Below are 72,089 nucleotides of genomic sequence, written 5' to 3' on the forward strand. Positions count from 1 at the left end.
GAGTGAGCTGAGGGGTAAAGGGGAGAGGCCTAGTCACTTCCTGTCAGAGAGCAGGAGAGGAGAGTGTTCTGAAAGAGGAAGGGTTTGTTGGGAAATGGAGCTGATAACACGAAAATCCTGGTGAAGCTACGAAAATGTACTGACAGTAGGGTTGTTATACTGATACTCACACGCAGTGTGAAGGGAGAGAAGTCAGAGGACAGACACACACACACACACACACACACACACACACACACACACACACACACACACACACACACACACACACACACACACACACACACACAATGCTTATGTTACTAGCTCTTAACGATACAGTAAAATGTCAAGCAAATACATAAATAATCAAAAGATCTGAATCAAGAAATGTTGTAACAAATCCAAATGAACAACCCAAATAGCACTGTAACAGTAATCCAAATGAACAATCCAAATAGGACTGTAACAGCGATCCAAATGAACAACCCAAATAGCACTGTAACAGTGATCCAAATGAACAACCCAAATAGGACTGTAACAGTAATCCAAATGAACATCCCAAATAGCACTGTAACAGTAATCCAAATGAACAAACCAAATAACACTGTAACAGTAATCCAAATGAACAACCCAAATAGCACTGTAACAGTGATCCAAATGAACAACCCAAATAGCACTGTAACAGTGATCCAAATGAACAACCCAAATAACACTGTAACAATAATCCAAATGAACAACCCAAATAGCACTGTAACAGTAATCCAAATGAACATCCCAATTAACACTGTAACAGCGATCCAAATGAACAACCCAAATAGCACTGTAACAGTGATCCAAATGAACAAACCAAATAACACTGTAACAGTGATCCAAATGAACATCCCAAATAACACTGTAACAGTGATCCAAATTAACAAACCAAATAGCACTGTAACAGTGATCCAAATGAACAAACCAAATAACACTGTAACAGTGACCCAAATGCAGTCTATACGTATCTACACCGGAGGAGTTTACACAAGATATACTAGGAATGATATGTAGAGCAGTAGATATACTAGGAATGATACGTACAGGAGTAGATATACTAGGAATGATATGTAGAGCAGTAGATATACTAGGAATGATACGTACAGCAGTAGATATACTAGGAATGATATGTACAGCAGTAGATATACTAGGAATGATACGTACAGCAGTAGATATACTAGGAATGATATGTACAGCAGTAGATATACTAGGAATGATATGTACAGCAGTAGATATACTAGGAATGATACGTACAGCAGTAGATATACTAGGAATGATATGTACAGCAGTAGATATACTAGAATGATATGTACAGCAGTAGATATACTAGGAATGATATGTACAGCAGTAGATATACTAGGAATGATATGTACAGCAGTAGATATACTAGGAATGATACGTACAGCAGTAGATATACTAGGAATGATATGTACAGCAGTAGATATACTAGGAATGATATGTACAGCAGTAGATATACTAGGAATGATACGTACAGCAGTAGATATACTAGGAATGATACGTACAGCAGTAGATATACTAGGAATGATACGTACAGCAGTAGATATACTAGGAATGATACGTACAGCAGTAGATATACTAGGAATGATACGTACAGCAGTAGATATACTAGGAATGATATGTACAGCAGTAGATATACTAGAATGATATGTACAGCAGTAGATATACTAGGAATGATATGTACAGCAGTAGATATACTAGGAATGATATGTACAGCAGTAGATATACTAGAATGATATGTACAGCAGTAGATATACTAGGAATGATACGTACAGCAGTAGATATACTAGGAATGATACGTACAGCAGTAGATATACTAGGAATGATACGTACAGCAGTAGATATACTAGGAATGATATGTACAGCAGTAGATACAGTGGGGAGAACAAGTATTTGATACACTGCCGATTTTGCAGGTTTTCCTACTTACAAAGCATGTAGAGGTCTGTAATTTTTATCATAGGTACACTTCAACTGTGAGAGACGGAATCTAAAACAAAAATCCAGAAAATCACATTGTATGATTTTTAAGTAATTCATTTGCATTTTATTGCATGACATAAGTATTTGATCACCTACCAACCAGTAAGAATTCCGGCTCTCACAGACCTGTTAGTTTTTCTTTAAGAAGCCCTCCTGTTCTCCACTCATTACCTGTATTAACTGCACCTGTTTGAACTCGTTACCTGTATAAAAGACACCTGTCCACACGCTCAATCAAACAGACTCCAACCTCTCCACAATGGCCAAGACCAGAGAGCTGTGTAAGGACATCAGGGATAAAATTGTAGACCTGCACAAGGCTAGGATGGGCTACAGGACAATAGGCAAGCTTGGTGAGAAGGCAACAACTGTTGGCGCAATTATTAGAAAATGGAAGAAGTTCAAGATGACGGTCAATCACCTTCGGTCTGGGGCTCCATGCAAGATCTCACCTCGTGGGGCATCAATGATCATGAGGAAGGTGAGGGATCAGCCCAGAACTACACGGCAGGACCTGGTCAATGACCTGAAGAGAGCTGGGACCACAGTCTCAAAGAAAACCATTAGTAACAGACTACGCCGTCATGGATTAAAATCCTGCAGCGCACGCAAGGTCCCCCTGCTCAAGCCAGCGCATGTCCAGGCCCGTCTGAAGTTTGCCAATGACCATCTGGATGATCCAGAGGAGGAATGGGAGAAGGTCATGTGGTCTGATGAGACAAAAACAGAGCTTTTTGGTCTAAACTCCACTCGCCGTGTTTGGAGGAAGAAGAAGGATGAGTACAACCCCAAGAACACCATCCCAACCGTGAAGCATGGAGGTGGAAACATCATTCTTTGGGGATGCTTTTCTGCAAAGGGGACAGGACGACTGCACCGTATTGAGGGGAGGATGGATGGGGCCATGTATCGCGAGATCTTGGCCAACAACCTCCTTCCCTCAGTAAGAGCATTGAAGATGGGTCGTGGCTGGGTCTTCCAGCATGACAACGACCCGATTCACAGCCAGGGCAACTAAGGAGTGGCTCCGTAAGAAGCATCTCATGGTCCTGGAGTGGCCTAGCCAGTCTCCAGACCTGAACCCAATAGAAAATCTTTGGAGGGAGCTGAAAGTCCGTATTGCCCAGCGACAGCCCCGAAACCTGAAGGATCTGGAGAAGGTCTGTATGGAGGAGTGGGCCAAAATCCCTGCTGCAGTGTGTGCAAACCTGGTCAAGAACTACAGGAAACGTATGATCTCTGTAATTGCAAACAAAGGTTTCTGTACCAAATATTAAGTTCTGCTTTTCTGATGTATCAAATACTTATGTCATGCAATAAAATGCTAATTAATTACTTAAAAATCATACAATGTGATTTTCTGGATTTTTGTTTTAGATTCCGTCTCTCACAGTTGAAGTGTACCTATGATAAAAATTACAGACCTCTACATGTTTTGTAAGTAGGAAAACCTGCAAAATCGGCAGTGTATCAAATACTTGTTCTCCCCACTGTATACTAGGAATGATACGTACAGCAGTAGATATACTAGGAATGATATGTACAGCAGTAGATATACTAGGAATGATACGTACAGCAGTAGATATACTAGGAATGATATGTACAGCAGTAGATATACTAGGAATGATATGTACAGCAGTAGGTGTATTACAGTGAGCCATGTATAAATAAATAAGCGGTGTGTATAAACTGTGTCACTAAAATTCAATGTACAGTGGTAGATATACTAGGACTGAGCTATGTGTGGAGAATACAGTGTATAAATACACAGTAACAAACCCCATGACAAAATGGACAGAATTACAGGAAATTAGCTTCTGGTCCAGAGTCCGAAATAAGAATATATATACTGTATATATATATATATATATGTATATGATGTTGTGTATAGACAGTATAGACAGTAGTTATATAGGATGGTGTGTATAGACAGTAGTTATATATGATGGTGTGTATAGACAGTATAGACAGTAGTTATATAGGATGGTGTGTATAGACAGTATAGACAGTAGTTATATAGGATGGTGTGTATAGACAGTATAGACAGTAGTTATATAGGATGGTGTGTATAGACAGTAGTTATATAGGATGGTGTGTATAGACAGTAGTTATATAGGATGGTGTGTATAGACAGTAGTTATATAGGATGGTGTGTATAGACAGTAGTTATATAGGATGGTGTGTATAGACAGTAGTTATATAGGATGGTGTGTATAGACAGTAGTTATATAGGATGGTGTGTATAGACAGTAGTTATATAGGATGGGGTGTATAGACAGTATAGACAGTAGTTATATAGGATGGTGTGTATAGACAGTAGTTATATAGGATGGTGTGTATAGACAGTAGTTATATAGGATGGTGTGTATAGACAGTAGTTAAATAGGATGGTGTGTATAGACAGTAGTTATATAGGATGGTGTGTATAGACAGTAGTTATATAGGATGGTGTGTATAGACAGTAGTTATATAGGATGGTGTGTATAGACAGTAGTTATATAGGATGGTGTGTATAGACAGTAGTTATATAGGATGGTGTGTATAGACAGTAGTTATATAGGATGGGGTGTATAGACAGTATAGACAGTAGTTATATAGGATGGTGTGTATAGACAGTAGTTATATAGGATGGTGTGTATAGACAGTAGTTATATAGGATGGTGTGTATAGACAGTAGTTAAATAGGATGGTGTGTATAGACAGTAGTTATATAGGATGGTGTGTATAGACAGTAGTTATATAGGATGGTGTGTATAGACAGTATAGATAGTAGTTATATAGGATGGTGTGTATAGACAGTCGTTATATAGGATAGTGTGTATAGACAGTATAGACAGTAGTTATATAGGATGGTGTGTATAGACAGTAGTTATATAGGATGCTGTGTATAGACAGTATAGCCAGTAGTTATATAGGATGGTGTGTATAGACAGTCGTTATATAGGATAGTGTGTATAGACAGTATAGACAGTAGTTATATAGGATGGTGTGTATAGACAGTAGTTATATAGGATGCTGTGTATAGACAGTATAGCCAGTAGTTATATAGGATGGTGTGTATAGACAGTAGTTATATAGGATGGTGTGTATAGACAGTCGTTATATAGGATAGTGTGTATAGACAGTATAGACAGTAGTTATGTAGGATGGTGTGTATAGACAGTAGTTATATAGGATGGGGTGTATAGACAGTATAGACAGTAGTTATATAGGATGGTGTGTATAGACAGTAGTTATATAGGATGGTGTGTATAGACAGTATAGACAGTAGTTATATAGGATGGTGTGTATAGACAGTATAGACAGTAGTTATATAGGATGGTGACCCTATTTCATATAGCTTCACGTTTCGTTCGTTTTGTTGTTTTGTTAGTTTGTTCAGTGTTCTTTCTTTATTAAAGAAGAATGTACGCATACCACGCTGCACCTTGGTCCGATCTTTATGACGAACGTGACAGTAATAAACCATTCCTTCTCCTTTAAGGTGACCTGACCTGACCTCAACCTCCTTGATGCCTAATCCAAAGATCTCTCCCATTATCAATGCCTGCGACATGTGATCGCTTCTCTGCCCAACTCACGGCTGTCATGGTGTCTGGTACCAGATTGTGTCTCTTCTCCTCCCAGAGGATCCTTCCCAGAGGATCCCTGACAATAACATATCCTGACATAATGTAAACGTTATACATTACTCTCTCTCCCTCAGTGACATGAAGAAGTATATTTCATATTCTCAGAACCCAACAATACATATGAAGTGGGTAAAACAGTATGTAAACATTATTCAAGTGACCAGTGTTCAATGTATATGTACATAGGGCAGCAGTCTCTAAGATGCGGGGTAGAGTACCGGGTGGTAGCCGGCTAGTAACAGTGACTAAGGTTCAGGGCAGGGTACTGTGGGGGAGGCTAGTAACAGTGACTAAGGTTCAGGGCAGGGTACTGGGCGGAGGCTGGCTAGTGGTGACTGTTTAACAGTCTGATGGCCTGGATATAGAAATAGTCCGTGACTCGGGTGGCTGAGGTCCTTGATGATCTTCTTGGCCTTCCTGTAACACCGGGTGCTGTAGATTTCCTGGAGGGCAGGCAGTGTGCCCCCGGTGATGTTTTGGACTGCCTGCACCACTTTCTGGAGAACCGTGTGGTTGAGGGCGGAGAAGTTGCCGTACCAGGCGGTGACGCAGCCTGACAGGATGCTCTCAATGGTGCATCTGTAGAAGTGTGTGAGGGTGTTAGGGGCCAAGACTAATTTCCTCAGCCTCCTGAGGCTGAAGAGGCTCTATTGCACCTTCTTCACCACGCTGTCGGTGTGAAGGGACCATTTCAGGTACTCAGTGATGTGCACGCCAATGAACTTCAAGCTTCTAGTGGTCTCTGAGTCTCTCTCTACACCAGGCACTAACAGGTCCCCAGTGGTCTCTGGGTCTCTCTCTAGACCAGGCACTAACAGGGCCCCAGTGGTCTCTGGGTCTCTCTCTAGAGCAGGCACTAACAGGGCCCCAGTGGTCTCTGGGTCTCTCTCTAGAGCAGGCATTAACAGGGCCCCAGTGGTCTCTGGGTCTCTCTCTAGAGCAGGCACTAACAGGGCCCCAGTGGTCTCTGGGTCTCTCTCTAGAGCAGGCACTAACAGGGCCCCAGTGGTCTCTGGGTCTCTCTCTAGACCAGGCACTAACAGGGCCCCAGTGGTCTCTGGGTCTCTCTCTAGACCAGGCACTAACAGGGCCTCAGGAAGGAGATGTCTGTATCATAACATGTTGCTTGAAGAGTTTGATACTGGTTCTCTATAGTCCATCCACCTCCATAACACCTGGTCATGTGATGAGGGTCACCACACTGTTACTTCACCCACTCAGACGTGACAGATGGACGACAGAGAGGGAGCGAGAGAAAAGGTCAAGGGTTGTCGCGTGGCTTTGTAAACAGCCCCTCCAGAAAGTGAGTCCATTATGTGGCATTGTATACAGGCCCTGAAAGAGCAGGCTCTCATCAGTAAGATAGGAGTACTGGAGCAGCTATGACTCAGAGAAGCATTGCTCACCCTCCTCCTCCTCCTCCTCTTCCTCCCCCTCTGCCTGGGATCGAGGTCAGACAGCGTTAATGAAGTTACTCCAAGTACTCTTTTTAACGTGTCCAATTCAATGCCCTCCCTCGCTTTTCTCTCACGTTTTTCTCCAGTGTGTGTGTGTGTGTGTGTGTGTGTATGTGTGCACGTGTGTCCTACACAAGCAAATAGAATCATGAATCCATTGTTCTTCCCACATGACAGTTTCCTCGCCAGTAGTATTAACAGATCACTGATGTCCACATGAAAGTTTCCTCACCAGGGGTATTAACAGATCAATGGTGTTCTTCGGCTTGCAAGCCTCCCCCTTTTTCCTCCAAACATAACGATGGTCATTATGGCCAAACAGTTCTATTTTTGTTTCATCAGACCAGAGGACATTTCTCCAAAAAGTACGATCTTTGCCCCCATGTGTAGTTGCAAACGACAAGGTCTTTTGCTGTTGTTCTGGGATTGATTTTCACTATTCGCACCAAAGTATATTCATCTCTAGGAGACAGAACACGTCTCCTTCTTGAGCGGTATGACGGCTGCGCGGTCCCATGGTGTTTATACTTGCATACTATTGTTTGTACAGATGAACGTGGTACCTTCAGGCGTTTGGAAATTGCTACCAAATATGAACCAGACGTGTGGAGGTCTAGAATTTTTTTTTCTGAGGTCTTGGCTGATTTCTTTTGATTTCCCCATGATGTCAAGCAAAGAGGCACTGAGTTTGAAGGTTGGCCTTGAAATATATCCACAGGTACACCTCCAATTGACTCAAATGATGTCAATTAGCCTATCAGAAGCTTCTAAAGCCATGACATCATTTTCTGGAATTTTCCAAGCTGTTTATTAAAGGCACAGTCAATTTAGTGTACGTAAACTTCTGACCCACTGGAATTGTGATACAGTGAATTATCAGTGAAATAATCTGTCTGTAAACAATTGTTGGAAAAATGACAAAGTAGATGTCCTAACCAACTTGCCAAGACTATAGTTTGTTAACAAGAAATGTGTGGAGTGGTTGAAAAACGAGTTTTAATGACTCCAACCTAAGTGTATGTAAACTTCCGACTTCAACTGTATGTGTTCAGCACTTTTGAAATCTACAGCGACAGAATTCTGAACATGGGCCATTCTTACAGTATTCTCCCTGTACACCAAGTCAGAACCGTAGGATAAATAAAGAGGGCATATAAGCAGACAATGAAAGCTCTTACAATATTCGATGATGACATTTCTCTAAAACAGGCTATAGGCTACATGTGCACCACCAAGTCAGAACAGTAGGCTAAATCATGAGGGGGAAAGGAACAAAATTATTCGGGGAGGCACATGTGCTACTAACAGCTTACTACACAACATACACTTAGTATCACTTTCTTAGCTACAGTATACATATCTCCCTGGCATATTACCTCATTTATGCAGCAGCATACAATACATTTTTGGACTCACCTTGTTGTGCTCTGCTCACTTGAACAGGAAGGTGGAGTGGTGGTCCTTCATGGGCAAATTTTGCCATCGAACTTTGTCAAAGTCTGGCATTCTCTGGATTTATGGTGCTTTCAAGACAACTGGGATCTCGGGAAAAAAAACAAGGTTGAATCATGACGTTAGTGATCTTCAGGTCGGAGCTCTAGAAAGAGGCCCGAGTTCCCGAACTTGAAATTCAGAGTTGGATGACTGTTCAAAACGTTCCCAGTTGTCTTGAACTCACTGAAGTCTCACATTTCCCAGGTCCGAGTTCCCAGTTGTCTTGAACTCACTGAAGTCTCACATTTCCCAGGTCCGAGTTTCCAGTTGTTTTGAACTCACTGAAGTCATGCTGGATTGACAGCATGACCAATGTCGAATGTTTATCTATTTAAGCTTGGAAAAGAGACCCTTCAACCCAGACTTGGACCACACATCCACTCCATTGAATAGCACGCTCGTGACTGCTTTGCAATGCTTGCAGTTAGTCACTGATTCCTTCCAAACCACTCGTTGTTGAATTTGCAAATTTCAGTCCAATCAAAGCTACTGTAGATATAACGTGATTTGAGGTCACTTTATCTGTGGCCAATGACCTTGAGCCTTCTTGGATGGGCACTTCTAATGTAACTCTACTTCCTTCTACCTTATTGTGGTCATTACCATAGAAATGGCAGTTCTTTGACCTGTGTCCCTCATGTCTTTATATGTCATTTATATCAACTCAGTTACACCACTACATTCTCCCTCATTTCAGTAGAAACCCCATTTTGTCTGTCTAATCAGACTAGTGAAAAACCAGCCGAAATCAAAACCAGCTGAGATGTATTGATCAGGGGTGCGTCCCCAAATGGAAGCGTGTTCCCTATGTAGTGCACTACTTTTGAGTCCTGTGGGCCACTATAAAGGCAATAGGGTGCCATTTGGGATGCAAGCCTAGTTCTATGCATGCTATACATCACCTTTCGGTCAGCTCTCACTAAAGCCTCCGTCCGTATGAACGTTCATGTCACTGATGAGCTCTGACAGGAATGATTGTTACAACTCCTGTTATCCACTCTCAAAGAGGGTGTGTGTGTGTTTGTCTAAGGGTGATTAGGGGCCAGCGGAGGAAGCATCTGTCTCTCTCTCTGTCTGTCTGTCTCTCTCTTTCTCCCTCTCCCTCTCTCTGTCTCTCTCTTTCTCCCTCTCTCTGTCTCTCTCTCTCTCTCTCTCTCTGTCTGTCTCCGTCTCTCCCTCCTTCTCCATCCCTGCTCTGAGGTATATCAAAGCCTGCGTTGCCAGGGAGACAGCCTGCATGCATCAATAGTGTGTTTTCGCTCTCTTAATTAGCAGTGTAAATATTCTCTCCCTTTTCCCTCTCATTCTCTTCCTCCTTCTCTTCGTCCAGTCAGCCAATAGGATTGTAGCCCTGGAGTCTCAGCCAATAGTATTGTAGCACTTGAGTCTCAGCCAATAGGATTGTAGCCCTGGAGTCTCAGCCAATAGTATTGTAGCCCTTGAGTCTCAGCCAATAGTATTGTAGCCCTCAAGTCTCAGCCAATAGTATTGTAGCCCTGGAGTCTCAGCCAATAGTATTGTAGCCCTTGAGTCTCAGCCAATAGGATTGTAGCCCTGGAGTCTCAGCCAATAGTATTGTAGCCCTGGAGTCTCAGCCAATAGTATTGTAGCCCTGGAGTCTCAGCCAATAGTATTGTAGCTCTGGAGTCTCAGCCAATAGTATTGTAGCCCTGGAGTCTCAGCCAATAGTATTGTAGCCCTAGAGTCTCAGCCAATAGTATAGTAGTCCTGGAGTCTCAGCCAATAGTATAGTAGTCCTGGAGTCTCAGCCAATAGTATAGTAGTCCTGGAGTCTCAGCCAATAGTATAGTAGTCTTGGAGTGGTGAACTGAGCCGCGTCGCATCAGAGGCTCTGGTCAATAGGAGTGCCCTATATAAGGAATAGGTTATCATTTGGGACTCAAAACTGTTGAACTGGTGAACTGTGGGTCTGTAGTGACCTTTGACCCTTTGAGGATGAGAAAACAAAGAACAGCTGTGGAGCCCTGAAGGGTGTGTGTGTGTGTGTGTGGTTGAGTCATGTGGTATTTGGTGTTGTCATGTAATTGAGGAGCAGTCTCATCGTTGCCGGCACTTAGTTCATAACACAAAGAGAGCTACACGTCTGTGACAAGAGGGCCTCTTTTCTCTCTGAGTGTGAGGGAGGACGAACAAGTGGGTGTGTGTGTGTGTGTGGAGCTGTTTAAAGCGTGTGAGGCTGAACAAGGCCTGCTGTGGTGCCGAGCTGAGCTCATCAGAGACACTGGGCGCCCAGTCTGTGTGTGTGTCTCTGATTGGACCGTGCCTAGCTCTAACGGTAAGCCGGCCCTGGCAAAGATCAGATCAGTACAATCCCTGTGAGAATCAGTGCCAGTTGCTACCCACAACAGTTTTCAATGAAGATGCTTTGTCAGGAAGTGAATTTTAAAATCACTTCCTGAATTGACTGAATTGGCCCCCAAACCAGCTGCTTCTGTCATAAAATGAGAGAACAGATGTGTATTTATTTAACAAGTCAGACCCAATGAACCCTTCATATTACCTGTCCTCTATTCCTCTCTTCATCTCCCACATCCAAACGCGCCTCTATCAATGAGACACAGCAGGAAACAGACGGTAAGAGAGCCAGGCAGCCAGGCTCAGTGTTGCAGCAACACGAGTGACATGGTCGACAGGTGAACTGAAGAGGTCTCGGTGGCACGAGTACGATTTTAAATATTCCATCATTAGTATTCATTATCATTAAGGCCTAGTAAACATGGACACTCAGGCTCACTCATTTATATAATATAATATTTAGTTATTATAATAATTGTTGTTACTCTAATAGCCCTAATACATTACTGCACATAGCCATGTTGCAAATTACTGACACTGAGCTGATTGTAGTTATCTAAGGGTTTTAGCGCCCCCTTCTGGACATTCTAAACCCCTGCATAAACTGGCTATTCTTTCATGTTGCGGAACACTTTCAAACTGGAATCAATAAAAAAGAGAGGAACAAAATACCAACTTCAATAGATATTATTAGGCTGAAGACAGTGTAGGCTACCTCTCTCTGTGTCTATTATTAGGCTGAAGACAGTGTAGGCTACCTCTCTCTCTGTCTATTATTAGGCTGAAGACAGTGTAGGCTACCTCTCTCTCTATCTATTATTAGGCTGAAGACAGTATAGGCTACCTCTCTCTCTGTCTATTATTAGGCTGAAGACAGTGTAGGCTACCTCTCTCTCTATCTATTATTAGGCTGAAGACAGTGTAGGCTACCTCTCTCTCTGTCTATTATTAGGCTGAAGACAGTGTAGGCTACCTCTCTCTCTCTATCTCTGTCTATTATTAGGCTGAAGAAAGTGTAGGCTACCTCTCTCTCTCTATCTGTCTATTATTAGGCTGAAGAAAGTGTAGGCTACCTCTCTCTCTTTGTTCTTAAGTGACTTGCCTAGTTAAATAAAGGTTACATTTTATTTTTATATGTGAACTGAACTGTCGTTTATGGTGAAACTATTCCTTATCAAATATTTTTTTTTAAAAGAAACATTGAACATCTAACAGTCAGATCATACAGTGTAAAAGCAGGTGAGCTGATTCTACTCCTTTTGGTCATTTTCTGCTGTTTTGTGGTGGAAAACGGAGCGGGTCGAGTGTAACACGTCAACCCTGTTACCCAATTTTTTTTTGTGAAGCTTGCATTCATTGCCACTCCCTGAATCACACAAGCTTCCATTTCCCCGTCACAAGGGGATTCATGACTGATTTAAGATGAAAACGTCCCCCATGTTACTTTATTTGGCACTTAATAGGCACTTACTGTAGTACTTTTATATTTAACCTCTCGAGATGGAAAAACGTGTACAAAATAAGTTACAAACAATGCGAAAAAAAACAACAACAAAATAACACGGTTGGTTAAGATGTCCATGACACAACTGAACATCTAGCAAAAATCCATATTCTATTCTGGTGGAAATGAAAACGGGAGGAAAATGTGTCAACAGTTGAGGAGCATAGGTATGACACATGGCGACACAGCTACTAGAAATCTCTAAATACATCTCTAAATTACAACAGGTTTGATCATCACGCATGCGCGTTTCGACGCTTTGCCAAGGCAACGCAAAGACGCTGCTGTAACCGTCCAGATACCTTGCAGAAGTAACTACAACTTGCAACAATAACAATCAAGCTGGAAAATACAGACACAGTTCTCCCAAACGCCTGCAGAACTTTAACAACAACAAAAAAATGCCAGTACATTTCAAGGTAAACAAATGTACTTTTTCATTGAACGAGTGGAATAGAAATTCAACTCTTGGCTTTGGTTAGCGCAGTGTTTTGAAACACGACGTCAGGTATCTACGTCACCGCTTAGAGTGAGGAGAAGAGGTTTCGATTGATATAGAAACATTGTTTAATTCGCACAAATACATGTTAGTTTACTAACATCGTGCATTGCGATTACAGCGGATAAACAATCTTCGACGATTGCAGGTATAGCTAGCTAGACGGGGAAACAATCAAATCCCACTTCCAAGCTGTCGGTTATTAGCTTGGTTAGCTAAGTGTTTACTAACACGTTACAATGGTATAAAGTGGATAAGCTAACGTAAACTAGCTGCCAGTGGCTATTTCGTGTTTTTATTGATAAATAGAGAGACATAGTAACGCGCATGTTCTAGGCTTCAAATAAATCTATCAACTGCATGACATTGTAAATGGCAATAGAGGATTTGTTTAATGTGGTGTATTGCGTTAGTATGATTAATCAGCCTAGATAAAGACAGTGGTACAGTATGGTTTAGAAACTGTGGCCTACTACAGCTGCTAACTTGCTAGATATGCTGTAGCTGCGATCTCAGTTCACAGATTTCATTCAAACAAATGGAGCCAATCTGTTTCCTAGGCAACATCTGACCAACAAGAATCATGCAAATGTTTGTGTATGCATGACGCGTACAGTTCTTTTAAAGGCATGCTATTTGCTAAATTTATCCCACTTAAACAATATAGTAAGTCATGTTTTCTAAGCTATTTCCTAATGTTTGGATTGTCACACTCACATGCACAGGGCATCAGTGAGTACAAGAAGACATTTGAAGACATTTAAAGACCGGGTAGCGCGCTCCAGAAGCGCCTCTCCTCAGCGACGGATGCGCTTAGCTGGACTTCGATCTGACCAGATGGGTAAGATTTATTGATTGATTGATATAGACCCTTTTCCAGTACACGACACACTGACGTCACGCACAGATGCCCACGACTCTTGGCTGCATTGAAAAAAGCTGTCGCCATCTGCGTCCCTTCAACAAAGCCTGAATTTAAGTTTTTATCACTTCTAAACAAAATAACTTTTTGGGGTTCTCGTACGCGTACAATGATGTTTTGATTCTCGCTTGAACAGTCGCTAAGATTATATTTGGATGTGAACTTTGCAAAATAACTTTTTTTTGGATGCGGCAGGTGTTGGCTAGAATGTTAACGTTCATTGACATACTGTAGTCTGTAGCAAAAGCTAGCCAAAGAGCCATTTTACTGGTTGAAGTGTTAAAAAATATATGTATATAATGCAGTCAAATTTGCGATGATGACACACACATTATATTAAGCAGGACATTCATACAAGCCTTAAAATCCTGTTATAATCCAAAAGTAGTGTGAAATGCACTCATAAGCAACATGTAAATAGAGGTGTTTTTTTGTGTGTGTTCTGTCACCAACTTGCTCTATGGCCCTTCCTGAGGCAGTGTTTGCAAAAACAGAAAGGGGTGTATATGACCCGGTAACAGTATAAAATGCCATGTTAACATATCAAACATCTTTAAAGCACTGAGCCCAACTCTACTATTCTTATTTCACATTTGAGTCATAGTGAGTGAATACATTTTCATACTGGTCCTCCGTGGGAATAGAACCCATAACCCTGGCTTTGTAAGCACCATGCTCTACCACCTGAGCCACATGGTCAACTATCATCTCTCTATCATCCATATTACACCAGGTATCAGTAGAGACACTATCATCTCTCCTTCTATCATCCATATTACACCAGGTATCAGTAGAGACACTATCATCTCTCTATCATCCATATTACACCAGGTATCAGTAGAGACACTATCATCTCTCCTTCTATCCATATTACACCAGGTATCAGTAGAGACACTATCATCTCTCTATCATCCATATTACACCAGGTATCAGTAGAGACACTATCATCTCTCCTTCTATCCATATTACACCAGGTATCAGTAGAGACACTATCATCGCTCTATCATCCATATTACACCAGGTATCAGTAGATAGACTATCATCTCTCCTTCTTTCATCCATATTACACCAGGTATCAGTAGAGACACTATCATCTCTCCTTCTATCATCCATATTACACCAGGTATCAGTAGAGACACTATCATCTCTCTATCATCCATATTACACCAGGTATCAGTAGAGACACTATCATCGCTCTATCATCCATATTACACCAGGTATCAGTAGAGACACTATCATCTCTCCTTCTATCCATATTACACCAGGTATCAGTAGAGACACTATCATCGCTCTATCATCCATATTACACCAGGTATCAGTAGATAGACTATCATCTCTCCTTCTTTCATCCATATTACACCAGGTATCAGTAGAGACACTATCATCTCTCCTTCTATCATCCATATTACACCAGGTATCAGTAGAGACACTATCATCTCTCTATCATCCATATTACACCAGGTATCAGTAGAGACACTATCATCTCTCCTTCTATCATCCATATTACACCAGGTATCAGTAGAGACACTATCATCTCTCTATCATCCATATTACACCAGGTATCAGTAGAGACACTATCATCTCTCCTTCTATCCATATTACACCAGGTATCAGTAGAGACACTATCATCTCTCTATCATCCATATTACACCAGGTATCAGTAGAGACACTATCATCTCTCCTTCTATCCATATTACACCAGGTATCAGTAGAGACACTATCATCGCTCTATCATCCATATTACACCAGGTATCAGTAGATAGACTATCATCTCTCCTTCTTTCATCCATATTACACCAGGTATCAGTAGAGACACTATCATCTCTCCTTCTATCATCCATATTACACCAGGTATCAGTAGAGACACTATCATCTCTCTATCATCCATATTACACCAGGTATCAGTAGAGACACTATCATCGCTCTATCATCCATATTACACCAGGTATCAGTAGAGACACTATCATCTCTCCTTCTATCCATATTACACCAGGTATCAGTAGAGACACTATCATCGCTCTATCATCCATATTACACCAGGTATCAGTAGATAGACTATCATCTCTCCTTCTTTCATCCATATTACACCAGGTATCAGTAGAGACACTATCATCTCTCCTTCTATCATCCATATTACACCAGGTATCAGTAGAGACACTATCATCTCTCTATCATCCATATTACACCAGGTATCAGTAGAGACACTATCATCTCTCCTTCTATCCATATTACACCAGGTATCAGTAGAGACACTATCATCTCTCTATCATCCATATTACACCAGGTATCAGTAGAGACACTATCATCGCTCTATCATCCATATTACACCAGGTATCAGTAGATAGACTATCATCTCTCCTTCTTTCATCCATATTACACCAGGTATCAGTAGAGACACTATCATCTCTCCTTCTGTCATCCGTATTACACCAGGTATCAGTAGAGACACTATCATCTCTCCTTCTATCATCCATATTACACCAGATATCAGTAGAGACACTATTATCTCTCCTTCTATCATCCATATTACACCAGGTATCAGTAGAGACACTGTCATCTCCTTCTGTCATCCATAATACACCAGGTATCAGTAGAGACACTATCATCTCTCCTTCTATCATCCATATTACACCAGGTATCAGTAGAGACACTATCATCTCTCCTTCTATCATCCATATTACACCAGGTATCAGTAGAGACACTATCATCTCATCGCTCTATCATCCATATTACACCAGGTATCAGTAGAGACACTATCATCTCTCCTTCTATCATCCATATTACACCAGATATCAGTAGAGACACTATCATCTCTCCTTCTATCATCCATATTACACCAGGTATCAGTAGAGACACTATCATCTCTCCTTCTATCATCCATATTACACCAGGTATCAGTAGATACACTATCATCTCTCCTTCTATCATCCATATTACACCAGGTATCAGTAGAGACACTATCATCTCTCCTTCTGTCATCCGTATTACACCAGGTATCAGTAGAGACACTATCATCTCTCCTTCTATCATCCATATTACACCAGATATCAGTAGAGACACTATCATCTCTCCTTCTATCATCCATATTACACCAGGTATCAGTAGAGACACTATCATCTCTCCTTCTATCATCCATATTACACCAGATATCAGTAGAGACACTATCATCTCTCCTTCTATCATCCATATTACACCAGGTATCAGTAGAGACACTATCATCTCTCCTTCTATCCATATTACACCAGGTATCAGTAGAGACACTATCATCTCTCCTTCTATCCATATTACACCAGGTATCAGTAGAGACACTATCATCTCTCCTTCTATCATCCATATTACACCAGGTATCAGTAGAGACACTATCATCTCTCCTTCTATCCATATTACACCAGGTATCAGTAGAGAGCCTCAGTTTCTGTCCAAGAGGAAGGTGCCCTCCTCCCACACGCCCCAGGTGTCCAGCTCCTTCCAATGGATCCCCACCACCACAGAGCCCCCACAGAGACGGGATGAGACCCCCAGACCTGGTACCTCTCCCCTGGCTCCTACCCCAGAGCGAGTACACACCCCTCTGGCCCCTAGGGGTCCCCCTCCTCCAGGGGACCCTCAACGAGGCCCGACCACTCTTCAGGGCCAGACTCACACCCGGAGCCCCCTGGCTACTGTAGAGAGAAAGGACCAAGCTTTCAATGGGGTGAGAATGGTTGTTATTTATTACATATATGGAAATACGTGTGTTCGATTTAGCTTGGGGTTTGCACTTTTGAGACTATTCCATTGGCTCCATTGTACCAGGCAAACTAAATCAAGCGCAGCTCATGTATTTGAAAGGACCATTTGACACACGAATTTGACCCAGGCCTTCTAAGCAGCCCGTGGCCTGTGCAGCAGACAGTTAATTTTTTGTTTGTTTAACCTTTATTTAACTAGGCAAGTCCGTTAAGAACAAATTCTTATTTACAATGACGGACAGTGAGTTATTACTAGTTACCTGTGTAGTAAAGTGAGAAATGTGATTCCAGGTTGACCATGTGTTGAGGAGGAAGGCAGGGCTGAAGTCGTCTGGACAGAGGACTGGACTACAGAACTCAGAGTACAGGAAACAGTTTCCGTGGAAGACACCTGTAGCTGGCCACGCCTCCCCACTGCTGGCTGCAGAGCAGGTGTTAGTTGTTCCACTCATATCCTCATCTTGTCTGAACGTATACAACCCCAAACATCCATAACATCCATGTTAAAGCCCTGATAGCCACACGTTTGACATGTGTAGGCATTTCCTGGTCATAGAGGGGCCATATGCACAAGTATTAAGTAAGATTCACTGCTTCTTGTTACACCCTGAACCCAGGGTTGGTCACCCCTTCTGCCCCATTACTAGTTAGTCTTGTTACGCTCTGAACCCAGGGTTGGTCACCCCTTCTGCCCCATTACTAGTTAGTCTTGTTACGCCCTGAACCCAGGGTTGGTCACCCCTTCTGCACCATTACTAGTTAGTCTTGTTACACCCTGAACCCAGGGTTGGTCACCCCTTCTGCACCATTACTAGTTAGTCTTGTTACACCCTGAACCCAGGGTTGGTCACCCTGCCCCATTACTAGTTAGTCTTGTTACACCCTGAACCCAGGGTTGGTCACCCCTTCTGCCCCATTACTAGTTAGTCTTGTTACGCCCTGAACCCAGCGTTGGTCACCCCTTCTGCCCCATTACTAGTTAGTCTTGTTACGCCCTGAACCCAGGGTTGGTCACCCCTTCTGCACCATTACTAGTTAGTCTTGTTACACCCTGAACCCAGGGTTGGTCACCCTGCCCCATTACTAGTTAGTCTTGTTACACCCTGAACCCAGGGTTGGTCACCCCTTCTGCCATTACTAGTTAGTCTTGAAAACCCGACCGTTGGCAACACAGTGACTAGGACCTGGTTTTAATGAGGGAGTCTTTTGGCCTAGAGGAGCTACGTCACTACCTACGTCGATAAGGGGGGAACAATTCTGGGGACTCGCCTAACAAATCACGGGGCAGACATGCCAGAACGCCGTGATTTAAAACCAAACTTTGCAGTGGTTTTAGTTGAGGTAGTTGATGGAAACTAGCTACTGGGGCGGCAGGTATCCTAGTGGTTAGAGTGTAGGGGCGGCAGGTATCCTAGTGGTTAGAGTGTAGGGGCGGCAGGTATCCTAGTGGTTAGAGTGTAGGGGCGGCAGGTATCCTAGTGGTTAGAGTGTAGGCGCGGCAGGTATCCTAGTGGTTAGAGCGTTGGGTCAGTAACCGAAAGGTTGCTGGATTGAATCCCCGACCTGACAGGGTAAAAACAGTGGGTTAACAAGGCAGTTAACCCACTGTTCCCCGGGCCCTGAGCAAGGCAGTTAACCCACTGTTCCCCGGGCCCTGAGCAAGGCAGTTAACCCACTGTTCCCCGGGCCCTGAGCAAGGCAGTTAACCCACTGTTCCCCGGGCCCTGAGCAAGGCAGTTAACCCACTGTTCCCCGGGCTCTGAGCAAGGCAGTTAACCCACTGTTCCCCGGGCCCTGAGCAAGGCAGTTAACCCACTGTTCCCCGGGCCCTGAGCAAGGCAGTTAACCCACTGTTCCCCGGGCCCTGAGCAAGGCAGTTAACCCACTGTTCCCCGGGCCCTGAGCAAGGCAGTAAACCCACTGTTCCCCTAGCCCTGAACAAGGCAGTTAACCCACTGTTCCCCGGGCCCTGAGCAAGGCAGTTAACCCACTGTTCCCCGGGCCCTGAGCAAGGCAGTTAACCCACTGTTCCCCGGGCCCTGAGCAAGGCAGTTAACCCACTGTTCCCCGGGCCCTGAGCAAGGCAGTTAACCCCCTGTTCCCCGGGCCCTGAGCAAGGCAGTTAACCCACTGTTCCCCGGGCCCTGAGCAAGGCAGTTAACCCACTGTTCCCCGGGCCCTGAGCAAGGCAGTTAACCCACTGTTCCCCGGGCCCTGAACAAGGCAGTTAACCCACTGTTCCCCGGGCCCTGAGCAAGGCAGTTAACCCACTGTTCCCCGGGCGCCAAAGATGTGAATGTTGATTAATGCAGCCCCCCGCACCTCTCTGATTCAGAGGGGTTGGGTTAAATGAGGAAGACACATTTCAGTTGAAGGCATTCAGTTGTACAACTGAGTAGGTATCTACTTGCGAACTATAACCTCTGTGATCTCCATGTTGCTAGCTGCTATTTAGTATTTTATTCAAGAGGATAAAGTAGTGATGTAGAAAGTGACGTAGTTCCTCTATGCCAAAAGAGTCCATCATTGAAACCGGACCTCAGTCACTGTGTTGCCCAGGGTCGGGTTTTCAAAACATGACTAGTTTGAGTGGTAGGCTATCTACCCAAGCTGTGGAGCAGAGATACTGTTTGGTCAAACAGCCAGTAGATGGTAGCAGAGTATTTCAGTATGAATCAACTATGAGTTACAGAATATTTCCTGCACGGTCTTCTCCAGATGCTGTACACCAGCCACCGGTCCATCCCTCCCTTCAAGTCGAACCCGGTGGTGGTGTTGGAGAGTGAGTACAGCAGGAACTTTAAAGCCTCTCCTCCTCCTCCCAGAGGACCACGACTACGCAGCCATGTAGACGGAGACCAGGCGCCTCTGTTCCAGAGAGAGAATGTTTCACCTGAGAAAGCATCAAAGGTACTTTTCCAAGTTCTACTCAGTCCAACAACGCCACACTACAACTCAATCTTTGTTCTGGTATTTGATTTATTCAACCTCTCATGTACCAGACTTTACAAACGTGTCGTCGCTGGCCAGAGACCAGCACTCAAACCAGATCTGATTCCGGGTGCCAAGATTAGGCCACAATATAATACTTCCAGCGTTGGCAATATCTTCAACGCTACCTTTTGTATTTCAATAAGGAAGCAGATAGCCCTACTTACTTATAACAAGTATTTGTAACTGATTTCTGGGAAGAAACGGATACATTAGGTTACATTAGACTGCAAGGTTTTTCTGTTTATTGACATTTCAAAAACCCCTTGGAGGAATACAATGAACACCTAGAACGTCCAATATGAAAGAGGAATACAATGCACACCTAGAACGTCCAATATGAAAGAGGAATACAATGCACACCTAGAACGTCCAATATGAAAGAGGAATACAATGAACACCTAGAACGTCCAATATGAAAGAGGAATACAATGCACACCTAGAACGTCCAATATGAAAGAGGAATACAATGAACACCTAGAACGTCCAATATGAAAGAGGAATACAATGAACACCTAGAACGTCCAATATGAAAGAGGAATACAATGCACACCTAGAACGTCCAATATGAAAGAGGAATACAATGAACACCTAGAACGTCCACTATGAAAGAGGAATACAATGCACACCTAGAACAGAGGAATACAGTGAACACCTAGAACGTCCAATATGAAAGAGGAATACAATGCACACCTAGAACGTCCAATATGAAAGAGGAATACAATGAACACCTAGAACGTCCAATATGAAAGAGGAATACAATGAACACCTAGAACGTCCACTATGAAAGAGGAATACAATGCACACCTAGAACGTCCAATATGAAAGAGGACTACAATGCACACCTAGAACGTCCAATATGAAAGAGGACTACAATGCACACCTAGAACGTCCAATATGAAAGAGGACTACAATGCACACCTAGAACGTCCACTATGAAAGAGGAATACAGTGAACACTTAAAACTTCCAATATGAAAGTAAATAAACCAGTTATTTAGATCATGTACTCCACATGCCACGCTGGATTCACCCACTGGAGTGTACAGGAGGTTTGGTGGTATTTCTGTACTGGCTCTACTGGTTCTATCCCCAGATTCCTCTGACTGACTGGTTGCATCCCAAATGGCACCCTATTCCCTATATAGGCTCTGGTTAAAAGTAGTGCACTATGTAGGGTATAGGGTGCCATTTGGGACGACGCAGCCTTTACGAATGGCTCTGTTCTGTTTGTTTGCGATGATGACATCAGAGCAAGCGGAAGAAGAAGAGGGAAGAGAGAGAGAGAAAGTCCAGCGTCGTAGCGGAGAACATTCCAGTTCCACAGCCTCAGGAGCAACGGGCGGACCAGGAAGTGAAGTCACAGAGCCCCCAGAAGGCACATCTTCCCCACAGGTGAGATCAGCGGTCAGTTGTGATTACAAGTTAGATTGTAGGGGGAAGTTGCCTCTACACGCTGATCCTGGGTTCATTTAGCATTCTTTCCCACTAATGGTTAAGGTTAGGATTGGGGGAGGGGGGAGCTGATCCTAGACCTGTCCCTTTGGGAAACTTCACCTGGAGTCAAAGGTCAGGGGTCGGGAAGGGGAAGTAGGAGGGGAAAGAGAGAGACAACCTGTCAGTAATAGGAAGTTTCTCATGTATTGTATATTGTCTCTTTCCATATTCACTTCCTGCTATGTGTCATGCAATATTTTGGTAATAATTACTGGTAACACTGCACTCTCTCTCTCTGAGAATCACATGGAACTTCTCCAATGGACAGCAGCAGGGTTTGGTCATTCACATGTGGCCTATTCAACTAATACATTTTAGTTTAGAAATGATAATGCCAAGTGCAATGCTAAATGATCACTGAATATACACGATCTGACTTGGCCTGTCTCTGTGTTTCTGTCCCTCTCTCCAGAAAGGTGAAATCAGAGTATAACGCCAACTTCCGCTCTCCGCTGAACTACATATATAAGGATGGAGCCTGGGTCAAGGCTACCACGGTAGGAGAGGAGGTCAGTGGTTATTACACTGTCTACCACGGTAGGAGAGGTCTAGTTATTACACTGTCTACCACGGTAGGAGAGGAGGTCTAGTTATTACACTGTCTACCACGGTAGGAGAGGAGGTCTAGTTATTACACTGTCTACCACGGTAGGAGAGGAGGTCTAGTTATTACACTGTCTACCACGGTAGGAGAGGAGGTCTAGTTATTACACTGTCTACCACAGTAGGAGAGGAGGTCTAGTTATTACACTGTCTACCACGGTAGGAGAGGAGGTCTAGTTAATACACTGTTTACCACGGTAGGAGAGGAGGTCTAGTTATTACACTGTCTACCACGGTAGGAGAGGAGGTCTAGTTATTACACTGTCTACCACGGTAGGAGAGGAGGTCTAGTTATTACACTGTCTACCACGGTAGGAGAGGAGGTCTAGTTATTACACTGTCTACCACAGTAGGAGAGGAGGTCTAGTTATTACACTGTCTACCACAATAGGAGAGGAGGTCTAGTTATTACACTGTCTACCACAATAGGAGAGGAGGTCTAGTTATTACACTGTCTACCACGGTAGGAGAGGAGGTCTAGTTATTACACTGTCTACCACAGTAGGAGAGGAGGTCAGTGGTTATTACACTGTTTACCACGGTAGGAGAGGAGGTCTAGTTATTACACTGTCTACCACGGTAGGAGAGGAGGTCTAGTTATTACACTGTCTACCACGGTAGGAGAGGAGGTCTAGTTATTACACTGTCTACCACGGTAGGAGAGGAGGTCAGTGTAGTTATTGTATAAAGTAATGACCTACAGGCTCTAAGTAAATGTCATGGATATGGCTGAAGTCTCTATAACCCATTCTCTCTTCCCATCCTCCATTGCAGGGGCGTGACAGTCAGCATAGTCACGTTTGGTATCACGAGGTAACACGGTCTGGTCTCCCCGCTGTTCTACTGCATCTTCCTTCTCTTTTGGCTGTTGGCATTGACCCCTTCCCTCCTCTCACGTTTACATCAAACTGAGTGATGATACGCGAGTGAACGGAACACCTGTGTATCCACCTTAGAAACGATACAATGAGCAAAAATAGTTTCCATTGTTGAGTTTCAGAAAGGCCCCATACCTGAGATCTAGGCCTGAGATTGTTGAGTTTCAGAAAGGCCCCATACCTGATATCTAGGCCTGAGATTGTTGAGTTTCAGAAAGGCCCCATACCTGAGATCTAGGCCTGAGATTGTTGATTTTCAGAAAGGCCCCATATCTGAGATCTAGGCCTGAGATTGTTGATTTTCAGAAAGGCCCCATACCTGAGATCTAGGCCTGAGATTGTTGAGTTTCAGAAAGGCCCCATACCTGATATCTAGGCCTGAGATTGTTGAGTTTCAGAAAGGCCCCATACCTGAGATCTAGGCCTGAGATTGTTGATTTTCAGAAAGGCCCCATACCTGAGATCTAGGCCTGAGATTGTTGATTTTCAGAAAGGCCCCATACCTGAGATCTAGGCCTGAGATTGTTGCTCTGATAGGTTGCTGTAAAGATTAATTGTGAGTGTGCGTGCGTGCGTGCGTGCGTGCGTGTGTGTGTGTGTGTGTGTGAGTGTGCGTGCGTGTATGAGAACACGGTGTGTGTGTGTGTGTGTGTGTGTGTGTGTATGAGAACACGGTGTGTGTGTGTGTGTGTGTGTGTGTGTGTGTGTGTCAGGCAGTGTCAGCGTCAGTACAGTGAGTCAGCAGGAGGTTGGTTAGACAGTGTTCTTCTCTCCATTCAACCTGAACATGCTGAGTGGTTAACCGTACCTTGTACGACACGTGGAAACCTGGCCCATCAACTTCATGGAACATGTACTAAATATAGTCTAGATGTGGAAGAACTTTCTAGAAAACGATTGCCGTTTGTCTTCTAAGTAAAGTAGTTTAATACACAGCAATTATAATGAAGGAATTATTAGGACCGTTAGTTGGTCTGCGGTGATACCAAGTCTGATTGGTCTGATGTTCCACTCCAGGATCGGAGCTCAAAGCCATTTCCAGTGGGCTCTAGTTTCATTGAGGAAATCAACGAGGACAGAAAGAGATGTTTTTGTTCGTCAGCTGAATGAGGATTTTCTGTTGAATTTCAGTCTAATTGATTCTGTTGAAAAGTAGTTAAGATCAACCCTTCTCCAAAGTCCTGCTGGCGACCAGTCTATCAGTCTACCAGTCTATCAGTCTACCTTACGACCAGTCTATCAGTCTACCAGTCTATCAGTCTACCAGTCTATCAGTCTACCAGTCTATCAGTCTACCTTACGACCAGTCTATCAGTCTACCAGTCTATCAGTCTACCTTACGACCAGTCTATCAGTATATCAGTCTACCTTACGACGAGTCTATCAGTCTATCAATATATCAGTCTACCTTACGACCAGTCTATCAGTCTACCAGTCTATCAGTCTACCTTACGACCAGTCTATCAGTCTATCAATATATCAGTCTACCAGTCTATCAGTCTACCTTACGACCAGTCTATCAGTCTACCAGTCTATCAGTCTACCAGTCTATCAGTCTACCTTACGACCAGTCTATCAGTCTACCAGTCTATCAGTCTACCAGTCTATCAGTCTACCTTACGACCAGTCTATCAATATATCAGTCTACCTTACGACCAGTCTATCAGTCTATCAGTCTATCAATATATCAGTCTACCTTACGACCAGTCTATCAGTCTATCAGTCTATCAGTATCAATATATCAGTCTACCTTACGACCAGTCTATCAGTCTATCGATATATCAGTCTACCTTACGACCAGTCTATCAGTCTATCAGTCTATCAATATATCAGTCTACCTTACGACCAGTCTATCAGTCTATCGATATATCAGTCTACCTTACGATCAGTCTATCAGTCTATCAATATATCAGTCTACCTTACGACCAGTCTATCAGTCTATCAATATATCAGTCTACCTTACGACCAGTCTACCAGTCTACCAGTCGACCAGTCTACCAGTCTACCAGTCTATCAGTCTACCAGTCTATCAGTCTACCAGTCTATCAATAAATCAGTCTACCTTACGACCAGTCTACCAGTCTATCAGTCTACCAGTCTATCAGTCTACCAGTCTATCAGTCTATCAATATATCAGTCTACCTTACGACCAGTCTATCAGTCTACCAGTCTATCAGTCTACCAGTCTATCAGTCTATCAATATATCAGTCTACCTTACGACCAGTCTATCAGTCTACCAGTCTATCAGTCTATCAATATATCAGTCTACCTTACGACCAGTCTATCAGTCTACCAGTCTATCAGTCTACCAGTCTATCAGTCTACCAGTCTATCAGTCTACCAGTCTATTCCCTATATAGTGCACTACTAGAGGCCTATGGGTCCTGGTCAAAAGTAGTGCACTATATAAGGAACAGAGTGCCATTTGGGAGGAAGACTGTGTCCAGATGCCAGCCTAGGTTCAGATGCCAGCCTAGGTCCAGATGCCAGCCTAGGTCCAGATGCCAGCCTAGGTTCAGATGCCAGCCTAGGTTCAGATGCCAGCCTAGGTTCAGATGCCAGCCTAGGTCCAGATGCCAGCCTAGGTTCAGATGCCAGCCTAGGTTCAGATGCCAGCCTAGGTCCAGATGCCAGCCTAGGTCCAGATGCCAGCCTAGGTCCAGATACCAGCCTAGGTTCAGATGCCAGCCTAGGTTCAGATGCCAGCCTAGGTTCAGATGCCAGCCTAGGTTCAGATGCCAGCTCAGTGTGTGTTGTGTCGTGCCCTGGCTTTGCTTGTGTGCAAGAGAAGAGAAGATATGGCCTCTGCCTGCTTGTCAGTCATCTGTTGCATCATTGTGTGTGTCTTAAAGCTATTGATAACACTTTCTGTGTTTAGAACTCTCTACCACACACCTGTGATCAGTATCAGAGGAAAGCGTTTACTCACAGAGCTCTGATTTTGTGATCAGTATCAGAGGAAAGCGTTTACTCACAGAGCTCTGATTTTGTGATCAGTATCAGAGGAAAGTTGACTTTGCAGCTAAAAAAACGACAACTAAACATGAGTCTGCTGCCTTTGCTTCTGATGCCACAGATACTGCAAGGCCCCCTCTTACCATGTGCTGTTAATGTGATGCCACAGATACTGCAAGGCCCCCTCTTACCATGTGCTGTTAATGTGATGCCACAGATACTGCAAGGCCCCCTCTTACCATGTGCTGTTAATGTGATGCCACAGATACTGCAAGGCCCCCTCTTACCATGTGCTGTTAATGTGATGCCACAGATACTGCAAGGCCCCCCTTACCATGTGCTGTTAATGTGATGCCACAGATACTGCAAGGCCCCCTCTTACCATGTGCTGTTAATGTGATGCCACAGATACTGCAAGGCCCCCCTTACCATGTGCTGTTAATGTGATGCCACAGATACTGCAAGGCCCCCTCTTACCATGTGCTGTTAATGTGATGCCACAGATACTGCAAGGCCCCCTCTTACCATGTGCTGTTAATGTGATGCCACAGATACTGCAAGGCCCCCCTTACCATGTGCTGTTAATGTGATGCCACAGATACTGCAAGGCCCCTCTTACCATGTGCTGTTAATGTGATGCCACAGATACTGCAAGGCCCCCTCTTACCATGTGCTGTTAATGTGATGCCACAGATACTGCAAGGCCCCCTCTTACCATGTGCTGTTAATGTGATGCCACAGATACTGCAAGGCCCCCTCTTACCATGTGCTGTTAATGTGATGCCACAGATACTGCAAGGCCCCCCTTACCATGTGCTGTTAATGTGATGCCACAGATACTGCAAGGCCCCCTCTTACCATGTGCTGTTAATGTGATGCCACAGATACTGCAAGGCCCCCTCTTACCATGTGCTGTTAATGTGATGCCACAGATACTGCAAGGCCCCCTCTTACCATGTGCTGTTAATGTGATGCCACAGATACTGCAAGGCCCCCTCTTACCATGTGCTGTTAATGTGATGCCACAGATACTGCAAGGCCCCCTCTTACCATGTGCTGTTAATGTGATGCCACAGATACTGCAAGGCCCCCTCTTACCATGTGCTGTTAATGTGATGCCACAGATACTGCAAGGCCCCCTCTTACCATGTGCTGTTAATGTGATGCCACAGATACTGCAAGGCCCCCTCTTACCATGTGCTGTTAATGTGATGCCACAGATACTGCAAGGCCCCCTCTTACCATGTGCTGTTAATGTGATGCCACAGATACTGCAAGGCCCCCCTTACCATGTGCTGTTAATGTGATGCCACAGATACTGCAAGGCCCCCTCTTACCATGTGCTGTTAATGTGATGCCACAGATACTGCAAGGCCCCCTCTTACCATGTGCTGTTAATGTGATGCCACAGATACTGCAAGGCCCCCCTTACCATGTGCTGTTAATGTGATGCCACAGATACTGCAAGGCCCCCTCTTACCATGTGCTGTTAATGTGATGCCACAGATACTGCAAGGCCCCCCTTACCATGTGCTGTTAATGTGATGCCACAGATACTGCAAGGCCCCCTCTTACCATGTGCTGTTAATGTGATGCCACAGATACTGCAAGGCCCCCCTTACCATGTGCTGTTAATGTGATGCCACAGATACTGCAAGGCCCCCTCTTACCATGTGCTGTTAATGTGATGCCACAGATACTGCAAGGCCCCCCTTACCATGTGCTGTTAATGTGATGCCACAGATACTGCAAGGCCCCCTCTTACCATGTGCTGTTAATGTGATGCCACAGATACTGCAAGGCCCCCCTTACCATGTGCTGTTAATGTGATGCCACAGATACTGCAAGGCCCCCCTTACCATGTGCTGTTAATGTGATGCCACAGATACTGCAAGGCCCCCTCTTACCATGTGCTGTTAATGTGATGCCACAGATACTGCAAGGCCCCCCTTACCATGTGCTGTTAATGTGATGCCACAGATACTGCAAGGCCCCCTCTTACCATGTGCTGTTAATGTGATGCCACAGATACTGCAAGGCCCCCTCTTACCATGTGCTGTTAATGTGATGCCACAGATACTGCAAGGCCCCCTCTTACCATGTGCTGTTAATGTGATGCCACAGATACTGCAAGGCCCCCTCTTACCATGTGCTGTTAATGTGATGCCACAGATACTGCAAGGCCCCCTCTTACCATGTGCTGTTAATGTGATGCCACAGATACTGCAAGGCCCCCCTTACCATGTGCTGTTAATGTGATGCCACAGATACTGCAAGGCCCCCTCTTACCATGTGCTGTTAATGTGATGCCACAGATACTGCAAGGCCCCCTCTTACCATGTGCTGTTAATGTGATGCCACAGATACTGCAAGGCCCCCCTTACCATGTGCTGTTAATGTGATGCCACAGATACTGCAAGGCCCCCTCTTACCATGTGCTGTTAATGTGATGCCACAGATACTGCAAGGCCCCCCTTACCATGTGCTGTTAATGTGATGCCACAGATACTGCAAGGCCCCCTCTTACCATGTGCTGTTAATGTGATGCCACAGATACTGCAAGGCCCCCCTTACCATGTGCTGTTAATGTGATGCCACAGATACTGCAAGGCCCCCTCTTACCATGTGCTGTTAATGTGATGCCACAGATACTGCAAGGCCCCCCTTACCATGTGCTGTTAATGTGATGCCACAGATACTGCAAGGCCCCCTCTTACCATGTGCTGTTAATGTGATGCCACAGATACTGCAAGGCCCCCCTTACCATGTGCTGTTAATGTGATGCCACAGATACTGCAAGGCCCCCTCTTACCATGTGCTGTTAATGTGATGCCACAGATACTGCAAGGCCCCCTCTTACCATGTGCTGTTAATGTGATGCCACAGATACTGCAAGGCCCCCTCTTACCATGTGCTGTTAATGTGATGCCACAGATACTGCAAGGCCCCCTCTTACCATGTGCTGTTAATGTGATGCCACAGATACTGCAAGGCCCCCTCTTACCATGTGCTGTTAATGTGATGCCACAGATACTGCAAGGCCCCCTCTTACCATGTGCTGTTAATGTGATGCCACAGATACTGCAAGGCCCCCTCTTACCATGTGCTGTTAATGTGATGCCACAGATACTGCAAGGCCCCCTCTTACCATGTGCTGTTAATGTGATGCCACAGATACTGCAAGGCCCCTCTTACCATGTGCTGTTAATGTGATGCCACAGATACTGCAAGGCCCCCTCTTACCATGTGCTGTTAATGTGATGCCACAGATACTGCAAGGCCCCCTCTTACCATGTGCTGTTAATGTGATGCCACAGATACTGCAAGGCCCCCTCTTACCATGTGCTGTTAATGTGATGCCACAGATACTGCAAGGCCCCCTCTTACCATGTGCTGTTAATGTGATGCCACAGATACTGCAAGGCCCCCTCTTACCATGTGCTGTTAATGTGATGCCACAGATACTGCAAGGCCCCCTCTTACCATGTGCTGTTAATGTGATGCCACAGATACTGCAAGGCCCCCTCTTACCATGTGCTGTTAATGTGATGCCACAGATACTGCAAGGCCCCCTCTTACCATGTGCTGTTAATGTGATGCCACAGATACTGCAAGGCCCCCCTTACCATGTGCTGTTAATGTGATGCCACAGATACTGCAAGGCCCCCCTTACCATGTGCTGTTAATGTGATGCCACAGATACTGCAAGGCCCCCTCTTACCATGTGCTGTTAATGTGATGCCACAGATACTGCAAGGCCCCCTCTTACCATGTGCTGTTAATGTGATGCCACAGATACTGCAAGGCCCCCTCTTACCATGTGCTGTTAATGTGATGCCACAGATACTGCAAGGCCCCCTCTTACCATGTGCTGTTAATGTGATGCCACAGATACTGCAAGGCCCCCTCTTACCATGTGCTGTTAATGTGATGCCACAGATACTGCAAGGCCCCCTCTTACCATGTGCTGTTAATGTGATGCCACAGATACTGCAAGGCCCCCTCTTACCATGTGCTGTTAATGTGATGCCACAGATACTGCAAGGCCCCCCTTACCATGTGCTGTTAATGTGATGCCACAGATACTGCAAGGCCCCCTCTTACCATGTGCTGTTAATGTGATGCCACAGATACTGCAAGGCCCCCCTTACCATGTGCTGTTAATGTGATGCCACAGATACTGCAAGGCCCCCTCTTACCATGTGCTGTTAATGTGATGCCACAGATACTGCAAGGCCCCCCTTACCATGTGCTGTTAATGTGATGCCACAGATACTGCAAGGCCCCCTCTTACCATGTGCTGTTAATGTGATGCCACAGATACTGCAAGGCCCCCCTTACCATGTGCTGTTAATGTGATGCCACAGATACTGCAAGGCCCCCTCTTACCATGTGCTGTTAATGTGATGCCACAGATACTGCAAGGCCCCCCTTACCATGTGCTGTTAATGTGATGCCACAGATACTGCAAGGCCCCCTCTTACCATGTGCTGTTAATGTGATGCCACAGATACTGCAAGGCCCCCTCTTACCATGTGCTGTTAATGTGATGCCACAGATACTGCAAGGCCCCCTCTTACCATGTGCTGTTAATGTGATGCCACAGATACTGCAAGGCCCCCTCTTACCATGTGCTGTTAATGTGATGCCACAGATACTGCAAGGCCCCCTCTTACCATGTGCTGTTAATGTGATGCCACAGATACTGCAAGGCCCCCCTTACCATGTGCTGTTAATGTGATGCCACAGATACTGCAAGGCCCCCTCTTACCATGTGCTGTTAATGTGATGCCACAGATACTGCAAGGCCCCCTCTTACCATGTGCTGTTAATGTGATGCCACAGATACTGCAAGGCCCCCTCTTACCATGTGCTGTTAATGTGATGCCACAGATACTGCAAGGCCCCTCTTACCATGTGCTGTTAATGTGATGCCACAGATACTGCAAGGCCCCCTCTTACCATGTGCTGTTAATGTGATGCCACAGATACTGCAAGGCCCCCTCTTACCATGTGCTGTTAATGTGATGCCACAGATACTGCAAGGCCCCCTCTTACCATGTGCTGTTAATGTGATGCCACAGATACTGCAAGGCCCCCCTTACCATGTGCTGTTAATGTGATGCCACAGATACTGCAAGGCCCCCCTTACCATGTGCTGTTAATGTGATGCCACAGATACTGCAAGGCCCCCTCTTACCATGTGCTGTTAATGTGATGCCACAGATACTGCAAGGCCCCCTCTTACCATGTGCTGTTAATGTGATGCCACAGATACTGCAAGGCCCCCTCTTACCATGTGCTGTTAATGTGATGCCACAGATACTGCAAGGCCCCCTCTTACCATGTGCTGTTAATGTGATGCCACAGATACTGCAAGGCCCCCTCTTACCATGTGCTGTTAATGTGATGCCACAGATACTGCAAGGCCCCCTCTTACCATGTGCTGTTAATGTGCTTGAAATGCTTCTGTACAGTATTCATATGAAGTTCTTCAGGAACTGGGTTTAAACCATAACCTGGTCCCAGATCAGTTTGTGCTCTCGCCGTCTCCATTTCTATCATTGTCAAGACAAACATGTTTGGTATGATGATTCCATAAGTTAGTTGACAAGAGAGCAGAAACAGACCCGGCACCAGGCTAGGTTCCAGCTATATAACATAAAGAATCTGTGTTGTGACTGAGCCGTGTCACACCTGTCTGGCTGGAGCAGCCTGCTACTTTTAATGATCAAATTAATGCTATCAGCCAACCGATCAATCAACCGTCCTCGCAGGTGCGAGAGCTTCGTAAGAAGGCGGAGGCCTACAGACAGAGGGCGTGGGGGACCCATTTCTCCCGCCTCCACCTCAACCAGATCCTGTCGGACCAGAACCAGCTGTGGGAGGCCTCCACCCCTTCCTCCTCTAACCTCAGCTCTGGGACAGGTTCAGGGGACGGGGAGGAAGACGGCAGCAGGAGCCCTACCCCCCAGGCTCTGGAGCTCGCTAGGTGAGGCAGACAGACCACAGAGCTGGCTGTAGCATGACATTAGCATGTCTTTAGTGTGGGCTGGATGTGTAGTTAAGCCTGTCTCAGGGGTTCCCATAGATGGGATGCAACTCTCGGCCTCAAAATCGGGCCTTTGTAAGCATAGAATGAAATGGAAATCAAGTGTAGCCAAATGATTTGACTTAGAAGCAGAGCCACATATTTCTGGGTAGAAGCCACAGAGCTGGGTGGGTGGCTGACCAAGCTATATGGAGTAGGGGGAACTGATGCTGAGAGTCCTTTACTGGGGTCTTAATAAATCTGACCTATTAAGGTCATGTGCTCTGTGTGTGTCCCTCCTCCTCTCCCTGTGTGTCTGTAGGGTTGACAGTAGCTCCAGCTCCGTAGCCGGACCCCCTCCCCTCACCCCCGTGTCCAGTAGAAGGAGCTCCACCCGGGGGGCTGGGGACACAGCAGGCCTCCCTGGAGCCCCTAACCCTGGAGCCCTTACCCTACCTGTTCAGAGGAGACTAGCCTGGGAGGAGGAGACAGGGGCTGGGGGTGGAACGGGGGAGAAGAGAGAGGAAGAAGAGGACAAGGAGAGAGAGGAAGAAGAGGACAAGGAGAGAAAAGATGAGTATGTGGTTGTTTCATTCCCTCTCCATTTCCTGTTGATTTCTGTATTCACTGAGTGGCTTTGAGTTCTGTTTCCTCCACTCTGTTTATATCCATATTGGAGACGGTCAGTTCTGTTACCTCCACTCTGTTTATATCCATATTGGAGACGGTCAGTTCTGTTACCTCCACTCTGTTTATATCCATATTGGAGACGGTCAGTTCTGTTACCTCCACTCTGTTTATATCCATATTGGAGACGGTCAGTTCTGTTACCTCCACTCTGTTTATATCCATATTGGAGACGGTCAGTTCTGTTACCTCCACTCTGTTGTTATCCATATTGGAGACGGTCAGTTCTGTTACCTCCACTCTGTTTATATCCATATTGGAGACGGTCAGTTCTGTTACCTCCACTCTGTTTATATCCATATTGGAGACGGTCAGTTCTGTTACCTCCACTCTGTTTATATCCATATTGGAGACGGTCAGTTCTGTTACCTCCACTCTGTTGTTATCCATATTGGATAACTCTGTCTGTCTGTCTGTCTGTCTGTCTGTCTGTCTGTCTGTCTGTCTGTCTGTCTGTCTGTCTGTCTGTGTTCTAGGCTGAGGGTGCTGGACCATCGTTCTTCGTCTGTAGCAGGCTCCCACAGCTCCAGAGAGGGTGGCAGGATGCCCACACCCACACTGCAAAGGATCGCTACTCTTCAGAGAACTCACCACGACCTGACTACTCCAGCCACTGGTAACCTAGCAGATATATTGTTGACATATTGTTTTTGTGACCAACTTTTTATTCCGTTTATTTGGCTTTGTCTCCAAGGACCTCCAGGGGCAGTTTCACCATGACCATAAACTAGGTGATAGTAGAAACAAACCCACTAACTAGTGTGTTGAGACAGGTTCACCGTGACCATAAACTAGGTGATAGTGGAAACAAACCCACTAACTAGTGTGTTGAGGCAGGTTCACCATGACCATAAACTAGGTGATAGTGGAAACAAACCCACTAACTAGTGTGTTGAGGCAGGTTCACCATGACCATAAACTAGGTGATAGTGGAAACAAACCCACTAACTAGTGTGTTGAGGCAGGTTCACCATGACCATAAACTAGGTGATAGTGGAAACAAACCCACTAACTAGTGTGTTGAGGCAGGTTCACCATGACCATAAACTAGGTGATAGTGGAAACAAACCCACTAACTAGTGTGTTGAGGCAGTTTCACCATGACCATAAACTAGGTGATAGTGGAAACAAACCCACTAACTAGTGTGTTGAGGCAGGTTCACCATGACCATAAACTAGGTGATAGTGGAAACAAACCCACTAACTAGTGTGTTGAGGCAGGTTCACCAGGACCATAAACTAGGTGATAGTGGAAACAAACCCACTAACTAGTATGTTGAGGCAGGTTCACCAGGACCATAAACTAGGTGATAGTGGAAACAAACCCACTAACTAGTATGTTGAGGCAGGTTCACCAGGACCATAAACTAGGTGATAGTGGAAACAAACCCACTAACTAGTGTGTTGAGGCAGTTTCACCATGACCATAAACTAGGTGATAGTGGAAACAAACCCACTAACTAGTGTGTTGAGGCAGGTTCACCATGACCATAAACTAGGTGATAGTGGAAACAAACCCACTAACTAGTGTGTTGAGGCAGGTTCACCATGACCATAAACTAGGTGATAGTGGAAACAAACCCACTAACTAGTGTGTTGAGGCAGGTTCACCATGACCATAAACTAGGTGATAGTGGAAACAAACCCACTAACTAGTGTGTTGAGGCAGGTTCACCATGACCATAAACTAGGTGATAGTGGAAACAAACCCACTAACTAGTGTGTTGAGGCAGGTTCACCATGACCATAAACTAGGTGATAGTGGAAACAAACCCACTAACTAGTGTGTTGAGGCAGGTTCACCATGACCATAAACTAGGTGATAGTGGAAACAAACCCACTAACTAGTGTGTTGAGGCAGGTTCACCATGACCATAAACTAGGTGATAGTGGAAACAAACCCACTAACTACTGTGTTGAGGCAGGTTCACCATGACCATAAACTAGGTGATAGTGGAAACAAACCCACTAACTAGTGTGTTGAGGCAGGTTCACCATGACCATAAACTAGGTGATAGTGGAAACAAACCAACGTCAGGTTCACCATGACCATAAACTAGGTGATAGTGGAAACAAACCCACTAACTAGTGTGTTGAGGCAGGTTCACCATGACCATAAACTAGGTGATAGTGGAAACAAACCCACTAACTAGTGTGTTGAGGCAGGTTCACCATGACCATAAACTAGGTGATAGTGGAAACAAACCCACTAACTAGTGTGTTGAGGCAGGTTCACCATGACCATAAACTAGGTGATAGTGGAAACAAACCCACTAACTAGTATGTTGAGGCAGGTTCACCGTGACCATAAACTAGGTGATCGTGGAAACAAACCAACGTCAGACTCATCATCTTCCCACCTTAGCTTGCATCCAACCTACACTTTTTCAAAAACTCTTTATCTTCACAGTTCAGTTATGGGTCACATCAATATAAAACACTAAAACTCACTATTTTCAACATTTTACATGACAAGTGAATCATTTAGCAAGACACTCATATCCAGAGCATCTTATAGACGGTAGCATTCAGTTTAGCAGCAAAACAACCACATATCACAGTCAAGATCAAAGCGTGGTTCATTACTTCTGTTCTGTGTTGAATTTTTAAAAACTTTATCGCTCCCCCCAGAGGGTAAACGTGATAACCTTGTCTAATGTCTTGTCAGGAGGTGCTATCCTGGTGTCTCCTCCTAAGACGGAGGCTAACGGTTGGGTGAAGAGAAGTGAACCTCCGTTGGGTAAAACCCGTTCCCCATTTAAACACCTCTCTCTGGCCTCGCCACAACGAGCAGTCAGACAGGTAACACTCTACACCGCTGGATATTGGGATAGTGGGTAGAGCTTCTCCTTGGTGATAAGATACATCTTGTAGTGTTTATAGGCAGGGTTACTGTAAAAACACGTTGTGATAACTGCTGTGTTACTGTAAAAACACGTTGTGATAACTGCTGTGTTACTGTAAAAACACGTTGTGATAACTGCTGTGTTACTGTAAAAACACGTTGTGATAACTGCTGTGTTACTGTAAAAACACGTTGTGATAACTGCTGTGTTACTGTAAAAACACGTTGTGATAACTGCTGTGTTACTGTAAAAACACGTTGTGATAACTGCTGTGTTACTGTAAAAACACGTTGTGATAACTGCTGTGTTACTGTAAAAACACGTTGTGATAACTGCTGTGTTACTGTAAAAACACGTTGTGATAACTGCTGTGTTACTGTAAAAACACGTTGTGATAACTGCTGTGTTACTGTAAAAACACGTTGTGATAACTGCTGTGTTACTGTAAAAACACGTTGTGATAACTGCTGTGTTACTGTAAAAACACGTTGTGATAACTGCTGTGTTACTGTAAAAACACGTTGTGATAACTGCTGTGTTACTGTAAAAACACGTTGTGATAACTGCTGTGCTGATGTAAAAAAAAAAAGCTTTATAAATCGATTTGATTGATTGATTGTATTTGCCAGTGGTTGGACTAAGATAAGAACATTGTCCCGGGCTGGTTGTATGCCTCTAGTCTGGTTAATGCTATCTGTGTTACACATGCCTCTAGTCTGGTTAATGCTATCTGTGTTACAGATGCCTCTAGTCTGGTTAATGCTATCTGTGTTACACATGCCTCTAGTCTGGTTAATGCTATCTGTGTTACAGATGCCTCTAGTCTGGTTAATGCTATCTGTGTTACAGATGCCTCTAGTCTGGTTAATGCTATCTGTGTTACAGATGCCTCTAGTCTGGTTAATGCTATCTGTGTTACAGATGCCTCTAGTCTGGTTAGTTAGTGAATCTGATGTTGTGTCTCGATCAGAATGAGGAGAGGAACCAGCCCCAGTCCTCTCCAGCAGCAGGGGTGACCACTGTGGACCCTCTCCCCCTGAGAGAGGACTCCTGGCCGGGGGAGACCTCTCCAGAGAACCCCCCTGATCCTCCACCGGAGGTCAAACCCTCCCGTAAACGCACCACCAGCGGACGCCCCAACGCCGCCGTCCCTCCACCTGTTAACCGCATCCAGGGGACGCTCAGAGACCCAGAGTTCCAGCATAACGGTAACTATCCTCAGGACCTCACTGGTACCTACTGTAGTACTATCTGTCATCCAGGGGACGCTCAGAGACCCAGAGTTCCAACATAACGGTAACTATCCTTAGGACCTCACTGGTACCTACTGTAGTACTATCTGTCATCCAGGGGACGCTCAGAGACCCAGAGTTCCAACATAACGGTAACTATCCTTAGGACCTCACTGGTACCTACTGTAGTACTATCTGTCATCCAGGGGACGCTCAGAGACCCAGAGTTCCAACATAATGGTAACTATCCTCAGGACCAACTAGTACCTACTGTAGTAGTGTGTGTCATCCAGGGGACGCTCAGAGACCCAGAGTTCCAACATAACGGTAACTATCCTTAGGACCTCACTGGTACCTACTGTAGTACTATCTGTCATCCAGGGGACGCTCAGAGACCCAGAGTTCCAACATAACGGTAACTATCCTTAGGACCTCACTGGTACCTACTGTAGTACTATCTGTCATCCAGGGGACGCTCAGAGACCCAGAGTTCCAACATAACGGTAACTATCCTCAGGACCTCACTGGTACCTACTGTAGTACTATCTGTCATCCAGGGGACGCTCAGAGACCCAGAGTTCCAACATAACGGTAACTATCCTCAGGACCTCACTGGTACCTACTGTAGTACTATCTGTCATCCAGGGGATGCTCAGAGACCCAGAGTTCCAACATAACGGTAACTATCCTCAGGACCAACTAGTACCTACTGTAGTACTATCTGTCATCCAGGGGACGCTCAGAGACCCAGAGTTCCAACATAACGGTAACTATCCTCAGGACCTCACTGGTACCTACTGTAGTACTATCTGTCATCCAGGGGACGCTCAGAGACCTCTACTGTAGTAGTGTGTGTCATAATGGTAACTGTCCTCAGGACCTCACTGGTACCTACTGTAGTACTATCTGTCATCCAGGGGACGCTCAGAGACCCAGAGTTCCAACATAACGGTAACTATCCTTAGGACCTCACTGGTACCTACTGTAGTACTATCTGTCATCCGGGGACGCTCAGAGACCCAGAGTTCCAACATAACGGTAACTATCCTCAGGACCTCACTGGTACCTACTGTAGTACTATCTGTCATCCAGGGGACGCTCAGAGACCCAGAGTTCCAGCATAACGGTAACTATCCTCAGGACCTCACTGGTACCTACTGTAGTACTATCTGTCATCCAGGGGACGCTCAGAGACCCAGAGTTCCAATATAACGGTAACTATCCTCAGGACCTCACTGGTACCTACTGTAGTACTATCTGTCATCCAGGGGACGCTCAGAGACCCAGAGTTCCAGCATAACGGTAACTATCCTCAGGACCAACTAGTACCTACTGTAGTACTATCTGTCATCCAGGGGACGCTCAGAGACCCAGAGTTCCAACATAACGGTAACTATCCTCAGGACCTCACTGGTACCTACTGTAGTACTATCTGTCATCCAGGGGACGCTCAGAGACCCAGAGTTCCAATATAACGGTAACTATCCTCAGGACCTCACTGGTACCTACTGTAGTACTATCTGTCATCCAGGGGACGCTCAGAGACCCAGAGTTCCAACATAACGGTAACTATCCTCAGGACCTCACTGGTACCTACTGTAGTACTATCTGTCATCCAGGGGACGCTCAGAGACCCAGAGTTCCAACATAACGGTAACTATCCTCAGGACCTCACTGGTACCTACTGTAGTACTATCTGTCATCCAGGGGATGCTCAGAGACCCAGAGTTCCAACATAACGGTAACTATCCTCAGGACCTCACTGGTACCTACTGTAGTACTATCTGTCATACAGGGGACGCTCAGAGACCCAGAGTTCCAACATAACGGTAACTATCCTCAGGACCTCACTGGTACCTACTGTAGTACTATCTGTCATCCAGGGGACGCTCAGAGACCCAGAGTTCCAACATAACGGTAACTATCCTCAGGACCTCACTGGTACCTACTGTAGTACTATCTGTCATCCAGGGGACGCTCAGAGACCTCTACTGTAGTAGTGTGTGTCATCCAGGGGACGCTCAGAGACCCAGAGTTCCAACATAACGGTAACTATCCTCAGGACCTCACTGGTACCTACTGTAGTACTATCTGTCATCCAGGGGACGCTCAGAGACCCAGAGTTCCAACATAACGGTAACTATCCTTAGGACCTCACTGGTACCTACTGTAGTACTATCTGTCATCCAGGGGACGCTCAGAGACCCAGAGTTCCAACATAACGGTAACTATCCTCAGGACCTCACTGGTACCTACTGTAGTACTATCTGTCATCCAGGGGACGCTCAGAGACCCAGAGTTCCATAACGGTAACTATCCTTAGGACCAACTAGTACCTACTGTAGTACTATCTGTCATCCAGGGGACGCTCAGAGACCCAGAGTTCCAGCATAACGGTAACTATCCTCAGGACCAACTAGTACCTACTGTAGTACTATCTGTCATCATGGTAACTGTCCTGGTACCTACTGGTTCCAACTGGTACCTACTGTAGTAGTGTGGTACTATCTGTCATCATGGTAACTATCCTGGTACCTACTGTAGTAGTGTGGTACTATCTGTCATCATGGTAACTGTCCTCAGGACCTCACTAGTACCTACTGTAGTACTATCTGTCATAATGGTAACTGTCCTCAGGACCTCACTAGTACCTACTGTAGTACTATCTGTCATAATGGTAACTGTCCTGGGGTCTACTGTAGTACTATCTGTCATAATGGTAACTGTCCTGGTACCTACTGTAGTACTATCTGTCATAATGGTAACTGTCCTCAGGACCTCACTGATACCTACTGTAGTACTATCTGTCATAATGGTAACTGTCCTGGTACCTACTGTAGTACTATCTGTCATAATGGTAACTGTCCTGGTACCTACTGTAGTACTATCTGTCATCATGGTAACTGTCCTGGTACCTACTGTAGTACTATCTGTCATCATGGTAACTGTCCTGGTACCTACTGGTTCCAACTAGTACCTACTGTAGTAGTGTGATACTATCTGTCATCATGGTAACTATCCTGGTACCTACTGTAGTAGTGTGGTACTATCTGTCATCATGGTAACTATCCTGATACCTACTGTAGTAGTGTGGTACTATCTGTCATAATGGTAACTGTCCTGGTACCTACTGTAGTACTATCTGTCATCATGGTAACTATCCTGGTACCTACTGTAGTGTGGTACTATCTGTCATCATGGTAACTATCCTGGTACCTACTGTAGTAGTGTGGTACTATCTGTCATCATGGTAACTATCCTGGTACCTACTGTAGTAGTGTGGTACTATCTGTCATCATGGTAACTATCCTGGTACCTACTGTAGTAGTGTGGTACTATCTGTCATCATGGTAACTATCCTGGTACCTACTGTAGTAGTGTGGTACTATCTGTCATCATGGACCTCACTAGTACCTAACTATCCTGGTACCTACTGGTTCCAACTGGTACCTACTGTAGTAGTGTGGTACTATCTGTCATCATGGTAACTATCCTGATACCTACTGTAGTAGTGTGGTACTTTGTGTCATCATGGTAACTATCCTGGTACCTACTGTAGTAGTGTGATACTATCTGTCATAATGGTAACTATCCTGATACCTACTGTAGTAGTGTGGTACTATCTGTCATCATGGTAACTATCCTGGTACCTACTGTAGTAGTGTGATACTATCTGTCATCATGGTACCTATCCTGGTACCTACTGTAGTAGTGTGGTACTTTGTGTCTACAAACACCGTCAGCAGTTGAACTGAAAATCTAAATATAATTTCCTTGGTTTTTGACTCATCAAACCACTTTTACATTACTGGCATATGTGATGCTGTATCTGCAACTTTAGTTCAACCTGTGTGACGTAGTCCCATCACATCATCATCCTATAGTCATGGGCCAATCAAAACACTGCATTGCCTCATCAAAGACAGTTTAGGAGACTTACATGATCATATATATGTGACAATGAGCGTCATTTACCGTTGATGGGAGGTGTGTGTCAGGTTTCCGCCATCTCTACAGTATATAGGTCAGTCTGTTTGACTGAGTCCCTGTGGGGTGGGGTCTCTCTCTCTTTGTCTGTCTGTCTGTCTGTCTGTCTGTCTGTCTGTCTGTCTGTCTGTCTGTCTGTCTGTCTGTCTGTCTGTCTGTCTGTCTGTCTGTCTGTCTGTCTGTCTGTCGCTTCTCGCTCTCGCTCTCGCTCTCGCTCTCTCTCTCGCTCTACTGCTGAGACATCTTTACAGTTTGTAGCTTTTCTCAGCATATTCTACTGTTCATTAACAAAACCTGGTCCCAGATCTGTTTGTACTGTCCTGCCAAGTTGTCACTTCCAGGTTAGGTTATGTAAGTAGCCTGTACCCAGATCTGTTTCTACTGTCCTGTCAAGTTGTCACTTCCAGGTTAGGTTATGTAAGTAGCCTGTACCCAGATCTGTTTCTACTGTCCTGTCAAGTTGTCACTTCCAGGGTAGGTTATGTAAGTAGCATATACCCAGATCTGTTGCTGTCTCACCAACAGATCTGCCACCAGGCTACCTGTTGAATAGCATAACCTGGACGTGAGCAGGAAACAGAGTTGTAGTCCGCTCCTCATTCCTTCCCGCCAGCCCAGATATTGTCTAGTGTTGTAGTTCCTAGCTGCTTCTTTCTCCTCAGGACAAAAGATACAGAAGTCGATGCCAGGGTATCACAATTGGGGGAATTCCCTTTCTCTCTCCCAGAGTCCTTCACCCCTTTCTCTTCCTCACGTCTCCCTCCATTCCTGACTCCACTCCAGAACCCCCCCACCCCCCCCATTCAGTTTATTTTCAAAATAATAGGCCTACACCTGAGGTAAAAACACCTGAGGTAAAAACACCTGAGGTAGAAACACCTGAGGTAGAAACACCTGAGGTAAGAAACACCTGAGGTAGAAACACCTGAGGTAGAAACACCTGAGGTAGAAACACCTGGGGTAAGAAACACCTGGGGTAAGAAACACCTGGGGTAAGAAACACCTGGGTAGAAACACCTGGGGTAAGAAACACCTGGGGTAAGAAACACCTGGGGTAAGAAACACCTGGGGTAGAAACACCTGGGGTAAGAAACACCTGGGGTAAGAAACTACTATTGAGTTGATTGGAAGACAACAGACTATAACTGCAGCAGTATTGTGCATCGTGTAATAACATGGAATGCTAAAATGTACGATTATCTAGCCATTTACATGTACCCCCTAAACAACAACAACTAACAGAACAGGTGTCCATTGTCTTCTCTACTCCAGGTAATTTAGGCCTGAGGACGTCTGAGCTGCTGCTGTGTCCTGGTGGTGGCTGTGGAACTGATGATGAAGGTAATGTAGCAGCAACAAGCTTCTTCACATTAGTCTGATAATGAAGGTAATGTAGCAGCAACAAGCTTCTTCACATTAGTCTGATAATGAAGGTAATGTAGCAGCAACAATCTTCTTCACATTAGTCTGATAATGAAGGTAATGTAGCAGCAACAAGCTTCTTCACATTCGTCTGATAATATGTACATTTTCTGTTTCATTTAGAAACCTAAACTTAGATATGTGTTTTTGGTTGTTGAATCAATTAGACATGCCCATTTCAGGCTTATAAATATATATTACATGTTTTATCTGGCTAACTCCTTTACCCTGTTTTGTAGTATGTCCTGGACTACTGGATAAGTTAAAGCTCAGTTTATCACAAGTAGACTAACTAGGCTGATGTTGGTCTTCAATGTTAAAGGCAGGCTTAAGGTGTTAAGTCAGGCTCAGGGGTCAGTGTTAAAGTCAGGCTCAGGGGTAATTTCAGTGTTAAAGTCAGGCTTAGGGGTAATTTCAGTGTTAAAGTCAGGCTCAGGGGTAATTTCAGTGTTAAAGTCAGGCTTAGGGGTAATTTCAGTGCTAAAGGCAGGCTTAGGGGTAATTTCAGTGCTAAAGGCAGGCTCAGGGGTAATTTCAGTGTTAAAGTCAGGCTCAGGGGTAATTTCAGTGTTAAAGTCAGGCTTAGGGCTAATTTCAGTGTTAAAGGCAGGCTCAGGGGTAATTTCAGTGTTAAAGTCAGGCTTAGGGCTAATTTCAGTGTTAAAGGCAGGCTTAGGGGTAATTTCAGTGTTACAGTCAGGCTTAGGGCTAATTTCAGTGTTAAAGTCAGGCTTAGGGCTAATTTCAGTGTTAAAGGCAGGCTCAGGGGTAATTTCAGTGTTAAAGTCAGGCTTAGGGGTAATTTCAGTGTTACAGTCAGGCTTAGGGGTAATTTCAGTGCTAAAGGCAGGCTTAGGGGTAATTTCAGTGTTACAGTCAGGCTTAGGGGTAATTTCAGTGTTAAAGTCAGGCTTAGGGGTAATTTCAGTGTTAAAGGCAGGCTCAGGGGTAATTTCAGTGTTAAAGTCAGGCTTAGGGCTAATTTCAGTGTTAAAGGCAGGCTTAGGGGTAATTTCAGTGTTACAGTCAGGCTTAGGGCTAATTTCAGTGTTAAAGTCAGGCTTAGGGCTAATTTCAGTGTTAAAGGCAGGCTTAGGGGTAATTTCAGTGTTACAGTCAGGCTTAGGGCTAATTTCAGTGTTAAAGTCAGGCTTAGGGCTAATTTCAGTGTTAAAGTCAGGCTCAGGGGTCATTTCAGTGTTAACGTCAGGCTCAGGGTTCATTTCAGTGTTAAAGTCAGGCTCAGGGGTAATTTCAGTGTTACAGTCAGGCTTAGGGGTAATTTCAGTGTTAAAGTCAGGCTCAGGGGTAATTTCAGTGTTACGGTCAGGCTCAGGGGTCATTTCAGTGTTAAAGTTTTGATACAAGGGAAGTGACACCCCCTCTCACACTAAATAAAATGAGACATTTGCTTCAATATCTCCATGACATAAAACATAAAGGACAGCTGAGGTTCTAAATCTTTGGGAGTCAGCTGATCACTCTCTTCCCGACCTGGCTAACCTCTGACCCCTGACCCTTGGTGACCCTCCAGATGAAAGGATGTCCCAGATCTCATCCAGGTCAGCAGCGTCCTGCTCCATGGCCTCCCAGGTCCTGGACCGAGCCCAGAGGAGGAAGGACCACTTCTGGGGGAAGAGATAACAGGAAGAAGTGACCCCCCCCCTCACAATGCATCCCAAATGGAACCCTGTTCCCTATGTAGTGCACTACTGTTAAGAGGAGGAAGGACCACTTCTGGGGGAAGAGATAACACCACTGACACATACTATGTCCTAAACAGCACCCTAATCCCTATGAATTTAGTTCAGATGTTTTGTAATAATGTATTGAATGAAGTGTAAAGAACTAAGGTTTGTATTTATTTTTAAATGATTTAGTATTTTATACGGAGAACTACTTTTTTTATTGTAATTGATCTTTTTACTGTATTATCGATTTTATTGTAATTGATATTTTTACTGTATTATCGATTCTGCATTGTTCATATATTTCTTGATACACTATCCTTGTTGGAAAGTGAATTATGCACTACCACTGCTACTACGAATCAACATTGATGCAATTGAAACATGTTGTATAGGTTTGAATAAGAGATGCACTGTGTGTTTGAATACAACAACTGTTGATAGGAAATGATTAAATAAATGTTGGAGCAGTCAGTATCCATGTGTCACGGCCGTCAACAGAAGTGGACCACGGTGCAGCGTGGTGAGCGTACGTTTCTGTTTATTTAGGTAAATGTCGCCAAAAAAACAAAGAAACGACCGTGAATCTTAACATAGGCTATGATGCCTCTAATCAAAGTCAACTTCCCACAACCAAAGGAAGGGAAAAAGGGCTACCAAAGTATGGTTCTCAATCAGAGACAACGATAGACAGCTGTCCCTGATTGAGAACCATACCCGGCCAAAACATAGAAATACAAAAAAAACATAGAAAATAAAACATAGAATGCCCACCCCAAATCACACCCTGACCAAACCAACTAGAGACATAAAAAGGCTCTCTAAGGTCAGGGCGTGACACCATTAGCTATCTCATTGACTTTGTGTACATAGAATAAAGTTTGTAGTAATTCACTGTGTTATTGTTGTTCCATAGATGATGGACGTGCTTCATTTCATCAACATGTGACTGACTGCTTCCCAAATAGCACCCTAGTCCTTTAACAGAGCCCTCAGAAGTTATTCACACCCCTGGACTTTTTCCACATTTTGTTGTCTTGCAGCGTGAGTTTAACATGGATTAAATTTAGATTGTGTGTCACTGTCCCAACACACAATACCCCATAATATCATAGTAGAATTTGAATTTATACAAATTAAAAATTGAAATGTCTTGAGTAAATAAGTATTCAAACCCCTTTGTTATGGCAAGGCTAAATTAGTTCAGGAGTAAAAATGTGCTTAACAAGTGACATAAGAATTGTATGGACTCACTCTGTGTGCAATAATAGTGTTTAAACATGATTTTTAAATGACTACCTCATCTCTGTACCCCACACATACATATGTAAGGTCCATCAGTCGAGCAGGGAATTTCAAACACAGATTCAACCACGAAGACCAGGGAGGTTTTCCAATGCCTCGCAAAGAAGGGCACCTATTGGTAGATGGGTAGAAATAAATAAAAGCAGACATTGAATAACCCTTTGAGTATTGTGAAGTTATTTATTTCACTTTGGAAGGTGTATCAATACACCTAGTCACTACAAAGATACAGGCGTCCTTCCTAACTCAGTTGCCGGAGAGGAAGGAAACTGCTCGGGGATTTCACAAAGAGGCCAATGATGACTTTAAAACAGTTACAGAGTTGAATTGCTGTGATAGGAGAAAACTGAGGATGGATCAACAACATTGTAGTTACTCCACAATACCGACCTAAATCACAGAGGGAAAAGAAGGAAGCCTGTACAGAATAAAAAATATTCAAAAACATGCACCTTGTTTGCAATATGGCACTAAAGTAATACTGCAAAAAAAAACTTTGTCTTGAATACAAAGTGTTATGTTCAGGGCAAATCCATCACATCAATGAATACCACTCTTCATATTTTTAAGCATGATGGTGGCTGCATCATGTTATGGGTATGCTTGTCATCGGCACAGACTAGGGAGTTTTTTAGGATAAAAATGTCATCCTAGAGGATAACCTGGATCAGTCTGCTTTCCACCAGACACTGGGAGATCCATGCACCTTTCAGCAGGACAGTAACCTACAACACAAGGTCAAATATACACTGGAGTTGCTTACCACGATGACATTGAATGTTCCTGAGTTGCCTAGTTACAGTTTTGACTTAAATCGGCTTGGAAATCTCTGGCAAGACTTGAAAATGGCTATCTTGCAATGATCAACAACCAACTTGACAGATCTTTAAGAATTTTAAATGTTGTACAATCCAGGTGTGCAAAGATCTTAGAGACTTACCCAGAAAGACTCACAGCTGTAATCGCTGATTTCAACATGTATTTACTCAGAGGTGGGAATACTTATGTAAGTTTGATATTTTTGTATTTCATTTTCAATAAATCTGCAAAAATTTCATTATTTGTCATTATGGGATAGATGTGTGAGAAACAAAATACATTTAATTCACTTTGAATTCAGGATGTAACGCAACAAAACGTGCAATAAGTCAAGAGGTATGAATACCTTCTGATGGCATTACTTTTGACCAAGAACCATGGTTGGTCTGACATACCCAGGTAACAGGTCATTTACCAGGAAGGAACCATGGTTGGTCTGTCATACCCAGGTAACAGGTCATTTACCAGGAAGGAACCATGGTTGGTCTGTCATAGCCAGGTAACAGTCATCAGGTAATATAACCAGTTAACAGCCCATGATGTGTGGCTCAGTGAAAACACACTGGTTTATCCCTCATGCCCATTTCAATGTTGTATGACATGGTACTCCGTAAAATGACGCATGAAAAGATAACACATGGAACAATATGGCCGACACTGGTCTGCTTAAAAAAACAACCTCCCGCTGTGTTTGATGATAGTTGCTCACCCTCCGGCCAATAACAAGGGAAAATGCCCCGAGTTGTGAAAGAGCCTAGTGGTTTCCTCTATGGCTGAACAAAGGTAGTGTCCCAAATGGCACCCTATTCCTTATATAGTGCACTACTTCTGACCAGAGCCTTATGGGCCCTGTTCAAAAGTAGTGCACTACATAGGGAATAGGGTGCCATTTGGGATGAAACCAAGCTCTCAGAGGGTCACTTGGCAACTCCTGTGTGCTGAATCTGCCTCAATCTGTCTCAAGTGCACCAGCTCTCCTTTATTGGGTAAAGTCCCAAATGGTACCCTATTCACTACATAGTGGACTACTTATGACCAGAGCCTTATGGGCCCTGTTCAAAAAGTAGTGCACTATAGAGGGAATTAGGGGGCCATTTGGACTGCGGGATATGATCTACTGTAAACATCATGATGTGTGTAGAGCCTGGGCCTCAACGGTTGATCTGTTTGCAGTGTTGTCATATATTTCATTTCATCAAGGGGAATTTACAGTTAGCGTTATACACTTATTCTATCGGGTGTTCCAGCATCCTAAACCACTTGAGGAGAACAAAACTGACGCAATCAGTTCAAATATGAATTAACTGGGTGACGTAGGCACAACATCCAGAACCTTGGCCATCAGTTCTCTTTTTGACGAATGACTGATTCCAGGTCATTCATTTAGGAACACAAATGTATTTATCTTATGTCATCTTTTTGTTCATAAATCAACTTCCCTTTTTTTCTGCCTGTGATGTTATTTTTGTGTACATTTCTGTATAGTTTTGCAATTCGGTGTAATAACGTTGACCTGGTTACCCCAGGTAGGGAGGCCGGAAGGGAGGGGGGATACCCGCGGATTGACCTGAATGCAGAGAAAGGAACCACAATGACGTCTCCAAGACAATATAAATACTGTCCCTACCAGGTAGAAAACATGACAACCTACCAAACCAACCCGCAAGGTAAGCAGCCTAATCTGCGATCTTTGTTGTAGTATTACAACAGGTCTCTCTTGCAAAATATATTTATGATCAGCTGTAGCGTGTATTTTCTATCAATGGGATTAGATAAGGCTGACCTAAATCAAAACATGTTATCTGACTGTAATTTATTCTTTCCAGGTGAACTGTGATATTTTCGCATTATTATTCAAACGAAGAAAGACAAATCTCCCGGAGCCAATATGAAGTTCAGCACGGTCCAACTCGTAGCCGCTGTGGTAGTGGTGATGAGCGTCTGTCTGCTGCGTGAATCCGTGGCGCACTCCATCCATCGCCCGCTCAGCGCCCCCCTGCACAGCGCGGATACCGACACCATGGTACAGCTGGTGGCTCAACATGTAAGTTCCTTTATCATATTTCATATTCCATAATGGCTTATAATTGTAGGACTAAACTAAATATATTCTATTTGTAGAACTAGTAGCCTATTATTTAGTCATTTTATGCGGGTTTATTTAATTATGATTATGACTTTATTAAAACGTCTAATAATACCGTTCCTGTCTGTTTCAACAGGCGCAGAGTTCTGACACCGATACGGACACTAAACTGATGCCAGACATCGATACTAAAAAGGTCTGTCTATTAAACCAATGAGTAATGTCATGTTAATCCATGTCTAGCTACATTATTTTACATCTTGGTGTTAAATGGTATTTAGTTTAGTGTTGTATTTTCTATTTCTACCACCTGATGCAGCTGTAGGCAATACTACTCATATCATACTAATGAATTGATGCCTTTGAACTGAACTTTGAACTGATGTCTCCAATGGCAGAACCACAGAGACATCTGCTGCCTGCATGCTAACATCCTGGACTTCTACCTGAGTAACATCCTGACCACTAAGGAGAAGCAGGACAAGCATCATCCTAAACTCCCTGCCCTGAAGGAAGACCTGGCCCGAGTCAGCAGAGACCTGAAGGAACACGGCTGTGTAAGTTCTCCTCTCTGTCGTCTGCTTCATCTACACTCCTTTGTTTCATCCCCCTCTCTCTTCATCCATTCTTTACCCTTTCAACACACTCCTCTGTTTCTGTCTCTGTCTGTCTGTCTGTCTGTCTGTCTGTCTGTCTGTCTGTCTGTCTGTCTGTCTGTCTGTCTGTCTGTCTGTCTGTCTGTCTGTCTGTCTGTCTGTCTGTCTGTCTGTCTGTCTGTCTGTCTGTCTGTCTGTCTCTTCATCCATTCTTTATATTTTCAACACACTCCTATGTTTCACTCTGTCTGTCTGTCTGTCTCTCTCTCTCTCTCTCTCTCTCTCTCTCTATCTCTCTCTCTCTCTCTCTCTCTCTCTCTCTCTCTCTCTCTCTCTCTTAGTCAGAGATCTTAAGTGTGATATTGTGTAGAGATGGTGTTTATATCACTCAGAGAAAGGGACTGATTTTCCCTCTCTTTCTTCTAGGCTATTAAACACTACAATGACCACCACCACAGCATTGCTTTCCGCAAGAAGTTGGCCGAGGTAATTCTCCATTATACCTGTACAGACTTGATCATTTTCATACTTGTCACAAAGAAACATGATAAACAAAGTTATGAACAAGAGTTAATGCATTAATCAAAGTTAAAATGAATCCATTGAACATTTGATTGAATGTGATCTTTGTCTAAACCCTCATTGTTTTTGGTTTCTTGTTTCAGATGGAGGAGGGGAAAGGGATAAAGAAAGCCATTGGAGAGATTGACATCCTCTTCACCTTCCTGAAAGACTTCTGTGTGCACGCCTAGATCCTAATACAGGATTCAAATACATCCTATATCATCACATAGAGATGTACATCTAGATCCAACACATCTATATCATCACATAGAGATGTACATCTAGATCCAACACATCTATATCATCACATAGAGATGTACATCTAGATCCAACACATCTATATCATCACATAGAGATGTACATCTAGATCCAACACTTCTATATCATCATATAGAGATGTACATCTAGATCCAACACATCTATATCATCACATAGCGATGTACATCTAGATCCAACACATCTATATCATCACATAGCGATGTACATCTAGATCCAACACATCTATATCATCACATAGAGATGTACATCTAGATCCAACACATCTATATCATCACATAGAGATGTACATCTAGATCCAACACATCTATATCATCACATAGAGATGTACATCTAGATCCAACACATCCTATATCATCACATAGAGATGTACATCTAGATTTTAGTCATGCTATGTTTCTGTACCTTATATCCTATAAGGATATTGTGTTTTTTTGTATTCATTTTGCATTTTTTATTTATTATCTATTTATTGTTGTTACTAAGAAACATGCAAACTGGTGAAATGTATTTCAAATGCATCACGAATCTGTTCACATCAAATGAGCAGGGTCTTGAGCATTTCATATGTAGCCACATTGTGGCCCTTACTTTCTACATCTTGTGCTGGACACAATAATAATACTATATTTATGAAGCTTTTTGGAGAATATATTTAAACAGAGAATTTATTCAATTTTTAAGTTATTATCATTGTTAAATTATTATGAAATGTTGAAGTTATTTATACATCTATTGAGCAAATATGTATTTTGTTATAAAGTGATTGTATTTATATAGGAAGTGAATGCAGCTGTCTGTAACATGGGGAAATGTATTGAATTTGCCACAGTGTTTGTTACCTGAGATTCCTAAAATAAAAAACTTTTCAAAAGCACATTCTTCTTGCCAAATATATTATTGTGTCTTTACACAGTGTACGTTATAGACTTAGACAGGCAGTAGAATAACTTTAAATGTGTACAGCAGTAGTTATATAGGAGGAGCATTGACTAGAATACAGTGTAGACTTAGACAGAGGTAGAATAACTAGATTTTTTCCAGAATGATCTATAGACGCTGAACACACAAACACGTTAAATTCACACATTCAACACACACACATATATAACTACACTGCTCAAAAAAATAAAGGGAACACTTAAACAACACAATGTAACTCCAAGTCAATCACACTTCTGTGAAATCAAACTGTCCACTTAGGAAGCAACACTGATTGACAATACATTTCACATGCTGTTGTGCAAATGGAATAGACAAAAGGTGGAAATTATAGGCAATTAGCAAGACACCCCCAATAAAGGAGTGAATTGCAGGTGGTGACCACAGACCACTTCTCAGTTCCTATGCTTCCTGGCTGATGTTTTGGTCACTTTTGAATGCTGGCGGTGCTTTCACTCTAGTGGTAGCATGAGACGGAGTCTACAACCCACACAAGTGGCTCAGGTAGTGCAGCTCATCCAGGATGGCACATCAATGCGAGCTGTGGCAAGAAGGTTTGCTGTGTCTGTCAGCGTAGTGTCCAGAGCACGGAGGCGCTACCAGGAGACAGGCCAGTACATCAGGAGACGTGGAGGAGGCCGTAGGAGGGCAACAACCCAGCAGCAGGACCGCTACCTCCGCCTTTGTGCAAGGTGGAGCACTGCCAGAGCCCTGCAAAATGACCTCCAGCAGGCCACAGATGTGCATGTGTCTGCATATGGTCTCACAAGGGGTCTGAGGATCTCATCTTGGTACCTAATGGCAGTCAGGCTACCTCTGGCGAGCACATGGAGGGCTGTGCGGGTGAATTCATCAATAAATGGTTCCTAAATTGATTGGGCCAGTTTCCCGGAGATTCTCCATTGAGTCCAGTACTAGACGTAATCTGTGTCCGGAAAACATCTACAGACTGTGATATAGAAATAGGAATAATTTTCAGTAAAAATACACAGGCAAGTTAGGCCTTCATTATCACAGTCAGCAGCATACCACCCTGCATACCACTGCTGGCTTGCTTCTGAAGCTAAGCAGGGTTGGTCCTGGTCAGTCCCTGGATGGGAGACCAGGTGCTGCTGGAAGTGGTGTTGGAGGGCCAGTAGGAGGCACTCTTTCCTCTGGTCTAAACAAAGATCCCAATGCCCCAGGGCAGTGATTGGGGACACTGCTCTGTGTAGGGTGCCGTCTTTCGGATGGGACGTTAAACGGGTGTCCTGACTCTCTGAGGTCTTTAAAGATCCCATGGCACTTATCGTAAGAGTAGGGGTGTTAACCCTGGTGTCCTGGCTAAATTCCCAATCTGGCCCTCAACCATCACGGTCACCTAATAATCCCCAGTGTACAATTGGCTCATTCATCCCCCTCCTCTCCCCTGCAACTATTCCCCAGGTCGTTGCTGCAAATGAGAATGTGTTCTCAGTCAACTTACCTGGTAAAATAATGGAAAAATAAAAAAATAGCAAACAATATATAATATCTCTCAATTCAGTGAGAGTTGATGACAGAAACAGATGTGCTGTCATTATACTCAATAAAACATATTATCTAGACCTTGGATGGTCATTACTGATAGTGTCTGGAACACACAATAACATCAACTATCGTTGACGTGTGCGGGTGTGTTGGTGCATGAGTGTGTGTATTGTGTCATGCAGAGATCATGTAACAACAGTGGGATTGTCCAATCAGGAAGTTTTACCTGCTTCCCCAGTTCAGGTAAATGACAACATGATGACACCTGACACCTGAGACAGGTAAACACTTACTTCCCTCTGCTCTTCTCTGCTCCGCATGCAGGCCAGGGGAGGATTGGCCGGGGGCGTGGCCGGGCGCGTGCGGCGTGGCCAGGGGAGGATTGGCCGGGGGTGTGGCCGGGGGCGTGGCTGGGCCAGGTTCTTGTATTCCACCTCTGGAGTGTTTAAGGTGATGAAACACAGACAGAGAGATAAAAACCTGGAGTTTTTACAGCTATTTCCTGTTCCACATCAGCAGAGGAAACGGAGGGCTTTCAGAGAGCAAACAAAGGATGTATCTTCCTGAGAATTATCCATAATTACCCCATGGTGACAGTGACTGTGACCCCCCCACCACACCTCTCAGCTCCTAACTGTGACCCCCCCCACCACCACACCTCTCAGCTCCTAACTGTGACCCCCCCCCCCCCCACCCCACCACACCCCCACCACACCTCTCAGCTCCTAACTGTGACCCCCCCCCCCCCACCCCACCACCACCACACCTCTCAGCTCCTAACTGTGACCCCCACCACACCTCTCAGCTCCTAACTGTGACCCCCCCCACCCCACCACACCTCTCAGCTCCTAACTGTGACCCCCCCACCACCACCACACCTCTCAGCTCCTAACTGTGACCCCCCACCAACACCACACCTCTCAGCTCCTAACTGTGACTCCCCCCCCCCCCCCATTATCAAATGTAACATTAGATTATACAATGTTCTGACTAGATATATCAAATGTAACATTAGATTATACAATGTTCTGACTAGATATATCAAATGTAACATTAGATTATACAATGTTCTGACTAGCTATATCCAGAGAGACATTACTTGTACTGCTGTAAGTGGTGCCGTTAAGGTCCTATGGAACAGTCAGCGGCATCTTGTGCACTATGCAGCTGTGCTGCCATGCAGTATGGGTCTAACCCAGTTCTAATGACAGAGGTCTAACCCAGTTCTAATAACAGAGGCCTAACCCAGTTCTTATGACAGAGGTCTAACCCAGTTCTAATAACAGAGACCTAACCCAGTTCTAATAACAGAGGCCTAACCCAGTTCTTATGACAGAGGTCTAACCCAGTTCTAATAACAGAGACCTAACCCAGTTCTTATGACAGAGGTCTAACCCAGTTCTTATGACAGAGGCCTAACCCAGTTCTTATGACAGAGGTCTAACCCAGTTCTTATGACAGAGGTCTAACCCAGTTCTTATGACAGAGACCTAACCCAGTTCTAATAACAGAGGTCTAACCCAGTTCTTATGACAGAGACCTAACCCAGTTCTTATGACAGAGGTCTAACCCAGTTCTTATGACAGAGACCTAACCCAGTTCTTATAACAGAGGTCTAACCCAGTTCTTATAACAGAGGTCTAACCCAGTTCTTATGACAGAGGTCTAACCCAGTTCTTATGACAGAGGTCTAACAGTCTTATGACAGAGACCTAACCCAGTTCTAATGACAGAGACCTAACCCAGTTCTTATAACAGAGACCTAACCCAGTTCTATGCAGAGACCTAACCCAGTTCTATAACAGAGACCTAACCCAGTTCTAATGACAGAGGTCTAACCCAGTTCTAATAACAGAGACCTAACCCAGTTCTATACAGAGACCTAACCCAGTTCTAATGACAGAGGTCTAACCCAGTTCTAATGGCAGAGACCTAACCCAGTTCTTATGACAGAGACCTAACCCAGTTCTTATGACAGAGGTCTAACCCAGTTCTTATGACAGAGGTCTAACCCAGTTCTTATAACAGAGACCTAACCCAGTTCTTATGACAGAGGTCTAACCCAGTTCTTATGACAGAGGCCTAACCCAGTTCTTATGACAGAGACCTAACCCAGTTCTTATGACAGAGGCCTAACCCAGTTCTTATGACAGAGGCCTAACCCAGTTCTTATGACAGAGGCCTAACCCAGTTCTTATGACAGAGGTCTAACCCAGTTCTTATGACAGAGGCCTAACCCAGTTCTTATGACAGAGGTCTAACCCAGTTCTTATGACAGAGGTCTAACCCAGTTCTTATGACAGAGGCCTAACCCAGTTCTTATGACAGAGGTCTAACCCAGTTCTTATGACAGAGGTCTAACCCAGTTCTTATAACAGAGACCTAACCCAGTTCTTATAACAGAGCACCCAGTTCTATAACAGAGCCTAACCCAGTTCTTATAACAGAGGCCTAACCCAGTTCTACAGAGGCCTAACCCAGTTCTTATAACAGAGGCCTAACCCAGTTCTTATGACAGAGGTCTAACCCAGTTCTTATGACAGAGGTCTAACCCAGTTCTATGACAGAGGTCTAACCCAGTTCTTATGACAGAGGTCTAACCCAGTTCTATACAGGTCAACCCAGTTCTTATGACAGAGGTCTAACCCAGTTCTTATGACAGAGGTCTAACCCAGTTCTATACAGAGTCTAACCAGTTCTAACAGAGGTCTAACCCAGTTCTTATGAAGAGGTCTAACCCAGTTCTATGACAGAGGTCTAACCCAGTTCTTATAACAGAGGTCTAACCCAGTTCTTATAACAGAGGTCTAACCCAGTTCTATACAGAGGTCTAACCCAGTTCTTATAACAGAGATCTAACCCAGTTCTTATAACAGAGGTCTAACCCAGTTCTTATAACAGAGACCTAACCCAGTTCTATGACAGAGACCTAACCCAGTTCTTATAACAGAGGTCTAACCCAGTTCTTATAACAGAGGTCTAACCCAGTTCTAATGACAGAGGTCTAACCCAGTTCTTATGACAGAGGCCTAACCCAGTTCTTATAACAGAGGCCTAACCCAGTTCTTATAACAGAGGTCTAACCCAGTTCTTATGACAGAGGCCTAACCCAGTTCTTATAACAGAGGTCTAACCCAGTTCTTATGACAGAGACCTAACCCAGTTCATATGACAGAGACCTAACCCAGTTGTTATGACAGAGGTCTAACCCAGTTCTTATGACAGAGGTCTAACCCAGTTCTTATGACAGAGGTCTAACCCAGTTCTTATGACAGAGGTCTAACCCAGTTCTTATGACAGAGGTCTAACCCAGATCTTATGACAGAGACCTAACCCAGTTCTTATGACAGAGGTCTAACCCAGTTCTTATAACAGAGGTCTAACCCAGTTCTTATGACAGAGGTCTAACCATGTTCTTATGACAGAGGTCTAACCCAGTTCTTATGACAGAGACCTAACCCAGTTCTTATGACAGAGACCTAACCCAGTTCTTATGACAGAGGTCTAACCCAGTTCTTATGACAGAGGTCTAACCCAGTTCTTATGACAGAGGTCTAACCCAGTTCTTATGACAGAGGTCTAACCCAGTTCTTATGACAGAGGTCTAACCCAGTTCTTATGACAGAGGTCTAACCCAGTTCTTATAACAGAGACCTAACCCAGTTCTAATGACAGAGGTCTAACCCAGTTCTAATGACAGAGACCTAACCCAGTTCTTATGACAGAGGTCTAACCCAGTTCTTATGACAGAGGTCTAACCCAGTTCTAATGACAGAGGTCTAACCCAGTTCTTATGACAGAGGCCTAACCCAGTTCTTATGACAGAGGTCTAACCCAGTTCTTATGACAGAGACCTAACCCAGTTCTTATGACAGAGGTCTAACCCAGTTCTTATAACAGAGACCTAACCCAGTTCTTATAACAGAGACCTAACCCAGTTCTAATGACAGAAGTCTAACCCAGTTCTAATGACAGAGACCTAACCCAGTTCTAATGACAGAGGTCTAACCCAGTTCTTATGACAGAGGTCTAACCCAGTTCTTATAACAGAGACCTAACCCAGTTCTAATGACAGAAGTCTAACCCAGTTCTAATGACAGAGACCTAACCCAGTTCTAATGACAGAGGTCTAACCCAGTTCTTATGACAGAGGTCTAACCCAGTTCTTATGACAGAGGTCTAACCCAGTTCTTATAACAGAGACCTAACCCAGTTCTAATGGCAGAGACCTAACCCAGTTCTAATGACAGAGGTCTAACCCAGTTCTTATGACAGAGGCCTAACCCAGTTCTTATGACAGAGGTCTAACCCAGTTCTTATGACAGAGACCTAACCCAGTTCTTATGACAGAGGTCTAACCCAGTTCTAATGACAGAGGTCTAACCCAGTTCTTATAACAGAGACCTAACCCAGTTCTAATGACAGAGGTCTTACCCAGTTCTTATGACAGAGGTCTAACCCAGTTCTTATGACAGAGGTCTAACCCAGTTGTTATGACAGAGGTCTAACCCAGATCTTATGACAGAGACCTAACCCAGTTCTTATGACAGAGGTCTAACCCAGTTCTTATAACAGAGGTCTAACCCAGTTTTTATGACAGAGGTCTAACCCAGTTCTTATGACAGAGACCTAACCCAGTTCTTATGACAGAGACCTAACCCAGTTCTTATGACAGAGACCTAACCCAGTTCTTATGACAGAGGTCTAACCCAGTTCTTATGACAGAGGCCTAACCCAGTTCTTATAACAGAGGTCTAACCCAGTTCTTATAACAGAGGTCTAACCCAGTTCTTATAACAGAGGTCTAACCCAGTTCTTATAACAGAGGTCTAACCCAGTTCTTATGACAGAGAACTAACCCAGTTCTTATGACAGAGACCTAACCCAGTTCATATGACAGAGACCTAACCCAGTTCTTATGACAGAGACCTAACCCAGTTCTTATAACAGAAACCTAACCCAGTTCTTATGACAGAGACCTAACCCAGTTCTTATAACAGAGGTCTAACCCAGTTCTTATGACAAAGGTCTAACCCAGTTCTTATGACAGAGGTCTAACCCAGTTCTTATGACAGAGGTCTAACCCAGTTCTAATGACAGAGGTCTAACCCAGTTCTTATAACAGAGACCTAACCCAGTTCTTATGACAGAGACCTAACCCAGTTCTTATGACAGAGGTCTAACCCAGTTCTTATGACAGAGGTCTAACCCAGTTCTTATGACAGAGGTCTAACCCAGTTCTTATGACAGGGGTCTAACCCAGTTCTTATGACAGAGGTCTAACCCAGATCTTATGACAGAGACCTAACCCAGTTCTTATGACAGAGGTCTAACCCAGTTCTTATGACAGAGGTCTAACCCAGATCTTATAACAGAGACCTAACACAGTTCTTATGACAGAGACCTAACCCAGTTCTTATGAAGAGACCTAACCCAGTTCTAATGGCAGAGACCTAACCCAGTTCTAATGGCAGAGACCTAACCCAGTTCTAATGGCAGAGACCTAACCCAGTTCTTATGAAGAGGTCTAACCCAGTTCTTATGACAGAGACCTAACCCAGTTCTTATGACAGAGACCTAACCCAGTTCTTATAACAGAGGCCTAACCCAGTTCTTATGAAGAGGTCTAACCCAGTTCTTATGACAGAGACCTAACCCAGTTCTTATAACAGAGGCCTAACCCAGTTCTTATAACAGAGGTCTAACCCAGTTCTTATGAAGAGGTCTAACCCAGTTCTAATGACAGAGGTCTAACCCAGTTCTAATGACAGAGGCCTAACCCAGTTCTTATAACAGAGGTCTAACCCAGTTCTTATGAAGAGGTCTAACCCAGTTCTTATGACAGAGACCTAACCCAGTTCTTATAACAGAGGCCTATTCCAGTTCTTATAACAGAGGTCTAACCCAGTTCTAATGACAGAGGCCTAACCCAGTTCTTATAACAGAGGTCTAACCCAGTTCTTATGAAGAGGTCTAACCCAGTTCTTATGACAGAGACCTAACCCAGTTCTTATAACAGAGGCCTAACCCAGTTCTTATAACAGAGGTCTAACCCAGTTCTTATGACAGAGGCCTAACCCAGTTCTTATGAAGAGGTCTAACCCAGTTCTTATGAAGAGGTCTAACCCAGTTCTTATGAAGAGGTCTAACCCAGTTCTAATGACAGAGGTCTAACCCAGTTCTAATGACAGAGGCCTAACCCAGTTCTTATGAAGAGGTCTAACCCAGTTCTTATGACAGAGGTCTAACCCAGTTCTTATGAAGAGACCTAACCCAGTTCTAATGGCAGAGACCTAACCCAGTTCTAATGGCAGAGACCTAACCCAGTTCTTATGAAGAGGTCTAACCCAGTTCTTATGACAGAGACCTAACCCAGTTCTTATGACAGAGACCTAACCCAGTTCTTATAACAGAGGCCTAACCCAGTTCTTATGAAGAGGTCTAACCCAGTTCTTATGACAGAGACCTAACCCAGTTCTTATAACAGAGGCCTAACCCAGTTCTTATAACAGAGGTCTAACCCAGTTCTTATGAAGAGGTCTAACCCAGTTCTAATGACAGAGGTCTAACCCAGTTCTAATGACAGAGGCCTAACCCAGTTCTTATAACAGAGGTCTAACCCAGTTCTTATGAAGAGGTCTAACCCAGTTCTTATGACAGAGACCTAACCCAGTTCTTATAACAGAGGCCTATTCCAGTTCTTATAACAGAGGTCTAACCCAGTTCTAATGACAGAGGCCTAACCCAGTTCTTATAACAGAGGTCTAACCCAGTTCTTATGAAGAGGTCTAACCCAGTTCTTATGACAGAGACCTAACCCAGTTCTTATAACAAAGGCCTAACCCAGTTCTTATAACAGAGGTCTAACCCAGTTCTTATGACAGAGGCCTAACCCAGTTCTTATGAAGAGGTCTAACCCAGTTCTTATGAAGAGGTCTAACCCAGTTCTTATGAAGAGGTCTAACCCAGTTCTAATGACAGAGGTCTAACCCAGTTCTAATGACAGAGGCCTAACCCAGTTCTTATGAAGAGGTCTAACCCAGTTCTTATGACAGAGGTCTAACCCAGTTCTTATGACAGAGGTCTAACCCAGTTCTTATGACAGAGGTCTAACCCAGTTCTTATAACAGAGACCTAACCCAGTTCTTATGACAGAGGTCTAACCCAGTTCTTATGACAGAGGTCTAACCCAGTTCTTGTAACAGAGACCTAACCCAGTTCTAATGACAGAGACCTAACCCAGTTCTTATGACAGAGGTCTAACCCAGTTCTTATGAAGAGGTCTAACCCAGTTCTTATAACAGAGGTCTAACCCAGTTCTTATAACAGAGGTCTAACCCAGTTCTAATGACAGAGGTCTAACCCAGTTCTTATGACAGAGGTCTAACCCAGTTCTTATAACAGAGACCTAACCCAGTTCTAATGACAGAGGTCTAACCCAGTTCTTATAACAGAGGTCTAACCCAGTTCTAATGACAGAGGTCTAACCCTGTTCTTATGACAGAGGCCTAACCCAGTTCTTATAACAGAGGTCTAACCCAGTTCCTATAACAGAGACCTAACCCAGTTCTTATAACAGAGGTCTAACCCAGTTCTTATGACAGAGACCTAACCCAGTTCATATGACAGAGACCTAACCCAGTTCTTATGACAGAGGTCTAACCCAGTTCTTATGACAGAGGTCTAACCCAGTTCTTATGACAGAGGTCTAACCCAGTTCTTATGACAGAGGTCTAACCCAGTTCTTATGACAGAGGTCTAACCCAGATCTTATGACAGAGACCTAACCCAGTTCTTATGACAGAGGTCTAACCCAGTTCTTATAACAGAGGTCTAACCCCGTTCTTATGACAGAGGTCTAACCCAGTTCTTATGACAGAGGTCTAACCCAGTTCTTATGACAGAGGTCTAACCCAGTTCTTATGACAGAGACCTAACCCAGTTCTTATGACAGAGACCTAACCCAGTTCTTATGACAGAGGTCTAACCCAGTTCTTATGACAGAGGTCTAACCCAGTTCTAATGACAGAGGTCTAACCCAGTTCTTATGACAGAGGTCTAACCCAGTTCTAATGACAGAGGTCTAACCCAGTTCTAATGACAGAGGTCTAACCCAGTTCTTATGACAGAGGTCTAACCCAGTTCTTATAACAGAGACCTAACCCAGTTCTAATGGCAGAGACCTAACCCAGTTCTAATGACAGAGGTCTAACCCAGTTCTTATGACAGAGGCCTAACCCAGTTCTTATGACAGAGGTCTAACCCAGTTCTTATGACAGAGACCTAACCCAGTTCTTATGACAGAGGTCTAACCCAGTTCTAATGACAGAGGTCTAACCCAGTTCTTATAACAGAGGTCTAACCCAGTTCTTATGACAGAGACCTAACCCAGTTATGATGGAAGGAGAATGAAACACATTATGATGACGGGGAAGACAATTGAGGACACTTGAAATGGCCTCATACGAACTTCCGCCAATATTCTCTGAATGATGAATTTTCCATTTTTTATATATCTTTTTTTTTAACATCTAGATACGTAAATGTTTTTGCTGCGTTGCTGATTTGGAGAGCCTCAAGGTCTTTGTAGGTTTTTAGAGGAAGTTCAGTGAATGATGCTTGATAAGTAATCTTACCTGAAACCTGAAGACTTGTGTTAGCTCTCTGAGGTAAGTTCCCAGAGCAAATGCCTAGGCTTTAGCTCAGTGGGCTAACATTGTATTTTGCTCCACAGACGACCCGGGTTTTAAAATGTAGTTGGTCACAGTAGCACGTAAAAGGATTTGAATCTGTCTCCACCTTCTCCATATGGTTCAATGTCCAACTGATGGAGGTTTGAAACCGTTTAAAAGCGTAAAACAGGCCGTTGAATGTTCTGACTGACTGGAACTCAGCTGAATGCTTCAGTCAGTCTTCAGAACCAGTTTGTCTCTGACCACATTGACTCATAGAGTACTTAGATTGGAGCCGGAAGGCGACGTGCAGACGTCTACAACTCCATCTATCTGGGTCAGACCCGACCTCGCAGTGGGGAACCACGTAGGAGGATGACCTGGTTTAAGTGGGTAACACAGATCAGGGGGAGAGAGCAGAGTTGTCAACTCATCCTACCCAGGGATGAACAGAACGAACCTCGGGGGACCAATAGTGAGGGACAGATAGTGAGAATTTGCGTGGCAAAAGCTTTGGGTTGGTTAAAGGCCATTGATGATCCATTACAGTATCCTCCTCCACAAAACCGCTTGTATCATGCATGATGCACCAGAAAGGTTAGACAGACGTGTCAGCAAGAGATTTTTTTGCATTTCTGCAGTTTTGTTATTGTTTGTATTAAGCCAGAGTGATGACGATGTTGTATGAATGATATCAGTAAAATACTTAATTAAGTGTTTTAAATTCATGACACAAAATAAACAATGTTGTTAAAACAAATAATGAATCAATCAATTCTCAGTAGTAGAATCACTACAAGTCATAAAAACAAAATGGAATCTTCTTCTCTAAATTATTTCCCAGAAAGGGCATATTTACTATGATATTACAATAATAGTTTAGAAAGTAAGCTATTAAAGCACATGAGTGGGTCAGGTAGACATTTAGTAGAGAGGAGCACAGTATAGAAGCCTACAGAACAGCAGTTATCAAGGAGATACTGGATATAGAGCCTCAGATACTCAGAGACGCATCTCTCCTTAACGTCAATGGAACTACAGCTGTTTGACGGGGGAATAACCCCAATCATGACCCTGCAACCTCGTTTTATCCATCCAGTAATCTCGAGGTGGTAAACTCTCTCTAGAACGCAAAACCACAACAAACAAATCTAACCGCAGGTCATCGTAGATCTGAAAGAGAGATAACGGCAAGCTCAGCACCAATGCGTCTTGTGCTGGCCACTCCATGGAAATTTGGCGCTAACGAAATGATGTTACACTTTTAAGCATCACATTTCGACTGTGGGAATTTTTGAAAGGTGAAGTGATGGGTATATAACATGGAAGAACCGGTGCAGACTGTCAAACTACAGTTCTGCTACTCTGCTCTTCTCTACGCCGTTAATTACGACTCTAAACGATAAGACCGACAAGATGCGCGCTGTGATTCTGGTGACGGTTGTTCTGCTGATGTTTGGACACCTTGGACGTGCTCATGGCGGGAAACGACGCGACAGACCAAACTGTCTCCAACGGACGGTCTCTCCCAGTCTGATCAAAGAATTACTCAACAAAACAGAAACTCTCACAAACTCTTTACCAGTAAGTAGAAAACTGTTTTCATTCTGTTTCAAATACATGAAATAAATATTGTTATGTGCGTAGTAATTCATTGAAATGTATTTTGTTACAGACGTTCCCCAGAAAAATATATGAAAGACTTCTGCCCAAAATCTGTACAACTTGTGCTAAGGTATATTTATAAATCATATTTATAAATCAAAAGATAGACTGTTACTGAACTACTTAAGCATTTTATTAAACAAGTCAGAGTAAGAGCAACCAACAAAACTTGGATTGATTTTATTTTTTAGAAACAACTTGGCATCTGGGAAATCAACAAGATATTGGATGTCTATGACAACGTGTTCAACCAGAAATCTTTGGAAGGTCTGTACCCCAAACACTTTGAGAATCTTCTGGAAAGGCTGGGAACAGATGTGCAATCTTGTGTGAGTATTGAACTTTAAGATAGTTCTTTTTCTGACCACCTCTTAGAGGAAATGACGTTTCTGGTCATCTGTTCTGTTGTATTGTCATCACATGTGAAGGTTGAACACTGGACAGTGGTGGAGCTTCAATGAGGCTAACAGAGGAGTAGGAGTTCCTCAAGAGACTATGCAAATCCCAAAGTTGAACTAGTTACCACTTTATTACTGTATGTAATCAGCAATGTTAATATTATGAACATTATAATATGTAATAGTCATAAATATTCAAGGTACATTTTAATTAATTTTAACATGATGAACAGGAACTACATTTACACTAACGGGTGGCCAAAAATAACTGTCTGAAAGCCTCCAATCAGCCCCACCTCCAATCTGATTGGCTGTCACCTCTACAATATATTATTAAAAGGCTCAAAATGGAACCCCTCCCATCACAACAAGGTTCTGGCTCCAACATTTACACAGGGGTTCCTCGAAGACCCTTTTCAGAGGTTCCAGGTTCAACTGGAATCGTTCGGCCTGTGTGGCAACTCAAAAGGTTCTTCCAGGCACTTGTCCTGTAGACGAGCAGGATGGATATAGTTGTATACCTGCAGAACACACTGATCACCCACCCATGTTATTGTAAGATATTATAGACGCACAGACAAACAGGAAAGACAACTGACCGTTCTTCCTCTCTCCAGCTGGTGGAGTGCCCAACTAGACCAACATGGACCAAGACAACCATCAGGAAGATGGAGAACACATTTAAGAAGGTGAATATGACTTATCCAACCCTCTTACACATCTCATCACGGTGCTTTATGGCAAAGGCACACAGCTCAAAACAAAACTCATCTCTAGATCTAATTGATCTGTTTTAATGATTCCTCAACTGTTGACATTTACCTGAGATTGAACTCTTATCTGCACCTATGTGCATTCACAATCAGTTCTATCCCCTATGACTATAGTATCCAATCAGTTACATCCACTATGACTATAGTATCCAATCAGTTCCATCCTCTATAACTATAGTATCCAATAGTAGAGTGTGTTTATGATATGTTGTTAACCATTCATTCCCTCTTTTGGCAGCTGGACACCAACGGGACTTTCAAGGCCATCGGAGAGTTCAAGACCGTCCTCCTGTGGATCAGTGACATGAGAGAGAGAAAGGAAAGGTCAATGGATAAATGCCAGTAGTCTTCCACCAACCCACCCTTAAGTAGGCAAGTCAGTTAAGAACAAGTTCTTATTTTCAATGACGGCCTAGGAACAGTGGGTTAACTGCCTTGTTCAGGGGCAGAACAACAGGTTTTTACCTTGTCAGCTCGGGGATTCAGTCTAGCAACCATTCGGTTACTGGCCCAACGCTCTGACCACTAGGTTACCTGCTGGTTACTGGCCCAACGCTCTGACCACTAGGTTACCTGCTGGTTACTGGCCCAACGCTCTGACCACTAGGTTACCTGCTGGTTACTGGTCCAACGCTCTGACCAGTAGGTTACCTGCTGGTTACTGGCCCAACGCTCTGACCACTAGGTTACCTGCTGGTTACTGGCCCAACGCTCTGACCACTAGGTTACCTGCTGGTTACTGGCCCAACGCTCTGACCACTAGGTTACCTGCTGGTTACTGGCCCAACGCTCTGACCACTAGGCTACCTGCTGGTTACTGGCCCAACGCTCTGACCACTAGGTTACCTGCTGGTTACTGGCCCAACGCTCTGACCACTAGGTTACCTGCTGGTTACTGGCCCAACGCTCTGACCACTAGGTTACCTGCTGGTTACTGGCCCAATGCTCTGACCACTAGGCTTCCTGCCGTCCAGGTTCAATCAAAGCCCTACCAATGTAATGTTTTGATGCAGTATCTTTGCATACAAACGACTGGATGGAAAACATAGTGAGTGGAGTATCTCCATTGAAAGCCCCCTTTAGTCCAGGTCTAGTCTTCATCTAGTCCTTACAATAGATACATCTCTCCTATGTCAAGAACCATGCAATTGTCAAAGCTTTGAATCATATCTACTCAATGTAGGATTTTAGCAGTATTTTAGTATTTAAATAGGAAAAGTCTATTTTCTTAAATGTTTTTTTTCAATTATATTTACTTAGGTTAATATTTATTGTTTTATATAATATTATTTTATTGTTATTATTTTTCATATAAATGAGGATGTTATTGTCTGTGACAGGTGAACACAGTTGTGTTCAAAATTATACTTTTTAGAATCACCTTTGTCTTTACACGTCATATTTAATGTATTGTTTAAGTGAATGTTTTTTATACCAAATATCTGTCTGCCTTTTGATTATCAAAATAAAATACAATTTTTATTTCTAAAATGAGGAGTTTTCTGAATCTCGTGATTTTCAGGAGGGAATCAGGAAGGAACGATGAGCGCTTACATTTCAAACATGTGACTTGCGACAAATCACAGTGCTTAATTTGAGCCTCTCAGTTTTGGAATGTTTGTTTCCGGAACCTCTTGTTGCATGAAACTTTTTTTTCTCTCACTTTTTGCAATGTCAACACTTAACAAAAGCGATCGTTTATTGAAGTTGCTTCTTTGTTATTTCTCCGGCCCACAAAAAAACATCTGAAAAAGTACATTTTCAGCCCAGGCCTAATATTCTATGAGTTGATTCTTGTTGGACCGGGTTTATGATTTTATGAATTGTAACCTATGTTTGAGACAAACGCGTGGCTGTGTGAACATTGCGCCAGTATCTCTCACATAACTAGAAGGAGATTCCTTTTCTCTGATCTCTCTCCCTCTCTGCTCTGGTAGATATGAACCTGCAACTCTCATCTCTCCAGCGTTGCACTTCATCATTTAATTCCTTATTGAATCGCGCAAAGGGTTCTGAGGGAACTGCAGCACCTCTGATAAATTAAATTACATTTGCCAAAGTTAAAGAATTACTGCTGTCTGTTAGACATAAATGAAATCATTCAGAATAGCCTACTACACCACGAGAAGGTCTATAATTTAGCCACAGAGGATACATATATATATATCTTTTTTTAAATAGCTGTGGTTGTAGCCCAATAACCAGGAACTCTACAGTCGGGAACGCGCAGCAAATCTGTCACGCTTCGAAGACACCAACAGGGAAATTTCGCTAAATAGAACGCAGCTTCATCTGGAAATGTATGGAACAACAGTTCAACATTCACCTTCTGATACCATTTCTGTCAAGCCGTGAACGCATTCAGTTTGACGCATACGTTCGATAAATCCAACGAATGCACCACACTGAACGCTCGGCAACTGTCTCTGCAACGCAATGCTGCAAGGCAAACGCAGCGTTTGATTGGAAATTAATGTAACTCTGGTGATTGCATAAGTAATATTCACCTTCTTAAATGTGTAAAATGACATAGAATTGCATGAAATGCGTTGATAAAAAGCCACATTTTTCCGGATCCTTGGCTCCTAAAAATGTTCCCCACGTGTGCAACTTCAGTAAGAGCCTCTACTCTTCTGCTCTTTGTCACTACGCAAATACGACGATATGCCTGATGCTTTATTGTAAAGGAGATGTTTATTTCTCATGCGTTCCGCTACCTCAGAACTCCCCAGGTCACCCTCCCTCTCGTTCTCACTTGTTGTCCCGTCACCTCCCGATTTACACATTAACCACCGGACAAATCCAATCACTCATGAACCCAATACTATATGAGAAACAGCCGTTTGTGACGTGTAAACCAATCAATTCCACCCATCACTGCATATTGTGATTTTAATAGGTAATCAGCATTGTCTTGAAGTAGGCACCCTATGTCCTTTATAGCACAAAGTAGTGCACTCAAACTAGTGGTCGAAGTAGTGCACTCTGTAGGGTATAAGGTGCCATTTGTAATGTATACTGTGAGAAAGTAGTGCTCAGATTTCAGCCTTGTGAATCTACTGGTCTTCAACCATGTGGAACTACAAGGTGTCTCATTTGCTTGGATTGACTCCCCCTAGTGGTATTATGTTATAACTCACATCTGATTTGAAATGTGGAGGGAGAGAAAGAAAGACAGAGGAAGAAAGAGAGAGAAAGAGAGAATGAGGGAGAGAGAGAGTGCGGGAGGGACAGAGAGTGTGAGAGAGAAAGACAGAGAGTGTGTGAGAGAGAGAGAGAGAGAGAGAGAGAGAGAGAGAGAGAGAGAGAGAAATAAGACCAGATTAAAGAAGAACAGTAGATTACTGTAATTGTGTTGCTGTATGAAATATAGAAGCCATTTCCACCACATACAGTAATAGATACGTAAGTCATGTCATGGAGCCATTCTATACATTATCCTACATAGTAATCTGCAGCTCTCCTCTGAGGAGACAGCACATGCTTAGTTAATAGTTACTGTATAAAATGTCTTAGAAACGGAGTATTGCTGAGGACCTGAGCTCCTCCATCCCACTCACTACCGTCTGCCTGTGTGGCTCCGCTTGAGTTCCTGGAAGGGGTCGGCCTCTGACACGACCATGCCGATATCAGACCACAAAACAACCCATTTTTCTCAGACCACAACCCTTGTTTCGGTGGGCTGCCTAAGATCAACTAGCATGCTACTGCTACTGTTCTGGAGCAATAACTCAATAACTGACAGGACAATATCATACCTACAGGACTGTAGTGACAATATCATACCTACAGGACTGTACTGACAGGACAATATCATACCTACAGGACTGACAGGACAATATCATACCTACAGGACTGTAGTGACAGGACAATATCATACCTACAGGACTGTAGTGACAGGACAATATCATACCTACAGGACTGCCACTGGTATCCTGCCACTGGTTGCCTGCCACTGGTATCCTGCCACTGGTTGCCTGTCACTGGTATCCTGCCACTGGTTGCCTGTCACTGGTTGCCTGCCACTGGTATCCTGCCACTGGTTGCCTGCCACTGGTATCCTGCCACTGGTTGCCTGCCACTGGTATCCTGCCACTGGTATCCTGCCACTGGTATGCTGCCACTGGTATCCTGCCACTGGTTGCCTGCCACTGGTTGCCTGCCACTGGTTTCCTGCCACTGGTATCCTGCCATGCCACTGGTATCCTGCCACTGGTATCCTGCACTGGTATCCTGCCACTGGTTGCCTGCCACTGGTATCCTGCCACTGGTTGCCTGCCACTGGTATCCTGCCACTGGTATCCTGCCACTGGTTCTCTGCCACTGGTAGCCTGCCTGCACTGTCTGAGCATCATTCTGTTAGACTCAGTCAGAGAGCAGCAAACCACAGACTGCTTTGCGGAAATACTCTCCACCAACACGTATGTCACTATGTCAGCCTCAGAGCCTATAGGAAACAGTTCTCCTTCTATAATCAGTGACTGACTGGAGGAAACAGTTCTCCTTCTATAATCAGTGACTGACTGGAGGAAACAGTTGTCCTTCTATAATCAGTGACTGACTGGAGGAAACAGTTCTCCTTCTATAATCAGTGACTGACTGGAGGAAACAGTTGTCCTTCTATAATCAGTGACTGACTGACTGGAAGAAAGGCCCTATGTGGGTATCAGTTACATCAGCAGTATGATGACAAGTAATCCCCTTTGTGGTTGGACAGAAATAACTTGTATCTCTCTCTGTCAGTTGATCATTTAACCCTTCGTAAAGAATTGATCAAATCCATCCCAATAAACATTTTGACAAACCATTTTGGATAACAACATTGATTGACAACATTAATAAAGTATTGCTATTCCATTGTTTTCTATTATTCTATGATACAAATATTGTATTTCATTTATCCTATAAGATAAAGATAAGATAACATGAAGATAAGACAAATATAAAGATAAGACAAATATAAAGATAACATAAAGATAAGACAACATAAAGATAAGATAACAAAAGATAAAGGTGAAGATAAGATAACATAAAGATAAGACAACATAAAGATAAGACAACATAAAGATAAGACAACATAAGATTAAGAACCAAAGAAGGGACAAAGTGGGACAAAATAAGGACAGAAGAAAAGGGAAAGGGGACATTAAGGTGAAGCAGTCCTCTAAAGACACAAAAGACAATAATACAAGAAACAACACTTCTATTGCCTCTCCCTCTACCATAAGCACTTCCGGTTTGGTTTGGAGCGAGTAGTTGCATTCCGCTTTGCTCCACAGGTAGTATTACAGGTAGTATTACATTTCATTTCATTACAGTACAACAGTTTGATTTGTTTGATCTTAGCTGGCTACATAGCCGTCTTTGTATCCAAGATAATTGTGTAGTCTAGAGTAATTGTCGAGGTTACCTAGCCAGTTAGAGGTTACCTAGCCAGCTACACTTTCAAACAAAGTCAACAACGCAGCCACTGCTAGCTAGCCTATTTCACCAGCCAGCAGTACTATATCATTTTAGTCAATAAGATTTTTTGCAACGTAAGCTTAACTTTCTGAACATTCGAGACGTGTAGTCATTTAGTCCACTTGTCATTCCAATCTCCTTTGCATTAGCGTAGCCTCTTCTGTAGCCTGTCAACTATGTGTCTGTCTATCCCTGTTCTCTCCTCTCTGCACAGACCATACAAACGCTTCACACCGCGTGGCCGCTGCTACTCTAACCTGGTGGTCCCAGCGCGCACGACCCACGTGGAGTTCCAGGTCTCAGGCAGCCTCTGGAACTGCCGATCTGCGGCCAACAAGGCAGAGTTCATCTCAGCCTATGCTTCCCTCCAGTCCCTCGACTTCTTGGCACTGACGGAAACATGGATTACCACTGATAACACTGCTACTCCTACTGCTCTCTCCTCGTCTGCCCACGTGTTCTCGCACACCCCGAGAGCTTCTGGTCAGCGGGGTGGTGGCACTGGGATCCTCATCTCTCCCAAGTGGACATTCTCTCTTTCTCCCCTGACCCATCTGTCTATCGCCTCCTTTGAATTCCATGCTGTCACAGTTACCAGCCCTTTCAAGCTTAACATCCTTATCATTTATCGCCCTCCAGGTTCCCTTGGAGAGTTCATCAATGAGCTTGACGCCCTGATAAGTTCCTTTCCTGAGGATGGCTCACCTCTCACAGTTCTGGGTGACTTTAACCTCCCCACGTCTACCTTTGACTCATTCCTCTCTGCCTCCTTCTTTCCACTTCTCTCCTCTTTTGACCTCACCCTCTCACCTTCCCCCCCTACTCACAAGGCAGGCAATACGCTTGACCTCATCTTTACTAGATGCTGTTCTTCCACTAATCTCATTGCAACTCCCCTCCAAGTCTCCGACCACTACCTTGTATCCTTTTCCCTCTCGCTCTCATCCAACACTTCCCACACTGCCCCTACTCGGATGGTATCGCGCCGTCCCAACCTTCGCTCTCTCTCCCCCGCTACTCTCTCCTCTTCCATCCTATCATCTCTTCCCTCTGCTCAAACCTTCTCCAACCTATCTCCTGATTCTGCCTCCTCAACCCTCCTCTCCTCCCTTTCTGCATCCTTTGACTCTCTATGTCCCCTATCCTCCAGGCCGGCTCGGTCCTCCCCTCCTGCTCCGTGGCTCGACGACTCATTGCGAGCTCACAGAACAGGGCTCCGGGCAGCCGAGCGGAAATGGAGGAAAACTCGCCTCCCTGCGGACCTGGCATCCTTTCACTCCCTCCTCTCTACATTCTCCTCTTCTGTCTCTGCTGCTAAAGCCAATTTCTACCACTCTAAATTCCAAGCATCTGCCTCTAACCCTAGGAAGCTCTTTGCCACCTTCTCCTCCCTCCTGAATCCTCCTCCCCCTCCTCCCCCCTCCTCCCTCTCTGCTGATGACTTCGTCAACCATTTTGAAAAGAAGGTCGACGACATCCGATCCTCGTTTGCTAAGTCAAACGACACCGCTGGTTCTGCTCACACTGCCCTACCCTGTGCTTTGACCTCTTTCTCCCCTCTCTCTCCAGATGAAATCTCGCGTCTTGTGACGGCCGGCCGCCCAACAACCTGCCCGCTTGACCCTATCCCCTCCTCTCTTCTCCAGACCATTTCCGGAGACCTTCTCCCTTACCTCACCTCGCTCATCAACTCATCCTTGACCGCTGGCTACGTCCCTTCCGTCTTCAAGAGAGCGAGAGTTGCACCCCTTCTGAAAAAACCTACACTCGATCCCTCCGATGTCAACAACTACAGACCAGTATCCCTTCTTTCTTTTCTCTCCAAAACTCTTGAACGTGCCGTCCGTGGCCAGCTCTCCTGCTATCTCTCTCAGAATGACCTTCTTGATCCAAATCAGTCAGGTTTCAAGACTAGTCATTCAACTGAGACTGCTCTTCTCTGTGTCACGGAGGCGCTCCGCACTGCTAAAGCTAACTCTCTCTCCTCTGCTCTCATCCTTCTAGACCTATCGGCTGCCTTTGATACTGTGAACCATCAGATCCTCCTCTCCACCCTCTCCGAGCTGGGCATCTCCGGCGCGGCCCACGCTTGGATTGCGTCCTACCTGACAGGTCGCTCCTACCAGGTGGCGTGGCGAGAATCTGTCTCCGCACCACGTGCTCTCACCACTGGTGTCCCCCAGGGCTCTGTTCTAGGCCCTCTCCTATTCTCGCTATACACCAAGTCACTTGGCTCTGTCATATCCTCACATGGTCTCTCCTATCATTGCTATGCAGACGACACACAATTAATCTTCTCCTTTCCCCCCTCTGATAACCAGGTGGTGAATCGCATCTCTGCATGTCTGGCAGACATATCAGTGTGGATGACGGATCACCACCTCAAGCTGAACCTCGGCAAGACGGAGCTGCTCTTCCTCCCGGGGAAGGACTGCCCGTTCCATGATCTCGCCATCACGGTTGACAACTCCATTGTGTCCTCCTCCCAGAGTGCTAAGAACCTTGGCGTGATCCTGGACAATACCCTGTCGTTCTCAACTAACATCAAGGCGGTGACCCGTTCCTGTAGGTTCATGCTCTACAACATTCGCAGAGTACGACCCTGCCTCACGCAGGAAGCGGCGCAGGTCCTAATC

At 44.2% G+C, this 72,089-nt stretch overlaps 3 protein-coding genes across 3 annotated transcripts in view; all 3 read left to right on the plus strand.

The window, feature by feature from the left end:
* The first annotated feature begins 13,644 nt into the window (after positions 1-13,644).
* LOC139533563 (nuclear protein MDM1-like) lies at positions 13,645-45,849 on the plus strand. Its single transcript, XM_071331698.1, has 13 exons — positions 13,645-13,756; positions 17,230-17,531; positions 17,860-18,000; positions 20,287-20,478; positions 21,811-21,953; positions 22,468-22,564; positions 32,270-32,484; positions 32,846-33,100; positions 33,687-33,826; positions 35,879-36,012; positions 37,027-37,264; positions 42,548-42,616; positions 44,232-45,849. The coding sequence occupies exons 1-13, from the start codon at positions 13,723-13,725 to the stop codon at positions 44,339-44,341; spliced, it is 2,070 nt and encodes a 689-aa protein (XP_071187799.1). The 5' UTR covers positions 13,645-13,722; the 3' UTR covers positions 44,342-45,849.
* Positions 45,850-48,048: 2,199 nt separating this feature from the next.
* Positions 48,049-50,077, plus strand: LOC139533564 (interleukin-22-like). Its single transcript, XM_071331700.1, has 6 exons — positions 48,049-48,176; positions 48,336-48,553; positions 48,732-48,791; positions 48,994-49,152; positions 49,618-49,677; positions 49,857-50,077. The coding sequence occupies exons 2-6, from the start codon at positions 48,398-48,400 to the stop codon at positions 49,941-49,943; spliced, it is 522 nt and encodes a 173-aa protein (XP_071187801.1). The 5' UTR covers positions 48,049-48,176; positions 48,336-48,397; the 3' UTR covers positions 49,944-50,077.
* A 21,631-nt stretch (positions 50,078-71,708) lies between these two features.
* LOC139533565 (uncharacterized) overlaps positions 71,709-72,089 on the plus strand; it is a 1,811-nt gene continuing 1,430 nt past the window's right edge. The window contains exon 1 of the mRNA XM_071331701.1: positions 71,709-72,089. This exon is cut by the window's right edge and continues 1,430 nt beyond it. Coding sequence (XP_071187802.1) covers positions 71,820-72,089 — 270 coding nt within the window. The 5' untranslated portion in view covers positions 71,709-71,819.

Source organism: Salvelinus alpinus, chromosome 11, assembly GCF_045679555.1.
Source record: "Salvelinus alpinus chromosome 11, SLU_Salpinus.1, whole genome shotgun sequence".
NCBI classification, from domain to species: domain Eukaryota; kingdom Metazoa; phylum Chordata; class Actinopteri; order Salmoniformes; family Salmonidae; genus Salvelinus; species Salvelinus alpinus.

What these genes read in the sequence shown, in the direction of transcription:
- LOC139533563 (XM_071331698.1), top strand. Translation starts at nt 13,723, where the DNA reads ATGCGCTTAGCTGGACTTCGATCTGACCAGATGG. An exon ending in CACTGCTGGCTGCAGAGCAG is followed by an intron (nt 18,001 to 20,286) that starts GTGTTAGTTGTT and finishes GGTCTTCTCCAG; the next exon opens with ATGCTGTACACCAGCCACCG. An exon ending in GACAAGGAGAGAAAAGATGA is followed by an intron (nt 33,101 to 33,686) that starts GTATGTGGTTGT and finishes TCTGTGTTCTAG; the next exon opens with GCTGAGGGTGCTGGACCATC.
- LOC139533564 (XM_071331700.1), top strand. Translation starts at nt 48,398, where the DNA reads ATGAAGTTCAGCACGGTCCAACTCGTAGCCGCTGTGGTAGTGGTGATG. An exon ending in TACAGCTGGTGGCTCAACAT is followed by an intron (nt 48,554 to 48,731) that starts GTAAGTTCCTTT and finishes CTGTTTCAACAG; the next exon opens with GCGCAGAGTTCTGACACCGA. An exon ending in TCCGCAAGAAGTTGGCCGAG is followed by an intron (nt 49,678 to 49,856) that starts GTAATTCTCCAT and finishes TTCTTGTTTCAG; the next exon opens with ATGGAGGAGGGGAAAGGGAT.